Below are 72,089 nucleotides of genomic sequence, written 5' to 3'. Positions count from 1 at the left end.
GCACTCAACCCATGTTTGTTTTTACATCATTATTACATAAGTATGAAGAATGTATAGAAAGGAAACTTAGAAGAAGAGATGGTGAATTATAAACCTATGAAAAATTGTGGTTTTTATTTTCGGTTGTGCTTTCATTTATGTGAAAATGGTAAGTTTTAAAAAGTTATGCCGTCATTTTATAAAAACTAAAAATATTTGGTAACATACCTCTGCTGTTAAATTTTTTAAAAAGAGAAAAGAGAAAATATGTTTGGTAATTTTTTTTTTTTTAAAAAAATTGACTCTTTTATTTACAATTAGAGTATAATTAAAAAATAATAAAACAACACTTTAAATTTTACTATTTGAGTATAATAAATATATATATTTTTTAATATTTGAGTGTAATTGAAAATTAATAATTTATTTTCTATTAGTATAATTGAAAATAAATAAAATAAAATTTTAATTTTACTATTCAAGTATAATAAAATATTTTAAAATTTTATTTACTGTTTGAGTATAATTGAAAATTAATAAAATAAAATTTTATTTACTATTTGAGTATAATTAAAAATTAATAAAATAATATTTTTAATGTTACTATTCGAGTTTAATAAAATATTTTTAAATTTTTAATTACTATTTGAGTATAATTGAAAAATAATAAAATAATATTTTATTTGCATTTGAGCATAATTGAAATTAATAAAATAACATTTCTCTCATTGTGAAAAATAATAAAATAATATTTCTCTAATTCTCATTATGAAAAATAATAAATAACAGTATTTCAAAACCAAAACTGAAAATCAAAGCTCAAATTTGTGGAGTTGAGAATTGTGATGGAAATATGAAAAGAGTTTTTTAAATTTTGAAATATGAAAAGTCAAAATAGAGTTACCAAATGCATTTAGTTTTTTTAAAAAATTGAAAAATAAAATTGGAAAAGTTACCAAACCCTTAGTGTTTGATTCACAAATCAAATTCATATTTCCACATATATTCCTCCACGTTTTTATATCCAACAGTTGTCAAATGGTTGGGTAACTTAGAAAAATTAAAAGAGAAAATAGGTAAAGAGGAAAGAGAAATTTTGCCCTTTAACATTTTTAAAAATTTATTATATACTTGTAGCTTGGTCCACCGACCTCTCGAGAACAATGCCAAAAATTGGAGACCGGTTAATATGAGTATTATAAGAAAGGGATATACCGTTATGGTGTATGTAGACATATATACAGAGAAGAGTTCATGAATAGGCATCAAATTGTTAGATGGTTGAGATCATTGACCTAACAAAATCACAATTATTAAGTTAATACAACCATTTAGAACGGGCCGCAAAGCCAGATCTTGACCGCAACACCTTAGTTTCCGCGAATTCTGTATTAGAAATTGCTTCTGACCAGAGATCTATAAATATAAAAATGTGTGTGTGTGTTTGGGTGTGTTTTTTTATAACAACTTGCAGCAGAGAAACCAATGAAATTCAACTCTGTCCAATTGACGTATACCATTGCGTATAAGGGTGTTTAATTTTCTTTTAAAATAAAATAAAGGACATGATTATCATAAACAATAAAGAGAGCAAACTTTTGAGATTGATTGTAACATAATCTATGTTGTAGATAAATGATGGATTGTCGCCATTTTGATCACGTTTCATGCAAAATCTTTTACAAATTAATTGGACGGCTTGAAGTGTAGTATTCTAGGCAACTGATATGACTTTGTTAAACTTAATTGTGTCATTTGTTACGTAAGCAATCCAATACAATATGGACAAGTTATTTTGTGCAAGTTTTTTTTTTTGGACTAATCGTCATTAGATATTCGACGTATAAATTATTTTTAATTTTTTTACTTACGTATTCAATTTTGATTAGTGGAAAGAGCATCTAAAAATTTCTTGACCAAACAAAGTAAAGTCCAAAGTTATTAATTTATTAATTGATTCTGAATTAGTGAAGCAAAGTCCATGTCATAACCATTTTAGGACAGCTGACTCAGCTAAGGGAGGTATATATAAGGAAATAAAAAGAGGGGAAGGTTTGAGTGTACGATATATATATATATATATATATATATATATATATACCAAGTAGATAGTTATTTGGCATTTTCCACTCTTTTAGGAATGGAATTGAGTTTTAGGTAGGGGTGTTCAAATAATCCGCTAATCCGTTAAATCGATTCGAACAAATTTAATCCGTGTGGTTAGGTTCGGTTTTTTGATTTAATGATTTGGTGATAGTTTTAAAAATTAGCAATTCGCAATGAGCGGTTCAGTTAACGGATTGAATGTTAAAAAAACCGAACCAATCCGTTAACTGATTCGATCCGATCCGTGAATTATATATATATTATATATATATATATATATATATATATGCATAGTGTAATATATTATTTCTATTTATTTATTTTTATTCATTATTTGCTTGTAAATTTTAGCCCTACATAAGCCTATCGACTCTCTCTTCGTCCCTCATCTCCAGAATAAACTATATTATTAATTTATTATCATAACATCTGAAATTACTGTTTTTTTTTTTTAAATTAAATGTGTTATAACACACTGTTTTGACAGATTTATTATTTGGTTGGTTGAGTCATAACTGAAATAGTAAAATATAATCATATATTGGGTTGGGCATAATTACAATATAATTATATTAGATTATTTGAAAAAGCTCAATTCGTGGGAACCGAACTGAACCAATTCGTTATTTCACGGTTAGGCTTGGTTCAGATTAATAGTCTCCAGGTTTCAAATTTAGCCAATCCGTGAAGACCTGATTGATTTCAATTTTATCCAAAATCGAACCAATTCAATTCGTGATCAATCCTAGGTACTATTATATTTTGTTTGAGAAGGATGTAGAAGCAATAAATGTGGAAATATGAGGAACCACGTCATATATGGGCCCATTGTAGGTCACTCGTTTTGGCCTTTTCTCACTGCCTTAAAAAGATTTCCCAAATCAGTGGGCAATTTAGTGAATAAATAAGGAACTGAAATTAACGCTGCATTAATATGTTTAGGAGTTCAATCTTCTTTTGTTTTTTTAAATGAACTTACAAAAGCGTCCTTGTACTATAAGGTGCATGATTACTATATTTTTAGTGTTACAATTGTCCTTCTCTTAAACATTTACCACATAAATAGTTTCATAATATAGGATTTTTTTTTTCCAAAGAAGAGGCAATATAAAATATAGGGAGTTTACCTTTACTATTTTTACGTGATTAAGAAAAAAAAAGTATGGATTTGAGCTAAAAGCAAACTTTATCTAAATAAATTTTACCTAATGCATTACGGGAACACATTAAATTGAAACCAAACAAATCGCTACAGTAAATTTTAACTGATCTTTTTCTTCCTCTTTCTCTCTTTCCTCCAAAGGTATATTTAATTGAATTGAAAATAAAAGAAAGTGTAATTTTACTTAAATAGAAACTAACATGAAAGCAAACCAATATCTACCTAATCTTTAATTGATTTTTTTTTTTTTTCCTTTTTTTCAAAGTTATCTTTAATTGAATTGAAAATAAAAAATAAACCTAATTTACATAATACTTAAATAGAAACTAACACGAAAGCAAACCAATATCTACCTAATCTTTAATTGATTTTTTTTCCCCTTTTTTTCAAAGGTATCTTTAATTGAATTGAAAATAAAAAATAAACCTAATTTACATAAATTGAAATTAGGTCGTATTGTTCAAAAAAAAAAAAAAAAAAAAAAAAACTTGATTTATTTTAAAAGGGAATATTAAAATTATATTTTTATGTGATTAAACTTTTAAGTAGGATATAATATAATGTACATATACTTATCGTGTATGTATATACATTATTCCTCTTCATCCTTAGACTAAATAAAATTATCAATGTTATTCAGAAGAAATTCTAGCGTATAATGTTCATTGTGTATAATATTTCTGGTAAAAAAAAAAAAAATGGAGGAGGTGGGAGAAGAATGAGTTGAAATTCAATAATTAGATAACAACAATTATGATATTAAAAATATAAAAATTAAGTATTATATTATTTAAGAGTTCTTTAATAATTAAATTTTAAATAAAACAAAAAGTGAGGCGTTAATATCAGTTTCCAACATTAATTATTTTCTTGTCAATGAATTTGCGATGAAAGGGGAACAATGACCATTACACAAAGCACATGCCATCAATGAGCTCTGTATTGAAGCATGGGGGTCTTCTTAATTTCATATGATAAGACCATATTCTCATTATTACCAAAGCGAGTATGTGTGTGTCAGTGTGTGTTATCTCATGATTTATCAACATAAGTATTGTTTTTATGTACCATGCCTTAGGCCCAGCCTGCTTCATTGCTAATCATAATTTTGCTACTTTCACTAATTTTTGTGACCTGCACGCCCTTCCTTTAAGTTTATTGCACTCTAGATTGCAACGTGGGATGATTATTTTTAAGATAGCAGCAAATGTATGCCAATTGTTTTTGATAAATATATATTGTCAAGAGATATTTAATATTTTGATACTTTACATTACATAATTGGAAAGTGGTATTTGCATTCCATTTTTATACTATTGCACTCCACTTATTATTTTTTATGTCTTTAAAGGAAATGATAAGAAGGTCCTTAAATTCATTAATACATCTTCCCTCATTTTATAATATCATATCTACCCTTTTCACAATAAATTTTTCTTTTTTACCTTATTTACTAATCACATCTATCTTTTTCAAGACAAGCTTTTCTTTTTCTTTTCTTTTTTACCTTATTTACATTCTTTACATATATATATTTTTTTAAAGTTAAGATTAAACGTACATAATTATGCATTACTCTCCAAATATCTTGGCTCATTCGCCAATACGTTTAGGCCATAAAAACATTTAGCACGCCTGTGGATAGAGTTGGTTTATGGAAGTGAAACATGTGTGAGCAATGACAATTATTTCTTGCTGGTAGTGTCACAGCAGAGAATTCGTATTCCCAATTTATCAAGAAAAAGTGTGTCCACCAAGACAGACTGATCTTTTAGAAAGTGGAATGGGCTCTTTATTCAGTTCCATATATATATATATATATGTGTGTGTGTGTGTGTATTAATGAGAATGGAGCCACAATGGCATGAGTAGGATGAATGGTTTTTTGGTGCACGAGTAGGGTACTAAGAATGGTAGGTCCCTCACATCATATGGCAATGGGCATTGCGTGTGTGGGAGGGGAGGAGAGGGGGAGACCAAATGTGTTGTCAAATGTCGGATACTAAATATGTGTGTCAATGGAAATGCTTTATGTTGAGCCTTCTCCCCAACAATCATGTCGTTGGTTTGCTTTTACGGTGGGTGGTGGTTGTTTGGCCTTTTAAGAAGAAATCCCATTCATTCATTTGGGGCCTTTTTACTTGCTTTCTTGCTTCGCCACTACCCCTTGCCTCCGTTTCCCATTACATTTACATACATCCTCCTCCTCGCCACATAATACCATACCAGCTTAGCTTCCTTCTTTCAAAAGATATGCAGACTACTGTCGGTCAACACCACCCACAATACTACCCCACAGTCAAACGATTCATGCTAGGGCCCACCAGTTGTTGTTGGTCGATAATCCATTCTATCAACTATGAAATCATCATCATCATCTGGCTTCTCCATTTCACACACAACACACATATATTCATTTGTTTTTTTTTTTTTTTTTGGGTTCTGCGGAAAATGGCAAAGGTCCCAAAATCTAACCCTGCTCCAATTGTCAATAAAAAGAAGAGGGAAAAAAAAAAAAAAAAACTGATTTCTTTTCATGTTTTACAATCCATGCACCAGGAAAGACAAGAATTTTCGACCTTCTATTTTAAAAGAATAAAATAAAAAAGAAAATATCACTGGACTGCAAGATAAGTCACATAATCTTCTCAACGAGTGTCGCTCTTACATTCCGCGCGCGCTCCTGCTCTTACATTTCAATTTATGATTTAATTCTGTCACTCTCACGCTCACGCTCTTGAATTCGTTCTCGCTCTCACTCCCGCTCTACGAGACTTAGACTGAAAGTTCAAATTAGGTGTAAATTGAAAATGTGGCATTATTTTGCTTATCAACCTGTCAAAACGGGCCTTGAAGAGTGAGATGGGTACATCATTTCGGAGACGAACTAAAGAATCATCAACAAGTCCAAACTGTTGGGCCTCCTAACTTTTCAGGAAGGTGCATCAGTTGACCCAATGCCAGCACTGGGTCACAATGTTCATAGGTTGCTGCTGAAGATCCATTAACAACCCAAGTAGTTGTGAAAAATTCGAACATGAATACTGTGGTTTCGTTGCGACGTTGACACGAGAGAAGAGCTGAAATTTTTCTCTCACTATAATGAATTTCAATACCATACTATTTCCTCTAGCAAATTCCATATTTCTTGTTCTATGCATCACCTTATATACTAATATTTTGTTTCACATAATAAAATAACAAGCCCTTCAGAATTATTCTTCATCCTTATTTTCTCTTACTTCATCGAATTAATGTTCCTGAAAACATACATGTGTGTGTGAATACGCGCACACAGTGAAAGGAAAGATTAATGTGATAAAGAAAAATTCCTAACAGAAATTATGTAAATGCCAAATCACTCCCAAATTCCCAACACTAACAGGAAAATAGTTTATGCCTGTAAAGAGAATAATGTAAATAGAAAATTTTCATCTTCAACAAAGCGATTGAGCATTGAACCCATCGGTTTGCGACTCATAATAAGCAAATTACTACGTCTAGCTTAAAAATGGAAGCAACTACAAACCTATTTTCTTAAAATCATAAAAGTTGAAACGAAGTTGCATCATAAAAAGCACAATATGGAATCCAATAAAAATAGTTGTCCTTGGAAGTTGCCCTCAACCACACAACACCTAACATTGGAAAAACTAAAGACATACCTCCAATTAAACTAAACTACTATTATATGAGAAGCACTCATCAGGCATCATTTCGTTATCCATAACATCGCTTTCATAGGCCGGCAGCAACTACTCTTAACAAGGCCAAACCTACTGCATTGTTATGTGTTGAGGGCCCTTGAGAGTTTAGAGGCTAAAAACAAATCTTATATAACACACAAGGCTCCCTTGTTTTCGAAATATTATCTTTCTTGCACCAGATTAATAATTAGGAGGATTCTCTATAAGAAACACGAGATTCTACTTCTGGCGGCAACATGCTATTGGATGGTGGTCCAGTTTATGAATGTCAAGATATTGCCGGTCAACCAATTAGCGACTTGCGAGATAAAACTTTATTAGGACACAATCCAATTAGAGCTGTAGCTATGAGTGCTACTGTGCTCTAATTGGCCAAACATTTCTAAGATTGCTAACAAGTCACCTAGCAAATTTCCTGACAAAAAAACTAGACTCACGCATAGAATCCAACACGCAGCAGATAACAAGGCGCATACATGTCTTATATTATCACATTTTAAAAGCCTGGACAGTGGACAGACAAAACCAATTTCACATTCTATGGACGTATTATCAACTAAGAGACCAGAAGAACATCTATTACTCCGTATGTTTTAAGAAATCAGAGAGAGAGAGAGAGAGAGAGAGAGAGAGAGAGAGAGAGACAGCACATTTAAGTACTAATAAATCGGAAACTCTAAAACTGATCATGACACCGTCGAGGCAGTTGCGTCAGGCATGCACAATATCAGGGACTAAGCAATCTACAATTACACACAGATGAACTGTCAATGTGCTACACAATAGAAGGGACTAAACATTCTACAATTACACAATAAAAAATAATAATAACTGAATTACTCAATGGCCAATGATCCGCTTTCGCCATGAAGAGATCAACAACAACTACAATGGTATTCAGACCTGGTTGTTCATTCAAATCATCCTCCAATATACACATACAGACACATGTCTAAAGAATAGATATGACAGGATCTACAAATAAAAAGTAATTTGAAAATCTCTACTGGTGCATGCATGTTTGTCAGAAATGTTAGTTCTGCAAAGAAGCTTACAGCAAGATGAATCCTCAAGGAACTAACAAACATATATACACTGTACCATCATCATCCACATACATTAGTTGCATCCACAGATAGAAGTCAATGTACTACTTCACTAAGAGGAGGATAATTTCCAGTATGTAGTATCATGACACTACTGGGCAAATGCATAAACTTGCCCAACATTACCTCTTTCCAAATACACACCCAATAAGAATACTCTCTAGAAGTGGCAGCTAGCAAGCATCACTCCTCCCACAACAATCAAAAGCCATTCTCAACTCCAAGATCAGTTTCAAATTACTAATTTCACAAAGTCCTTGAATTATGGTCTTAACACAAAAAAACACCCAAAATATATACGATATAAGATTGTTCAAATGCAAAAAGGAAGAAGTTTAAAAGTCTTTTAAAAAGGCTCCTAGAGATCATGTTCCCTTAATTTACCGTCCAAAGGAAAATGAACCAGGAAAAACTTGAGGCGTCTGGTTACTTGACATTCTAACTTCTTTTTGTTAATTTCTCCACCTCTAATCAAATCCTAGACTAGAAACTGTCATTGCTAACACATTTTCATAGCATTTGGTCTAAAAACAATTTCCATACAAAAAACATCTAGGTTTAGAGTTAATGAGAAACTTAATTGAAGGCACATGGAAAAAAAAAAGGTGTAGATAACATGTGCCCACCCATGCACGCACACAAACAGATTTAAAAACATTCGAACAACATGCTAGTGTTAGGAAGTTCTTGTAACAAATTTCTTAGAACATTGTTTTCAACCAAGTAGAGATACTAATAGCAGAGCATTAGATCTAAAAACAACGTTTATACAGAAAACAACACCTAGGTTAAGAGTTAATTTTAATAATTAATTGAAAGTACAGGGGGAAAAAAGGTAGACAACATGTGGTCAGCCATGCGCGCGCGCGTAGACAAATTTTATTACATTTGAAAAACATGCTACTGTGTTGCAGTTCTATTCCAACTTTCTTGTTTTCAACCAAATAAAGATAATGGTTATTTTAAAGCTTTCATAGTCATTTTAGTTTCTCTTTAATGACTCCTTAATAATTGCAACCATCTCTGACCAGTATTACACATTAGAAGAAAGCATATAAACTACTTCTATAACTAATTGTTCTACCAGACCAATACACCGAATCAGACATGGCGTCCTAAAATTGAAAAAAAATGAAAAATCGATGCGTTATAGAAATATGCACTCAAATCAGTTCTGAATACCAATATCCATCAGTCTTAAGTATGCACTCCAAGGATCTACAGCTAACACTGTTAAGTATTTCAGTCAGTTCTCATCCAGCTTATAAGCACACACTAAATTGATTTATAACAATTTACTTGTACATATTAAATTGGAAAACTTTTAGGCACTCAAATTTGTTCAAATTCTATATGCTTGGGTATTATATACACGTATACATATATAAATTCCAATTGAACTGAGAAAAACTAAATATGCAATAACCAATTGAAAATTTTCCATTAAAACAGAGAGCCTGTCATCCTTATTGGAATATACAGAGTGCAGAAAAATAACAGGGAAAAAAAAAAAAATTTAAAATTAAAAATAGACGACATTCCCCATCAAAATCTATCATTTTGTTTTTTTTTTTTTTTTTTACAAAAACTAATAATCTGTCAAACAAAAAACAGAACCAACTCACCTCCAAAGATGGAAGAGATCTTAATCAACACTTCCGCCCTCAAAACCGATTCATTTCATTTCATTCTCCATCCAAAATCTTCTACAATGAAGTCGATTAGGCATCAGCCCATCGATTGCTTCCCTCGAATAACTTGAAATAAAATAGCAGCATTTTTCCGAATCTTTTCGTTGTCATCCTCCAACAGCCCCAAACAAATTTCAAAAATCCCTTCTTGCAGAGCTTCCAAACACATCGCTTCACTGTAACAACAAAGCGAATTCAGTGTCAACAGTGCATACTGAACACCCCGTGAGCTCCCATTCTTCAACACATGAACCAAAATTCGTATGCAATCATTTAACTTCACCATCTCTTGTCTACCATCCTTACACTTTGCCAATAAGCCCAGTACTTCAACGGCACGTTCTAGCCCCATATCAGCTATCTCAATCAAAATCGGCACTGCCCCACAATCCACAGCTCGTCTCCGATTATCCGGAAACGAACATATCGCATAGAGTGCCGTCGCCGCCTCTTTCTTTTCACGACCATTTCCGTCCCGAAGAAGTGAAACCAGAGCTCTAATGGCATATGGGTATGCCCCAATTGTGGCTTTGTTCACTTCCACAACTGCTAAACTAGTCAACATCGTTGCCGCCACCGCTCTGCAATCAGGGGACCCGCCGTGCAAGGCGGCAACGATACGGCCAATTGCCCCTTCCGCCACCAAGCCCACCTTGTTGTCGTCATCCAAACTCAGATTCAACAGGAAACTAAGCGCTTTCTCTTGTAGAATCGGGTCATCTGAATCAACACAGTTGAGAACAGCCGACACGGCACCTGATTCGGTCAACCGCCGGCGAAGAGCGGAGTCACGCTTGCAGAGACGAGTAAGCTGGTCAAGCGAGCAGATTTTGGAGTCGATTGGCGAAGAGGGGTATGTCAGAGTCGAGATTAGGGTTTGGGGTTCTGGTTGGGGTTGTGGTTTGGGAAGAGAAACGAGAGTATAGTTTGAAATCAGACTCCTGAGGGCGTGATTAGGGATGAGAGAAGGGTGTTCGGAGAGGGGAAGTTTAGTAATTGGACAGGTCCGGTGACCGGCGTCCAACCACCGTTGGATTGACGATCGATCAAAGGTGTGACCAGACGAGAGTATAACCGGGTCCGACATTATCTCTAACGAAATGGGACACTTGAAATCATCAGGGAACTGGGTCGCCATTTTCACTCTCTTCGCTCTCTAATTTCGCCACTCTCTCTCTCTAATTTATATATGTATATATATATATATATAGATAGATGTAAATATAACGTCTATATACACCAGAGTCTAGTGTAGAGGAGGGTTTATGAGGTTTATTAGGTCATGCTGGGGAAAGTTACAACTGTGAAAATAACAAGAGGTGGAGGTCCTCGGCTTGTGACACTAGTCTGAGAGCCTGAACTGAATTACTAAACTACCCTACAGGTTGACCAGAAATTTCTTATTAGGTTACAGAACGTTGAAGGGCGTTTCAGATATTTAACAATCCTTTGTAATCCCTCTCGACCTTGGTGCAGTTTGTCGGTTGCTTTAGGGAAGGAGTGGATGTTTCCTTTTAAAAGGGGTAATTTAGAAAGTCATCATTCTCTCAACTTTTTCATTAATGACAATACCACCCATGTTTCCCATAGATGTTTAACTGAGGATATTTTTGTATATTTACACTTTTTATTTATTTATTTTTTATTCTTTTGTAGATGGCCTAACCTAACTGTACTCCGAATTTTATTCTGGAGTGGAGTGTTTACTCTTCTCCTACAATTACACGGTTAGGGATGAATGACACGCTTTATATGAATAATTACCCGGTTAGGGATGAATGACACGCTTTGTATGAATAACATATGTATCAATTTATTAAAATACACTTATTAAATAATATGATGTTTGTGAGTCAACCTTTTTAATTTCAAAGTCCAAACCGGTGTGCTAATTTCAAGTGTTTAAATTTTTGGATATACTCATATCACGGCTTCTACGGGGGTTGGGGTCGCAATTCGGGTACAACAGGTAATAATTATATTGTGTTAATTCGTGTACAACAGGTAATAATTGTATTGTGTTAATTAAAAGTATTTTGTTAAATAATTTAACCCGAATATAATTTATTTAATAATTTTGTCAGAAACTTTCGGCATTAATCCGACTTATTTTTTTAAACGAGTTACATGTATAACCTATTTAATGATCTATTTAATAAAAAAAATATTAAATTATTTAAATTATTAATAATACTCAATCGAACAATAAATACTAAAAAAAATATAAATTTCAATCTAACCAAATTATTAAAAAAATCTCTAATTTATAATAAAATAAATTATTACATACAAGTTAGATAGTTATTTTGGAACTTAAGTAGAAATTTGTTTATAACATGTTTAGTTAATTGGGTATAAACGGATTGAACCCTTCAACTCAAATACGACACGATTAACTAAACGAGTTAATTGTGTCAACCAGTTTACGACTTAAACCCATTTAAGGTTAACGCAAATTTATTTAATTCGTGTCGTGTTGACAGGTTATGTCAAACTTTATCAAACACTATAAGGTCAAAGTTTGTTGTAAATTGATCAAAAAATATATATATTTATTATACGTTCAGAATTATTAAAATCACTTAAATTTTTATTTAAATATCAAATGATTATTGGTCTGGTCTAGACAAGCTATCCAACACTATGTAATAACTTTTTACATATATGGATGGATGATTGGTCCAATGCTTCTGGAGATAGTTAAACTGGAAATAGCAAGTATTAAGGAAGTAAGAAGAGAGCTTTGGTGGTGATAACAAGGAAGAGTTCTCCCACGTGATGGCGAACTGAAAATGACATTTGGTTTTTAACTCATCGGATGTGACATTGGCAGATGGAGGAACTACTCGCTGAATTTCAGTAATGCTACGTTTGCATATATGGAAATCCCAGGTTTCTAATTTTCTATAGAGACGAGTAAATTCTAATCATCCATAAATTATATCATGATTTCATTTTTTAATGTTAGTGGGATTTTATTTTTTTTTTTTTTTTTATTTTTTTTTTTTTTTTTTTTTTTTTTTTCATGAATGTTAGTTCTGGAAAAAAAACTCATACGGGTCCATTTTGCTTTTTAAGAATTTAAATGTTAAACCTTTCTATTTTAAAAGACAAAAAAATTTAGTAGCACCTAAAATGAACCTCTTTATTGTAATGGAGATTTCTTATCATAAATTGTGATTGTCACATTTAGTTAAACTATTCTTTAATTAATTATTCATCTTGTGCCTCTGTGGGGGCAAAAAGTCAGCCAATCAAAATTTGACATGTATAAATACTAATCACTCAATAGAAAGAAACCACATGTCAATATAATTAAACCACACGTCATGCAAATACAAGAGGGTAACCGAAGTTCAAATACAAAAAATAAGCAAGATAAAAATACCTGCAACAAATCAAGGATGAAGCCGAAAAAGAGAGAGGATGAAGGAGGAAAATAAGCACAAACCGTTATCTCATTACTATATGCACACACAGCCAAGTACTTAAGGGAATTAATGTATAAGGTATAATTAGGCTTCTAAAAGAGACAATTAAATTTAATTACACAAATCAAAGCATGATTATAAAAAGCAAAATGGATCAATTGTGTGGACATGGTTAGATTCGTAATTATTAGAAAATTAGTCTGCCATGACTTGGTCGGGCTACCACGAAAAAGATATGACTCAAGTGAATTGCTAATTATGCTCTGCTCGTTAAGGAAAAAAAATTAAATAGAAGAGAAAAAATAATAAAAAAAAAAGGATGACTGAGACATCCCTAGTACTTTCCTCTTTTTGTTCAGTTGTTTGATCTATATAATAATAAAATTTTAATTTATTTTTTTTTACCATTAAATTCATCATTTACTTTAATTATGAGATTTATTAAATATTTATAAAGGGTAATGTAGTAATTTAAAACTTTTATAATAAATTCACATGTCTTCTTTCTTATTTTTCGTTCATATTTAAATGGATAAAAATTTGTGAATGAGTACATTCTTCCTATTATACTTATATCATCACTACGGAATAAAAAAATTTTGTCTTTTCCTTTCAAATTTCTTCTGCCTCTTTTTTTTCCTTCCTATCAAAGACAATACCAAATGGAATGGAGCTTAATTTGGGCATTTGACAAAAATAAATAATTTTTGATTTAGATTTAAAATAACGCATTTGTTCTCTATGAAATTGAGAATATTTACAAAACGCAGAGTTGTATGTGGAAATTGTAGGGGGAATGGGAATGGGAATGGGAATGGGAAGGGAAGAGTAGTTAGTAGGAAAAAACGACAACTGTTGTTGAAAGAGATGGGTAAGATTAATTAGAATGGGCTGGGAAGACATTGATGGATGAGACCGACCCATGACACAATTCCAACCTCTCAATTTCTCAACCAAAAAAGTAATACGCCAACGCGTCTTTACAACCGTGGTTATTGTTATTGTTATTGTTATCGAGATAGAAAGAAAGAGAGTTGAAGTGGCAGAAAACGAGAAAGGGAAATGAGGTATGGGGTCCACATTCGATAAAGTAACAATGAACGTGATCCACGAGATTGATTCATCAGAGTAATGCTCCTTGGGGACCCTCTCCTCCGACACAAACACTATACATACATACATATATATATATATATATATATATGTATAGGAGTAGTATATATTACTAGTATATAATAAGCATAACTTTGGTGAGGAATTGGTGGTGTCTTTGACTAATGAGAGAGATTCTTGAATCTTTATGGTGAAAACAAAGAAAGACAGAAAGAAATAGATGGATTCTATGTTGTGGGTTTTTGGCTAATAAGAGGGATGCTTTCTCATGGAGTATGGCCCCAAAGTGTTAATGGGTTAATTACCCAAAACAAATAAAGGCATAAATGCCCTGGTTACCTTCAAATAAATAGGTTATTTCATGTACTTAAGGGTATCATGGTTCTACCATTCACGTAGATATATATATAAACACATGCATTTATATATTCATGTTCATTTACTGCTTTGATTTCCATTAATTGTGGATTAGCAATATAAATTCAACATTTCAAATTTTGAAATATGAGAATGAGTTAAGTGGAAAGGTCCAGCCCTCTTAGATTTTATCTCTCTCTCATATATATATATATATATATATATATATATATATATATATATATATATATATATTATAATATGAAAACGGTATTCACATTCTATTTTTCTACAATTACATTACATTTTTAAAGAAAATTGGCATTTTTATCATTAATTTTACAAATAAATAATTATTTATTTTCAAATACCACAATTACACTTTTTATTATGGAAAGAAATCCATATCTCCCTCTCTCTCCTCAATTAACGTTTTCGGTCACTTCTAATCTCTCTCAATTCTTTTATTAAGTATTTCCCGTGTCTCTCTCCTTCTTTAGGTTTTGTTTGGTTAGCTGGAAACATATCGAAAAGAAAGGAAAGAAAAAAATTTTAATTTTTTTTAGAGTTTAGATAGAAGAAAAAACTAATGAATCTCTCAAAAAAAATTTCGCAAAAAACACTTGAAAATAAGCATTTATTTATTTGCAGTTTCTATTTGACCCATTAACTTAATCGTGCAAATTTTTCAAAAACAACTTTTATTCTAAGATAAGTTATTTTATATATACAAAATATCACTGATAATTTGGGAAAAATTGCTTAAAATAGATCATGTTTCTAAATAGAATTTTTTTAATTTTTTTTAATCTTCTGTTCTATGTTACAATTTTAGCCACTCATAATCCAATATGGAGATATATATATATATATATATATATATATATATATATATATATATATATATATTATATGGTGAAATATTTGATTTTTCTTCCAAACAGTAGTATTGCCTCTTCATCTTTAATTTTTTATTTATTTTTAATTTGTTTATCTTAAACTAATAATTACTTTTACCTAAGGAAATATAATGAAGCCTTATTCTAAATATAAATAATAAAAATAAATATAAAAAATTATATATTTGAATTTAATAATCCATTATTTTACTTCACAAGATAGCATAATCACTTTTTTTTCACTATCCAAACTAACAAACTAATATTTTTCTACAATTTTCTTGGATAAATTTTCATTCTAATCAAATGCATGCTAGAATTTTTTTATTTTTTTTATTATTTTTCTTTCACTTCACTTTCTATTTCATTTCTTTTCTAGCTTATTTTCTTCTAACCAAACGGAGCCTTAGGGTTTATTATTTATTTTTCAAAATAACAATAGAACTTATGGAAGATATTAGTATAATATATATACTAAATTTATGTATTTTTATATCTATATATGAAAAAATTCTTATAATGCCCCCCTAAAATTTTTATTTTCTAAAATTCTTTTTTAAATTTTGTATTTCTTTTCTATGTTACTCTTTAAATTCGTTTAATTTCCTTAACAAAAAGTCAAATTTTCCTTTTTGAATCAAAGTCCAATTTTTTTCCTGAGTTCCCTCATTTTTCTTTCCTTTTTAAAATATTATTTTAAGTAATTTTTTTTAAAACCTCTTTATTTGAAGAATTAATTGATTTTTTTTTTTAATTATGCCCCCAGGATTTAATTTCTGGCTTCACCCTTGTTGGTGTGGTCCCTTCCTTTTAATGATTTATTTGGGTATTTTAAGTTCTTAAAATAACTTCAAATAATTAAGTATAATTTTCCTAAAAAAAAAAAAAAGGAAGGCAATATTAGCACTCCACTTTTTAACATTTGTACTACCATCTTAAATGAAATGACAATTATAACATTAACTTTACAAGTAAATAATAATAATTTTTTAAATGACACAAATGTCTTTTCATATTTTCTCTTCTTATCTCTAATCTTTAATATTTTAAGTATCTTTTGACAACACATATAAAATAAAATAAAATTTGAATAATATTTTTAAAAGGGACACAAAATAAAATAAAATTTTGTTATGTTGAATAAATTGTCTCTTTTGATCGGATCAAAAAAATTAAAAGCAACCATTTAAAAAATTATCTCTTTTGACATAAAAAAAAAAAAAAAAAAAAAAAATTCCAAAAAAATATTTTTATTGAATAAATTATCTCTTTGGTCAAGATTCTCAAAAAATATAATAATAAAAAGTACAAAAGGAAGATGATTAAAAAAAAAAATTATCTTTATTGAATAAATAATCTCTTTTGACAAGACCCAAAAAAAAATAAAATAAATAAAAGGTTATTTTTATCGAATAAAGTATTTATTTTGACAGGACCCATAAAAAATTACCAAAAAATAAAGTTACATCTTTTGACAGAATTGAAAAAAAGATAATTTTGTTGAATAAATATTTCTTTGGATTGTACAAATAAAAAAAATTTACTATGGAATAAATTACTTTCTTTGGACCTTCGGAAAAAAAAAAAAGAAAAAAGAAAGGAAAAAAAATAGTAAAGAAAGGTAAAAAAAAATTAAAGTTATATAAAGGGTAGTTATGATATTATAAATTAAAGAATTGTGCATTAATGAATTTAAGGACCTTCTTGTCATTTCCTTTAAAAGAAAATGATAAATTGAGTGCAATCTGAGAAAAGTAGAGTATTAATATGTCTCCCAAAAAAAAAAAAAAGGCATTAGAGTAAGTAAATAAGGAAAAAAAGAAGAAGAAAGTTTATAGTGCAAATGATAATTAGGGTATAATAAAATAAGAGATGATACATTAATTAGCTTAGGGATTTTTTTGTCATTTATTTTATAGACAAAAGAAAAGTGTAGTGTAATATAGAAAAGTGGGGTGCGAATATTTATAATATATATTTTTTTTATGAAAATATGAAAAGTGCACCCTTAATTTTCTCCTTCCCTCATAGAATTATATATATATATATATATATATCTTACTTTTTTTCCTAAATTGTTTTCTTAATTCTTGTGTATTCTATATATGTAAATTAATTTCATTCATAAAATTTCACTCTCTCTTTCTATATGTATATATTCATAAGTATTGACTTTTATATGCACATAAATTTTATTGCAAATATATGTTATAAAGTATAATACTACAATGTGCCTCCTGAATTTTTTTTTTTGAATTGTGTAGTTTGGAAAAAATAAAAAAATATTTATCTTACAAATAAAGTTGTCATAACTCTCACATTAAATGAAACAATAACTCATGAGTTAATGTGATCATACTCCAAAATTATCCATTGTGGGTGCAAAAAATAACAAGTAAAAAGTTCTAGTAATCAACATTATGTTTTATGTGTTTTTTCTTTTTTTGTGGGGTAAATAAATAAGTTTATTTTTTTTTTATTTTTCCTGCTAAAGAGAAAATATCATTAATTAGAAACGCAGCAAGTTTGTTTATAAACAAGCGAAGAAGTGTACATAGAGTATTGGGATACATACGATGGGCCTACAATAGAAAAGGGTAGAAGGCTAGAAGCCCAAGAGGGTAAAGGAAAGGTGGGAACTGAAACAAGATCCACAAAAAAGGGTAGCCAGAAGCCCAGCCCAAAGAACCAATTAACTAACTAAAGGAATAACAATGAGGCGGGAACATCAACCACCACCACAAAACAAGCAAGCCAAACGGGGTATATGACAGTATCCGCTGAAAGAGAAGAAGATTTTCTTCTCGAAAGAGTCAAAGCAAGGCATGGGAAGATTCCAGTCCTTTGCAATGGTATCAGCACAAGGAAATTTGTATTGGCTAATTGAGAAGAGGTGAAATCAATCAGAATCAATAATGGAAAAAATAAATAATAATGGTGGTATTTAAGATTTTTGAAGAAGAGATATGTTCTAGAATTTCCAAAACATGGTTCCGGCAAATGCCATTTCATCATACAACTCCAGTATCATCAACACACCAACTGTAGCAATCTAGCTACACCATGCCACACAGTTGTGAATTGGCATTTCTCCACACACACACATGTACAATCTGGCTTGCAGGTTAAAAGTACACAATATATATATAAGAACTCCTTACAATTCCTACCAAGTTTATCGGCTATCAAGCACAGTAATTGTAACTTCATTTATAGATGATGACCTTGTTCCCGTAGATGTTGATTCTGATATGTTCTCACTTCTTGGAGCAGTGAATGCTGGTTGCTTTGGTGAAGGAAGATTTGTTTCATTACTTAACATGAAAACAACAGATGACATAGTTGGTCTGTTTGTTGCTTTGTCTTGTACACACAATAGCCCAACCTGAATGCATCGGAGGATTTCACGCGTTGGACATGAATCACCCAGTGACGAATCTATTATCTCTAAGGCAGTGTCCTCACTCCAAAGCTTCCACACCTGAAACGGTTCTAACTCATTCTTGTAAGAAAAATCTATACCAATAAAAAGTAAATTTTAGCATATTGAAGATCAGTAGATCGAATATAAGTATTTTCCTTACATGACCTATCAAATTTGAAAAGGGATTATCATGAAAAAAATCCCAAGTTCTTCCTGCCGCTGATGGCCTCTAGTACCATGATTCCAAAGTTAAAGACTGAAAAGAGGCCATCTAGAGCGTACACAGGTGATATATAGCCACTGCATACCACAAAGTGAAAAGAGAATATAATTGCAAAGCTAATCTGTACATTAACTTATCCAAGGGCTATTGCAGTATAGTTGATATAAATTTCTTTCTATAGTTAGCAATGTGAAATAGAAAATGAAGTAATTAAGGATAAAAATTTTTATTTTTATTTTTTATTATTATTATTTTTATGTGGCTTGACACTTATTACAATGTTCCCATAACTCTCTTGGTCTTTGCTTCGATTTGATTTCCTCCAAAAATTCTTACAGTACTAAAATCTGAGATTTTGGGGTTCAGCTCGTCGTCTAGAAGAATATTGTTGGCTTTCAAATCTCTATGAATAATTCTTAACTTGGAGTCTTGATGTAAATAAAGGATCCCTCGAGCAATCCCAACAATGATTTCATATCATTTTTTCCAATCCAATAATGACTTCCTTGTTTCATTTGATTTAAACGCGCACACATATATATAAATATACTAGAATAAACATATGGTTTACTGGAATAAAAATAAATATAACAACTGCATGTGTGTGTGTGTGTGTGTGTGTATATATATATATATGTAATGAAGGGGGATCATACTGAATATAAAATAGCCCAAGCTTTTATTTGGCAAATATTCATAGATGAGCATTGTTTTCTCATTCTCAATGCAACAACCTAGAACCCTGACAAGATTTCTGTGCTGAAGTTTTGCAATCAACAACATCTCATTTTTGAATTCAATGACTCCTTGTCCTGAGTTCGTTGATAGCCTTTTGACTGCTATCTCTTGTCCATTTGATAACTGACCCTGTAGGTTGAAATTAACTCAAACAAATATTTATTCAATATAATGTGTGCGCGTATATATAGGTTTTAAAGAAGCATAGATATCATTGCAACAATGCTCTAAAAGCTATTGTTACTTGAGAACAATGATAACATTTTCTAATTTAAGCTAAGTGGAAAGCTCTGCTCCAAAACAAACATTTTTAAGTCTGGGAAGGAACCTAAATTTACAGGGGATATGAATAACATTTTGATACCGAATTCTAAAGAAATTAATGGACTTGAAGATGGACTTGCTGCTTGCATATAGAAGCTAGGTTCCATTCACCATGTCCAAATCATTCATTTGGTTGCTGAGAAAACTGATCGTTAATATACTGCAATGAGATATGGTTTGTACCAGTTCACCATCCCTAGCTTTAACTCATGTGCACTGATAGATCAGTCCTTGGTAAAGACCTATACTGCCTTTTTTTGTTGAAAATTATAAATCGAACTCAATTTACTCAGTTCATGGTTATTTGGACTTGGGGAATTATTGTTTGCCAAATTAGTCGTGGAGTCCAAAAGTAATATTTCTCAATATTTTTGCTTCTGCATGAGGTCTGAATACAATGATACAGTTACAAAAAACAGCAGAATAACAAAATGAGTACCAACATAACAGTTTTAGAACAAAATCTACTGGTTTCTTTGTTATTTAAGTTTCTTCATTGGGGGTTGCATCGCAGCTTTTATTTCACCCTTGTCATTTTGTTTCAACATGCAATACACACACACACACACACACACACACACACACACACACACAAACACTACTAAAGGTAATTAAATGTATTCGCTTAACAAAATAAAAGTGCAACCAAGTTTCCGTAATCAATTTACCTTTCCTCTTAGCATGATTTGTAGCACAAGAATCTCATTTTCATCGCAAGTCTTAGTATAAACTGTATAGATTCAAATGTACAAATCAAAATTTTTTCACAGATTGTACACACAATAAATCTAGCAAAGCTATGGCATATGCTGGGACTGTTTACTATCTTTAGAGAGAAAGGAACAATAGGACATTTAATTGGAAGCGCTTGACAGTGGAGGAGCTTTGCAAGCAGATTGAAGACTGTGTTCGGTGCAAGCTCTCTACTGCTCACCACATTGATTGTACAACTTCGAGGTCTGTGGCTTGTGAGTGGAGCCTTCCAAGCTCAATGATAAATGTCATACCTCCATAGTCCTATGCTCTAGATTTCTGGGCCTTCCTCTATTGGAAATTTTTATATATAAATAATAAAAATTATTTTATGGTCCTATGTACTAAGTTTTCTATAATAAGATTGCAATGTAATTATTAATACTACCTCTGTCCCAAAATAGAAGTTCATGTTTAGAAATTTGAGTTTTTAAGGGGACATGCAATTAATGCATTGTTCCCTTTTAAAATTACTAAATTGTCCTTTTTAATTTAAATATATATAGTTACAAAGTTTGAAATTTTTTAAAAAGATAAAGGACAATGATGGAAATATAATGAAAAGATATTTTGACTTTTTAAAAAGCATAACTAATTTGGGACATGTAAAAAGAGAAAAATGGACTACTAATTAGGGACAGAGGGAGTAATTGATGGATTGGGTTGGAAAATATTTTCCAATTTTGTGGTCTAATTGGGAATATGGTTTTATACCGTTGTATTGTGGTTTTCTAACCTATTTTGTATAATTTAATTCTAATTATTAATATTTAAATTTTCATGATAGGAAGGAAGACTAGGTAAGTTTGTTTGTAGAGAAGCCGTCACCCTCTATTATTGTTATATATAATGGTTTTAAAACATTTATTTAGTCCTAACGAAGGACAACTCTCAGAAGAGGGTAAAACACTTTAATATTTTACTAGATCACAAAGAAGTCTAAGGCTATCCTCCAAAATCTAAAAGTATATATGAGTTAATCATCAATCAGATACAAGACTAAATTATCTCTTTAATTAATTATAATATTCTTGATTCCTATATGTAAATTATTTTATTAAAACTAACGACCTCTTCCTGTCCTCTGCTCTGCTGCTGCTTCTTCTTTGAATAGCAGTGGCTAGCCTGGGGTGGGTGGTTTTTGTTTGGGCCTTGTTTTAGCTTTAGGCTCGTCTAATTTTCCTTTGGGTGCCCAATAAAACTTATTATTATGAAATCCAAACCTTATATAACTTAATAATTTTAATTGATTTGGGGACTCTTTTCGATTAAATCTTTAAATAATTAAAACTTAAAGTTATAACTTTTTTTATCATGAATGATATCATGAATGAGTGACATTTTTCTGGTGAATAAGAACTCCCTTTCTATTAAATCATCAAATAATTAAAAATAAAAGTTATAATTTTTTATCATGAATGAATGACTTTTTTATGATGAATAAGAACCCTAATTTACATAATTTATTTAAAACTTTTTATAATTGTATTTGGATTTGCTATTTTCTGATTGAGGTTAAATTTGAAAGAGATACCAACAGTAATATAGAAAGTGATGAAGGTAATAATAATAATAAAATATTACTAGAGAAAACAAATTAGAGATGGAGAGAGAAAAGCAGTGTATTTTTTTTTTTTTTTAATAGTTAAATAACCCAGTGTAATTGTTGTTCTTTCTTTTTCTTTCCATTGACAATTTATTTAGTTTGCTAAAATAGGAAATACAAATGCATAAAAGAATGAAGTATAATATCTATTAAGATAGAGTAGCTATGAAAATGATAGGCATCACGAAATATTTTTCATGATTTTATCACTAATGATACTATCATACGTGGCGTAATTAGATTTCATTTTAAAAGTAGGATAGAGTCACTCAAATTTTTTTTTGGGAGCGAATTTTCTTTTTCTTGGATCGTTACTTTGGAAATTGTGACAACCATAACTGCTTAGTTCTAAATTTTTGCTTAAACATAGTGTGTGTGAGCGCGCGCGCACATATATATATATATATATATTTGTTTATATATTGAAGCTTTAACCATGAAGAGAATCGAATGATGTGTAAATAATTTTTTGAAATTATATATAACTCCAAAATATAGGATTTTGTTTGTATCTCTTCCGCATAGTTATAACTTAGAATTATGGATGATTATTCCCAAAAAAAATTAAGGCACCTATAAACAAAATCAGTTATTGACAATTGTCAAATGGATTGTAGAAGAGGACTATTTTGATGAGCTTTAACGTGTTATAATAATTATATGTGGTAGAGAAGGCTATGGATCTTTATAATATTGGAAAGAAAATATTGGGAGAAAGAAACTAGCCTAAAAAAAACATAGAGTGACTTGGATAAAGATATACAACATCTTATTCTTAAAGTTTTTATGGGCAGTGCTCAATAAAATATATTAATATCTTTTTAATTATTATCACATCAAATTCAGAATCAAATCTCAAATTTGAATCGGAAATGTGTATCTGATCATATATCATATATGCAATATATTGGTTTTGTATTTATTGTTTATGACAAAATTACTAGAGGTCGGTAGACATTACTTTCATCTTAAAGATTACAAATTTCCCACTTGGCAAGTGGGAGTTGGCAAAAAAAATATTCTAACATTAAGTCAACTAGTTCTACAAGTAAACTCAGGTCAATGTATCAACAGATTAACAAAAAAAAAAAAAAAATGAAGAAGACACCCGTCTTAGGAAAAAATAAAAAGAACAAAAAAAACAAAAAAAAAACACCCGTTTTCACATCTAGTGTCACTTTCAATGCATATAATATTTTTGTACAGCTTCGAAATGTCTTGGTGCCAGTACTGAACTTACTTCGCCCCGCAGTGGACTGACTCACTGTTTTTCTTGACTTCCATGCGTTGGACTTCTGATTTTTTTATATTATAAATGCCATAAATCATTTTAGATTTTTTAAGGCAGTCGTAATTAACGAAAGTAAAAGACTAAATTGCATTAAGGCTTGATTTTAAAATAAATATTTTACGTTGAAATAGAGATTAATTTTTTCTCTAAAACTTTCACTCCTAACAAGATACTTACAAAACTATTGTGAATGTCGAAATGATAGTTAGGTAGAGTTTTAATTCAATTTAACTAAAAAAAAAGAAAAAAGAAAAAAAAAAAAAAAAAAAAGGTCCAAACCTACTTTTCACCAAATATTAATTGATTATCGAATAGCTAAACATTCATTTGCCCTATTTTATCCGCAAACAAAAAAAAAAGGAAATTAAAAAATCATTGGTCTAATGTATGAAGAGAATTAAAATGCACATACCAAGCTCAACAGCGTCTACGAGTAGGTAAAAATCTTGTCCGCCTTCGTTATGATTGTACTGTCTGATATCATTTAGCTCACCAAATCATGCATAGCAACCGCGTCCCCCAACATTGATATTGGCACTAGCATACCCCGTGCAGTTACATTTGTTCAAGCACTCCTTTTCACATTCTTGTAAGCTCACATTCCTATACAATTCTGATATTCTAGCCTCTGGAATCTTCGCATTTCCTAGTTTTATAAATCCTTCACCGCCACCCTTCCCACACCTACCCGCTTGCCTCTTCTCCTTCTCCTTCTCCTTCTCATTCTCATTCTCCACACACCTTATGAACCAATCGACAGGGGACCATGGTTCGAATCCAGGCAAACAGGTGCACTCCATGGCATTGTAAGAGTTGCACATGGTTGACACTCCGCACCGTGAGTATTGGTCACAACGATCTTGCGGTGCCACAAAAAACTTAGCCCATTCTTTGGTATCCAGTCGCCATATCGCCCGTTGGACTGTTCCCAACGGTAATAACACAAGTCTTTGAAAAGTCCAAGTATTTGGCACTGTGATACTATACGATACCTAATGCTAACTGTCCAACAATTTTGCATCCACTTCGTTTTAATCTAGATTGTGTGGATTATAATATATAGATATGTAACTACTTAACTGTACGTTTGTTAATATTTTTGCCATATTGGCCTAGCAATTTCAAATATTGTTTGTAAAACTCCAATTGAAGAGAGCAGCTTCATTGGTGTAGTCTTTTGAGGGTGAAATTCACACGGTCCGATACGACACCGTTTATCTGCAAGGGAAAAAGGAGAAGATCGATAAACCTTGACAGCACCGGTGTGGTGCCTGCCAAGAGCTCTCCGACGATCAAGTTAGTCACCGAAGGTCTAAAAAGAAGGCAGAGATTTAATAATAGTTTTTTCGTCGTACCTTATTCCCGAGTCGTCGTCCTATTTATTGTCGCTTCCCTTTTTTTCGATAAGGGAATTTCATCATCCTTATCCTATGGAAATCTGATCCTTGATAAGATTTGTCATCATCCCCATGGAAATCTTATCCTGCATAAGATTTGTCATCAATCTTATCCATGAAAATTTTTACCCCTAATAACAAAATATTATCGTTGATCACCGAAAAGATCTGGCGACTTGTCAACACTTGGTTGCCTTTATTGTTAGGTTAAGGTAGGTTTATTTTTCTCTATCAGTTGCCCCCATTCCCAAGCTTGCTCGTCTAGCTTTGGGAATGTAAGATTTTTTTTTTTTTTTTGGCCCCCAACACTGTTCCCTTGGGAACAGTACCCGAGGGTACTGTTCATTGAATAGTAGATTATATATATATATATATATATATATATATATATATATATATATATATCCCCTGGGAACAGTAGCCGCGGGGTACTGTTCATATGAATAGTAACGGATTTTTTTTTTTTTTTTGGCCCTGGGAACAGTACCCGGGGGTACTGTTCATATGAACAGTAACAATTTATTTATTTATTTTGGTACGCTTCCCTTGGGTACTGTTCCTCTGGTACTATTCTTAGTACCCTTGGGTACTCTGCCTTGGGTACTATTCTTAGTGCTTTTGGGTATTCTGTCCCTGGGTACTATTTTTCGTACCCTTGGGTACTCTGCCCCTGGGTACTATTTTTAGTACCCTTGGATAATCTTCCCCTAGGGTGCTCTGCCCCTGGGTACTAGTTTTGGTACCGTTGGGTACTCTGCCCCTGGGTACTATTTTTAGTACCCTTGGGTAATCTTCCCCTAGGTGCTCTGTCCCTGGGTATTATTTTTAGTACCCTTGGGTACTCTGCCCTGGGTACTAGTGTTGGTACCCTTGGGTAATCTTCCCTTGGGTACTATTTTTTGTACTCTTGGGTACTCTGCCCCTGGGTATTACTTCTAGTACCCTTGGGTAATCTTCGCCCGAAGTGCTCTGCCCCTGGGTACTATTTTTAGTACCCTTGGGTACTCTGCCCCTGGGTACTAGTTTTGGTATCCTTGGGTAATCTTCTCTAGGTAAGGGAATAAATTGTACAAGCTTTACTCAGGTCGTCACTCCTTTAATAAGGGAATTGAACTTTATAAGCTTTACTCAGCTCACCCCTTTAGTATGGGATTTTTATTTACTATCCCTTATTATAAGGGGATATTAATTACGGGATTCATTCAGCCCGGGTCCTTGTAGTACAGGACACTCATTTATTATCCCTTATATTACGGGGATATGAATTACGGGATTCTTTCAGCTCGGGTCCTGATAATACAGGATACTTATCCCCTATAGTTCGGGGATATGGATTACGAGATTCATTCAGTCCGGGTCCTTATAATACATGATACTCATTTACTATCCCCTATAGTCCAGGGATATGGATTACGGGAGTCATTCAGCCCGGGTCCTTGTAATACAGGAAACTCATTTACTATCCCTTATAGTACGGGGATACGGATTACGGGATTCACTTAGTCCGGGTCTTTATAATACAGGATACTCATTTACTATCTCTTATAGTACGGGGATACTGCATGTATAAAGATAATTGACCAAGAGTCAAGGCAACTGAAAAGAATTTTATTAAAGACCATCATTGCCTCAAGGCTTATTAAAAACAAGATAGCACGTGAGGGAGCTACCCTCCATTTAAAATGATTAACTAAAATGCCCCCAGTCTTTATTGTGAATGACTTGATAAGGCTAATTCCAGCCATGAGACAATTTCTAGTCCTCTTCTTCCTTCTATGCATTCATGGTGTCTTCACCGTTGATGTGTTTTTACGCTCTGATCAGCAACTCTATCATGCTGGTGGGAGGTTCTTTTGATAAGGAGAACAAGAATATGGAGGTTTAGAGTCCTCATATGAAAGTGGTCAAAGCTACCTTGTCGTCTACCGCTTCTACCTGCAACATCTCTGCGTTGAATTGGGTGATGTATTCCCGAATCGACTCTTCCTTTTATTGCTCCACGGTAAACAGGTAGGTAGTCGGCCTTCTATGCCTCTAACCTGCAATGAAGTGGCTCACAAACTGCTTACTCAGTTCTTCAAAGGTGTTGATGGTTCCTGGCTTCAGCTTGTTGAACCAAACTCTTGCTGATCCCTTAAGTGTAGTAAGAAAAGCTTAGCACATGATTTTGTCTGGCACAGCGTGTAAATGCATAAGAGCTTGAAAAGTTTCCAGGTGATCGAAGGGATCTTTGGTCCCATTAAAGCTTTCGAACGAGGGCATCCTGAACTTGCTAAGTAGTGGACATTTCATAACGGCGGGGCTGAACGGCAAGTTGGTCCTTTGTACCAGGTCATCTACGGCAGCAGGACTTTTCCCTTTCATAACCTGCATTACATCTTCCATTTTCCCCTTGAGATCCTTGATCTGCAGGTCGAGATAGGTAACTTTCTTTGTCTTTTCTTTAAAACAGAAGGCTGTGCTTTCAGGAGGTCGGGAACTCCGTGGGAGAGATGGGTGGACCACCTCTCTATGTTGGGTTCCCACCTGGCTTTGTTCCACTTTAGTCTCATTTTGGGGGGGGGGGGGGGGGGGGGGGGATGATTATCCTGCTCTTCAAGATTCCCATTACCTCCGTTTGGATTTGAGAGATCTTGTCCTGGTAAGTTTTGTTGAACCGGTGGAACAAGATGTTACAGGAGCACTGCATTTTGCTGAATCAACTGGTCTATACCCTAACTCAGAGTTTAGACCTGCAATTCTAACGCTGCAAGCCGTGTCTGGTCGTTTGGGACGTCCAGGTTTTCACCTGACTCTACCCTTTGACCAGATCCCTGCGATGGTGTCCCTTAGGTAACCATATCGAACTGCAAATGTATATATCCACAGAGTAATTAATTGATTCAAGAGAATCGTCGTTCCCACAGACAGTGCCAACTGTTGAGGGTGAAATTCACACGGTCCGATAAGACACCGTTTACCTGCAAGGGAAAGAGGAGAAGATTAATGAACCTTGACAGCACCGGTGTGGTGCCTGCCAAGAGCTATTCGACGATCAAGTTAGTCACCGGAGGTCTAAAAAGAAAGTAGGGATTTAATAATAGTTTTTTCGTCGTACCTTATTCCCGAGTCGTCGTCCTATTTATCGTCGCTTCCCTTCTTCTCGATAAGGGAATTTCATCATCCTTATCCCATGGAACTTATCCCATGGAAATCTTATTCTTGATAAGATTTGTCATCATTCTTATCCATGGAAATCGTTACCCCTAATAACAAAATATTATCGTTGATCACCGAAAAGATCTAGCGGTTGGTCAAAACTTGGTTGCCTCTATTGTTATGTCAAGATATGTTTATTTTTCCCTATCATAGTCAACATCGTAAGTCCTGAGTCTTGAAGTAATTGTGGGCCGGAATCCCACTCATTGTCACATCGTTCCATGGGCCGGCATGCCAGTACGGAGCTTAATTCTTGTACATGAAGAACTGAGGCGAGCCGTGTATATCAACCTCCATTGAGAACTTCCCCGGTGCCGGGTCATCCCCTGACTTCCAGGAAGTCAGGACCTTGTTCAGACCGCTCCTTCTATCCAACCCCAGTTTCATTCCCTGTAAAACCGAATCAGTCGGGTAATCAAAGCTTTGCCATACAACAACATTGTGGGTATGCTCCGACCCGTTTGTTGTGATCAGAACCAAATTGCCTGAAGGTAAGAGCACCGCGGTCGAGTTGATCATAACTGATGACACATTGGTAGACCACAGCGGTAGCCCTTTTTCGTTGTCGGTGTCGAATATGGCGATGTTGCCATCGTCGGCGATCTTGAAAACTCCGGTTTTGTTTTTGATTGGGGTGTCTCTATTAGTGACCCAGACAATAGTAGGTTCGGAAACTTTGTTAAACCAAATACCAAGGTATCGGTTCGCAGACTTTCCGGGACTGAAGAAGCCTAGTTTGAAATCGGCATTGGAGGACAAAAGAGCTTAATTGTTAGTGTCGGAGATGAACCGGTTGCGTGTTACAGTGTCGGTAGTAGTGTTACTGCCACAGAAGAGAAGTAATAGTGTGAGCAGAGTTACAACGAAACTTGTCTGGAATCCAAGGTTGTTAAAATCGGGATTCTACGCAAAATCGTTTTAGTCTCCGTAGAATCGGAATCGTAGAATCGGATCGTGAATCGTAAGATTCTACCAAATTGTGAAAAAACAATTGAAAATAACTTTTTAAACAATAAGATCTGTAAAATATAACAAAAATAAGGACAAAACATATAATTAAATATATCTAACCTCAACATAACCTATTAAGGAATAAAATTTGACATTTAAGAGATATTTTTTGCATTAAATTAACTCCTATATTATATTAGTAATTATATTTAGATTTATAATATTTTGAAAACTAAATTAATTATATATATATATATATATATATATATATATAATTTTTTATTGTATCTTGACGGCCCACGTATATATTGTATCTTGACGGCCCACGTATATATTTTTTATTTTAATTATATATTGTATATAATTTTTTTATTCTGAATAATCCTGACGGTCCACGTAAGCCAGTAGCCTTATCTCTGGCCGTCAGTATCTATCTTTGCTTTCAAAGAATATGAGCGACCTGCGAGCAACGACCGATGAAGCAGCGACCGGCGAGCAGCGACTGACGATCAGCGATGAAGACCAGCGACCAGTTCTACCAACTAGCAAGGACGAAGGTACCATGTTTTGCCTATTTATGTGATTTTAATCTGATTTCTGTGACTGTCCAGTGAATTCCCTTCTTCTCTTCACCTGTAGTATAGTCGGAGTGATGAAACCTTTAGGATTCATGATTGAATAACAATCTTTGATAGTGTATTATGAAATTTGTAGAATCGATCGAATCGTGTAGAATCGTACGATTCTACCATCGATTCTACCGATTCTATCCCCGATTCTACCAATTAAACGATTTTGTTACGATTTGAATCGATTTTGGATTTTAAATCGTAGAATTGTGCGATTCTACGACTCAGAATCGCGATTTTGATAACCATGCTGGAATCTCATGATCACATGAATACAGTGATCACGATTTATAATTAGTTACTTAAATGGATAGCTCATTTTCTCACAACCTAGCTATATATATATATATATATATAATGACTTGTAGATTATTTTTCTCTTTTTATTTTTCTTTTTCCTTATTTCCCCAGCCAAAAAGTATAGATATCATTCAAACGCCACTTGTAAGAGCGGTAGGATTGTATTCATTAACGCATTTAATAGCTCTGTATATAAAGAGCTTTTCTCGTACAACGGTTTAGTCTTTGGATCTACATTACAGATTAGAAGAGTGCTAAACACAGTCGCACATCTAATTGATTAAAAAATAAGTTATAATTAATGTGTCTTTCCTAATTTTTTTAGAATTTTAAAACTTCAATTTTAAAACCAAATTACCCTTTTAAATTATTTCTTCTTTCTTTATACTTAATAACCTTCTTTCTTTGTTACATATATTTAACTTTAATTTTTTTCTTTATTTTTAACAGTTTGTCTTCTTTTTTTACTTTCTTTCCTGATGGGATATATATGACTATACTTCATTATTTACTTTCTTTTTTTTTTTTTTTTGTTCACAGGAGGTGGAATATATATATATTCCACTTATATATATTCCACTTTGATGGATTTTTTTTTTGGATTTTATGTAATTTAATTGAAATAACGGTATGATATTGAGTTTTAATTGAAGTAATGTTATAAAATTTGAGTTTGAGTTAATATATGAAATAAGAGAAGTATGGTTTCCAATCTATTCACAATATGGTTAACTACTATATATATATAGAAAATGAAAGAATTGAAAAGAAAAAAAAAAAAAAGTAATCAATTCACATAAATTTTTTTTTTTCTCTCTTTTTTTAAAAAAGAGGGGAAAATAGTGAGTAACCATTCACACGGTAAACATATATATATATATATATATAGAGAGAGAGAGAGTTAAAAACAATTGAAAAAAGAGAAAGAAAGAAAAGAATAAGGTAGGTAAGTAAAGAAGAATGAAGGTTATATATACGTGTATACGTACAAGTAGGATAAAAAAGAAAGAAGATATATAAAAGGATAATTTGGTCTTAAAAGTTGAAGTTTTATAATTTCAAAAAAATAAATTTTTTTTTATTAATTACAACTTTTATAATTGAGTTTTTCAACCAATCATATGTGCTACTGTGAATACACAGTCGCTTGTTTAGCACTCCTTGATTACAGATTATTTTCTTCTGGATAAAGATTTGGAGAGAGCCGACACTCCCTAGCGATTGGATTTTTCATCTTCCAAATAAGTATGGCAACTCGTTTCTTTTATGGATAAGCCCCGCCCCCCCCCCCCCCCCCCCCCCCGCCCTTTCTGTTTATTCTCCATTCCTTCTCATGGGAGTGGGGAAGTGTCTACCTTTACCACTCACTGCTTAATAAACTTAACATGTTGTAATAAGTTTGTTCGGTGGGTGATTTCACGCCGTATTAAGTTGTTTTGCTAGATCCATGGGAGTGGGGAAGTGCCTATCTTTGCCACCCACCACTTAATAAATTCGGCGTGTTGTAATAAGTTTGTTCGGTGGGTGGTTTCACGCTGTATTAAATAGTTTTGCTAGATCGATCTGCTCTTATTTTGCTGATTTTCTGGCTGGACGGGGTGGATATGTCGGGTTTTATTGTTCTTGCCTTTTTGTGCGAGGTTGGGTAGTTTTTCCCCAGTCGTGGCACCTTGTGGATGCAACCTTAGAGTTGTTGCCTTAATGATGGCTTGACCTTTGGATCACTTCTGTTGCTACTCTTCTCCCCTTGGTAGTTTTCGTTGTTTGGTGTTGGCTTGTTTCTCAACAAATCTGGAGCCTATTCTTCAGTTTTTTCCATTTGTTGCTTCATGATTTGTTTGCCTATGTTTGGCCAAGGTTAAAAAATTAAAATAAATAAATTAGTGGTGGTAATTTAAGCTCAAACATATTAAACTGTCTAAACTCGCTCACTAAAATTAAATTAATATGGTACCCAAATTTAAGTGAGTAGATAAGAATGGATAAAAAGTGGGTATACCTATACAATTTAATGGTCAATGATTGATTAAGAGTGGATACCCATCTTAACCAACTTAAACAAAACCATTGTTTCTTTCTCCTTCATTTCTCTGTCTTTCATCTCCTCCATTTTCTGCCTCTCTCCTTGTCTTTTGTCTTTTTCATTTTTTTTTGCACTTTTTTTTTCTCCCTCCCTTCATTTATATTTTTATTTTTTATTTTTCCCCTGCCTTCTTTTTTTTTTTTTTTTTTTTGCACTTTTGTCTTTTTTTTTTTTTTTTTTTTTTTTTTTTTTTTTTTTTTTTGCATTCTCTCTCTTCATAATTAATTAAAACTCGAACTCAAAACTCCCTTTTTTTTTTTTTTTAAATATATGTAATTAATATTGTTGAGTAAGTTGTACAGTGACTTTTCTCAAAATAAAATTTAAAAAAAATTGTAACTTTTGAAATAAAAAAATTAATTAATATTATTGATTAAGTTGTATAGTGACTTTTTTCCAATATAAAAAGGGGAAAAAAAATTGTAATGCTTGAAATCAAAAAATTAATGTAAGAACAAATTATTAATTTTTTTTTTAGCCATGAATGGTAGGAAAGTAAAAAAAAAAAAAAAAAAAATTGCAAAAGTAAAAAAGAAAAAAGAAAAAACGGGTTGGAATCTAAGTCACATAAAGCTGGAGCGGGCGCGAGAGTTTAAGAAAGATTGTATAACTTAGGTTGGAATGGGTTAATTAGGGGCTAGGGCTCGTTCACCTGATTGATTGGCTGATAACCACCATTAACGGTTAAACATTATGTTAATAATGGTTATTAGTTATTGCTTTTAGATTGGGTTGGAAACTCAGGTTGGGCCTGGTCCCATTGTTTGCAAAAACTGGGCCAGTTTCCCTATAAAGGGCTGTTTGGCCAATTGGGCCAGTTTTTCCTAATATGGGCTGTTTGGCCAATTGACCCACTCTGTAATTGTTACTTATATTAATGTCAGTTCCTTAAAATTCTATAATAATAATAATAATAACACTCAAATTATTACAATATATGGTACAAAAATAGCTTAATTCAACAATAGTTTGTGTAGCACGCATAGATGTGCCAATCCCTATCTCTTTCTATTACAATTCCCAAATAGTATTCTCAAATGATATACTAATTCTCAACAAATGGCTTGAAAAAGATATTTTGGGCCACAAGTATTATCGTAGGGATATTATATGCCAATAAAAGATAAGTTTTAACTCATTCCGCACATATTAGTTTGGAAAATAAGAAACTATCAATCCTGGTGTATATGTAGAAAGCCCAAACGAAGAGAAGAGGTAGTACCAGATTAAGTATCAATATACATCTCTTTATATTTGAGGCCAAAACATTGTTCTGGCACATGCCAATTCATTATACAACTCTTGCATCAAGTTACTAATTGTAGTAATCAAGCTACATCATTATGCCTCAAAGTTGTGCATTCGTGTTTTTCCCAATAAGTAATACGTCTGGCTAGCTTGTAGGTTACAAGTATACAAAATATACGAACTCCAATCCATACAATTGCTAGTAAGTTTATCTGTCATCAAGCACAGTAACCGTAACTTCATTTATAGAAGATGACCCTGTTCCAGTGGACATTGATTCTGGTCTGTTCTGACTTCTTGGAACAGTAAATACTGGTTGCTTTGGTGGAGGAAGATCTGTTTCATTACTTAACATAAAAACAACAGATGCCATAGTAGGTCTGTCTATGGCGTTGTCTTGCACACACAAGAGTCCAACTTGAATGCATTGAAGGATCTCACGTGTGGGACATGAATCACCCAATGAAGAGTCTATTATGTCTAAGGCACTGTCCTCGGTCCAAAGTTTCCACACCTGAAAAAAGTTCTAACTCATTCTCGTAAGAGAAATCTAATACGATAAAAGATAAATTTAACACATGGTAGATCAACAAAACATAAATATTTGACTTACATAAGTTATGACATTTGAGTAGGGATCATTATGAAAAAAACCCACAGTTCTTCTTGCCACTGATTACTTCAAATACTATGACTCCAAATCTAAAAATGTCAAATTTCATTGAAAAGATCGAGGCCGTGCAAAGCATACTCGGGACTGCATACCACAGCACGAAAAAGTACAGTGGCAAAGCTAATTTGTACTCCAACTTTTGCAAGGACCATTATAACATAGTTGATAAACTTTTTTCTACAGCAACGTGTGTGTGCGCGCGCGATTTTTCCCAATGAAAAAGGATATCCAGTAACAAAGGATATGCTTGCAGAAACCTTTTATATGGCTCGACACTTACTATGTTCCCATCACCCCTGTTGGTATTTGCTTCACTTTGATTTCTTCCAAAAATTCTAGTAGTGCCAAAATCTGAAATTTTTGGATTCAATTCGTTGTCGAGAAGAATATTGCTGGCTTTTAATTCTCTATGAATAATTCGTAACCTGGAGTCTTGATGAAGATAAAGGATCCTTCGAGCAATCCCAACAATAATTTCATATCGTTTTTTCCAATCCAACAATGGCTTCCTAGTTTCTTCTGATTTAAATTTGCATTTTATCATACATATATATATATACTAGAATAAACATATTGTCAACGGGAATACATGTAAATATAACAAATGCATATATATATGTAACGAAGGATATAATTAGGGTCTTCTTCATTTTTGCATCAATGAAGGTAAGACTGTAAAATATACAATTAAAAAAAAAAAGTATAATAAAAAATAGAGTTTTATTTTCATCTTTGCATCGATGAAAGTAAGAACAGTAAACACAAAAGATATAATTAAAATTAAGTTTTTATTTTCATCTACATACGTACACTAATGGTGTCCATAACTCAAAAAATTTCAAAGCATTGATCCAGAATTTGTCTACGAAAGTAGATGATAATTTGTTACAAAGCTATCATAATCCCAATAAATTCTAAAAAGGATATCAAACAAAAAAAAATAAGAAAAATGAAACAAAGTCATATAAATCTTTACTGAAAATTTCAATTTTTTTTTTAGCAATGGTGAGAGATGATTCAAGTAAGATGTTTGGACTTTGGAGTAACTCATTTAAAAAATATTTTCCTCCAAACAAAGGTGTCGTTGCCAACAAAGCGTGACACATGACTGGACAATAGCATTTGCTGTTAATGTTATTGCTAGAAGAAGATGATGTTCTAGAATTTAATTTCCGAGAAAAAAGAAGAAGGTATATTATAGAATTTCTCACATTAATAATTGGCAATACTTGTTCTCTTGACTCAACCTCTTCTTCTTCATCCTAATGGTGAAGTTTGTATTACTTCTATCTTGCAATCCTTTTTAATAATATAATATGGGTTTCGTGATAATTTGTGATGTTCTCTCCAGTACATTCTAGCAACTCTCTAATTATTATATAGAACAAAAATAGCTCAATTTTTTCCCCTAGCTAGCCCCTCTTTTTATTGGCAATTCAACAATAGCTTGTGTAGCAATACACTATTTCTATTATTATCCCCAAACAGTATCCTCAAATGGTAATCTAATTCTCAACAATCACTAGAAAAGAAAAAATAAATAAGTAAATTGGACCGCAAGTATTATTACAGGGACATTAAATGCTAATAAAAGATAAATTTTAACTCATCACACACTGGAAACATCTGAAACAGTTTAGGTCTGGAATGAAAAAATAAACTCACACCCCACCCACTCACATATCCCAACCGGAACTTGAATTCTCGAGCTTTAATTTTAAAATGCGAAAATATACTACTAGACTACAGCCGTAGGACATGGAGCATATTTCAGTTGATATGCTGGCATTTGCTGAAGATTTTGATCAGCTTCCTACTAAACTCTGGTTGCTTTCGGTAAGCATACGAGGCTTGTATCCTTCTGAATTTGATTAATAAATATTTTTGGCACATGTTAGTTTGGGAAATAAGAAACTATCAATCCTGTTGTAAATGTAGAAATCCCAAATGAATTGAAGAGGTACTAGATTAAGTATCAATATACATCCCTTTATATTTGAGGCCAGAACATTGTTCTGGCATGTCGCTAATTGTAACAATCTAGCTACATGCAGCATGCCACAAAGTTGTGCATTCGCGTTTCTCCCAATACAACTATAAGTAGTCTGGCTGCTTGTGGGTTACAAGTATACAATAAATACGAACTCCTTACAATTACTACTAAGTTTATCGGCCATCAAGCGCAGTAATTGTAACTGAATTTATAGAAGATGACTTTGTTCCGGTAGACCTGTTCTGACTTCTTGGAACAGTAAATGCTGGTTGCTTTGGTGATGTAAGATCTGTTTCGTTACTTAACATGAAAAGAACACTCGACATAGTTGGTCTGTCCACGGCGCTGTCTTGGACACACAAGAGCCCAACTTGAATGCATCGGAGAATCTCACGCGTGGGACATGAATCACCCAATGAAGAGTCTATTATCTCTAAGGCCCTATCCTCGCTCCAAAGCTTCCACACCTGAAACAGTTCTAACTCATTATTGTAAGAGAAATCTAGTACAATAGAAGGTAAATTTTAACACAAGGAAGATGAACAGAATATAAATATTTTACTTACATAACTTATCAAATTTGAGTAGGGATCATCATGAAAAAAACCACAGTTCTTCTTGCCAATGATAACCTCTAATACTATGACTCCAAAGCTAAAGACGTCAGATTTCACTGAAAAAAGGCCATCTAGAGCGTACTCAGGTGACATATAGCCGCTGCATACCACAACATGAAAAGAGTATAGTTGCAAAACTAATTTGTGCTCCAACTTATGCAAGGACTATTGAAACATAGTTGATAAACTTCTTTCTACAACAATGTGTCTTTTTTTTTTTTTTTTTTAATGTGTGTGCCTTGACACTTACTATGTTCCCATCACTCTGTTGGTATTTGCTTCGCTTTGATTTGCTCCAAATATTCTTGCTGTACCAAAGTCGGAGATTTTTGGATTCAACTCATCGTCTAAAAGAATATTGCTGGCTTTCAAATCTCTATGAATTATTCTTAACCTGGAGTCTTGATGAAGATAAAGGATCCCTCGAGCAATCCCAACAATGATTTCATGTCGTTTTTTCCAATCCAACAATGACTTCCTAGTTTCATCTGATTTAAATTTGCATTTCATTAGACATAGATTTATTAAAATAAACACATTGTCAACTGAAATAAAAGTAACAAATGGATTTATGTATAACGAAGGGGTCATACCAAAAATAAAATAGTCCAAGCTTTTATTTGGCATATATTCATAGATGAGCATTGTTTCCTCATTCTCAATGCAACAACCTAGAACCCTCACAAGATTTCTGTGCTGAAGTTTTGCAATCAACACCACCTCATTTTTGAATTCAATGACTCCTTGTCCTGAGTTCTTTGATAACCTTTTGACTGCTATCTCTTGTCCATTCGATAGCTCACCCTGTAGGTTGAAATTAACTCAAACAAATACTGATACAACAGGTATATGATATGAATTAAGAAACATCTGTCTCATTGCAACAATTCTCTAAAAGCTATTGTTACTTGAGAAGTACAAAGATAATCTTACGTAATTTAAGCTATGTGGAAACCTCTGTTCCAAAACAAACATTTCTAAATTCCAAGTAATGGAAGGTATTTAAATTTACTGGGGATATGAATAATATTTTGAAACCAAATTCCCAAGAAATTCTTAGACTTGAAGACGGACTTGCATGTTATTTTACCTGATATTTGCGGATCAAACAACCACATAAATCTTAAATACTTGGTGAAAGAATGACTACCTTATAAACTGGCCCAAAACCTCCTTCTCCAAGCTTTCTATTGACACAGAAATTGTCCGTTGCTGCTGCTATAGTATCTAGATCATAGAATGTCAATTCTAGGATCCCGCTCGGTTCATGGTTATTTGATTTTGGAGTATTCTGGTTGTTTGAATTAGTTGTGTCGTCCAAAAGTAACATTCCCCGATATTTTTGCTTCTGCTTGAGACCTGAATACAATTATAAATTTACACAAATAATTGAATGAGTACTAATATAACATTCGTAGAACAAAATGTACTGATTTCTATGTTATTTAAGTTAATTCATTGAGGGTTGCATCAATGATGGGTTGGTAAAATTGACACGAAGGAATTAGTCTAGTTCATTTTATATCAGCTTATCACTCTTTTCCACTAATTTTCTACTTGCACTTCTGTTTTCTTCTTTTTAAAACAAAAACAGAAGTGCAACCAAGCTACTTTCCGTAGTATATAATCCATTTACCTTTCTTCTTGGCATGCTTTCTCCACAAGTAATAAGAGCAAGAAATGAAGAGAAGCAGTCCCAAGGCAACCGGCAGAAATATGAGCACAAGTGTCCTCTTCATTCCATGAAAACCTTCTGAGTTCTTCCTCATATTTGCCGCTGTTTAACAAGCAGAAAAATCTCATTTTCATAGTAAGTTATAGATTCAGCAGTAGAAATTAAAAAGTCAGAATCAGCATAACAAAGATCGCAATACGCTAGCATTAGCAAGTAAAGGCACCTCTATTCCTATTTCTTTTCTTCTAATACCACAATTACCCTTTCAATTATAAAAATATATATTTGTCTCTCTCTCTCCCCCCAATTTATCGTTTTGGGTCACTTACCTCTCAATTATTTCTCTGCTTTGTATTAACTATGTGCTATCTTTTAGTTTTAGTCAGGGTTTAATATTGATCTTTGTATGTAACAATGAAAGATTTGCACATTAAGCATGTAAGAACTATCAAAACTTCATGAGTCATTTAACACCATCGATGCTAATGGTGATTGTAATTTTTTCTTTTATTTTTCTTTTCATATTGTGTTTTGAGTTTAAATTTTTTTTTTTTTTTTTTTTTTTTTTTTTTTTTTTTTTTCCTTCATGTGATTTTCAAGAATTAATTTGGAATGTATTTAAATCTTGACATTTTTCTTGTTGATGAGAAAAACACTAACTGTTTTGACAATAAAATTTCAAAATAGTCAAAACCTACGTCTATAGAATTCACCTTCTAAATATATGTTTAATATTAATTGAAGACAAAATAAATAAATAAATAAATAATAATAATAATAATAATAATCATTCACTATAACATTGTTATTCAAGAAAAATATTTTATAGAAGGAAGAATTTTCAGCAAAAACGATACTGCATGTATACAGGAATAACTAATATAGAAAGAAGACGATGGAAGGGTAATTTTATCTAAAATTAATTAGTTCATTTTAATATGCCGAGTAAGTCTAACGAGAATAATTAGTGCATTTAATATGCCAGGTAAGTCTAACAAGAACAAATGGTTTATTGTCAGGGTAGGTGCAAAAAACACCCATTTATTTTTAAAAATGTACAAATAACACCCTTATTGTTCAAATTTCACCCCTCTAGTTTCAAAAAGTTACAAATAAGGACTTTTTGTCGGAAGGGTAGGTAAAAATACTAAAATATTCCCCAATATTCTTTATTCAATAATAATAATAAAAATTGGAGAAGTTAAAATTACCCAAATAGACATTGACCTAAACTATATCGTTTTGGGTAATGAAACAAAGCACAATTGCAAACTACGTCGTTTAGTCATTCTCATTATACCATCATCCATCAACCATGCTTCATCAACACTACTGCTCACCCTCTTTCTCACTGCCGACGTCGTTGTCTCATCGGCTGAGCTCATCGATCCAGCCAACATCAAACATATAACCCGTGAATGAGGGTGTGTACATGTATACACACAACCATATAACAAAGCAAAAAAGACCAAGTTGGAAAATCACAGAAAAACCAACTGGGTCGAAAGATGAAATGAGAATTAGATGTACCAGCACGAAATTGTTCTCGTAACCACGCTACTTTGGATTCAAATCGTCGTCGTGAATGGTGATTGTAGCAGAATAGTTGAAGATGAGTACAATCACTGCACAATGTCCATTGAAGTCAACAAAGCTTTGTTTGTGCATCTCCATTGAATCCGGGAAGCATTTGTCAACGCCGAGTTTCGTTGCGCAACCGATGGTGGTATTGTTGGGTTTCAATTAAGTTTTGTAGACAATTCAAATTGGCGACGGTGGTAGTGTTGGGTTCGATTAAGGCTCTGCAAGTTGTCTGCGATGATGGTGATGGTTTGGTTTGGGGTTCCTCTTGGGTTCGTCGTGGATCCGATTAGGTGGTGATGATGGTGGTAGAAATAGTGATATATATATATATATATATATATATATATATATATTGGGAAAGAAATCCTTGCCCATACTAATACTCGCACTGATTCCCTGTCTCGCATCACGCTTTTTTTGCCCTGTGAATCAATCTGGTTCTGGGGCTTGATCTAAGTGATATTGCCTACAATTCAAGTCTTAGTGCAATCTTGGAAACAAACTAGACAAAAAATGAGATTTTGATATTTGTATATATATATATATATAGAGAGAGAGAGAGAGATCAAACTGCTCCGGCGATGGCTTCCTTCATCAAAACGGTGAAAGCCCATAATCTCCTAAATCGGACAAACCGCCGAAGATTCAGCAACCAAACCGGCAAGGATTTTCAGTAACTCAACCGGCGATACGTCAATGACTCCTTCTATGTCCATTAAGCACATGAGCTTCACTTGTGTTCCTGCATATCAGACCTCACTTGTGTTCCTACATATCAGTGTGTGTATATATACATATATATATATATATATATATAGCCTGTTCATCCTCATATTGATTATGAATTTTATACTTTAGATAATTCAATTGATTCAAACTCAAATGCATTTTCTATTGTTCCTCAATAGAATTCATTTTAGAGAGAGAAAACAATTGATTTTAGAGAGAAGGCATTGGAGGAGAATGCCTGAAAAAGGAGAAAAATGGTAGTGCAAAAGTGTGTAAAAAACCCCCCTGTATTTTCAAAGGGGTATTTTGGGTAGTGCAAAAGGATATTTTTGGTATTAAAGGCCAACTTTTGCTCACATGCACGGCACATGACAATAGCAACAGGAGTGTTATTTGCACATTTTTAAAAATAAAGGGGTATTTTTTGCACTTACCCCTTGTCTTTATTGTCCTTAACTATATCATTTTCAGAACAATTGAAAATTAGGAGCTGATATTAGCACTCCAAATATACTCCAGCGCTCCAAACATATACTGAATTGACAAAAGAGTCATTCACATGACAAAAAAACTATTCTACTTCATCTTCTTTCTCATATTCTGTCTTCGTCAACGCCTTTTTCTCTCTTTTTCACCGGACACTACCTTTTCTTAAATTAATGATTGTTGGTCAATAATACCATATCTTACATATGTGCATTCAACACCTTTCTCCCACCAATAACAAAGAAACCTGTCACTGCTTGAACTATTCCACCTCTTTCTCTGCCATGGCTGCGAGAAATTAGGCTTGCACGTAAAACACGTCACTACCATGCATCCATTGACGCTACCACCACTCTCCGTTGCCACTGCAACCAAATCATGCCCTGCTACCACGTCTCCGTAATTTTAAATTCATATTAGAGAGGTCGCTAGGGTTTCGCCGGCGTGTTTGGAGGTTTTAGGGGGGCAGGCATGGCCGCAGCGGCGAAGAGGGTGGTTGGAGGAGGGTAGGTGGCAACTTCCATGGTGGTTGTTTGGAAATCTAGGGTTTCACTGTTTCACTGACTCGTTTTGTAGGGTTTCAACATCTTTCACGCTTTTTGTCTACTATCCGAGGTTTTTTATGGGGTTGTATGAGTAGTTATATCAGAAACTTTGTAGGCAGAGGAAATCAACGGGATTGATGACTTTTGATGAGAGACCCCTATTGTAACGACCCACTCCACCACATGGTATGATATTATCCGCTTTGGGCCTGAGCCCGCACGGTTTTGCTCTTGGGCTTCACCCCAAAAGGCCAATTGAAGATGACACACTTACATATAAGCACTTCATATTTCCTCTACCCAAGCAATGTGGGACTTGTGCACTCGTAACTCGCCAGTGTGGTAACCTGACAGTGTCTCTCGCACCCGCCCACGGCACACTTGCTCACAAGGTCATCACAATCCACCCCCCTTGGAGGCCCGACGTCCCCGTCGGCACACTTCCGGCTGGGTCAGGCTCTGATACCATTTGTAACGACTCAATCCACCACATGGTATGATATTATTCGCTTTGGGCCTGAGTCCGCACAGTTTTGCTCTTGGGTTTTACCCCAAAAGGCCTCATACCAATTGGAGATGACACACTTACATATAAGTATTTCACCTTTCCTTTACCCAGGCGATGTAGGACTGTGCATCCTTAACTCGCCAGTGTGGTAGCCTGACAATGTCTCTCGCACCCGCCCACAGGGTCATCACAATCCACCCCCTTAGGAGGCCCGACGTCCCCTTTGGCACATTTCCGACTGGGTCAAGCTCTGATACCATTTGTAACGACCCACTCTACCACGTGGTATGATATTGTCCGCTTTGGGCCTGAGCCAGCACGGTTTTGCTCTTGAGCTTCACCCCAAAAAGCCTCATACTAATTGGAAATGATACACTTATATATAAGCACTTCACCTTCCATTTACCCAGGCGATGTGGGACTTGTGCACCCGTAACTCGTCAGTGTCAAGGTCATCACAATCCACCCCCCTTCGAGGCCCGACGTCCCTGTCGGCATTGTCCGCTTTGGGCCTAAGCCCACACAGTTTTGCTCTTAAGCTTCACCCAAAAGGCCTCATACCAATTGGAAATGACACACTTACATATAAGCACTTCACCTTCCCTTTACCCAGGCGATGTGGGACTTATGCACCCGTAGCTCGCCAGTGTGGTAGCCTGACAGTGTCTTTCGCACCCGCTCACGGCACATCCGCCCACAAGGTCATCACAATCCACCCCCCTTGGAGGCCCGACGTCCCCGTCGGCACACTTCCGGCTGGTTCAGGCTCTGATACCATTTGTAAGAACCACTTCACCACATGGTATGATATTGTTCGCGTTGGGCCTGAGCCCGCACGGTTTTGCTCTTGGGTTTTACCCCAAAAGGTCTCATACCAATTGGAGATGACACACTTACATATAAGCATTTCACCTTTCCTCTACTCAGGCGATGTGAGACTGTGCACCCGTAACTTGCCAGTATGGTAGCCTGACAGTGTCTCTCGCACCCGCCCACGGCACACCCGCCCACAGAGTCATCACACCTATAATATCTATATAGTGGGTATAACCTTTAATGTTTGTTAGCCATCTCTCTACATAAAAATAGGTGCGAATTAGAACATTTTGTCTGTTGACCGGTACCGGAGCTGAGAATATGCTTAAATACCCCTCTCTCTATAATTTTAAAACATAATTAAAATAACATGAAATGTGAAAATACAAAAAAGGCCAAGTTATGTTCGTCTCTTTCTGGATTTCAATGGAGTGCCTTCAGTTGGGTATATTCTGAAGCATGCCAAAAATGCAATATGAAGCTCACCGGATATGTTATCTTTGTGAAGCTTGCCAGAATTGGATCCACCTAAATTGGAGCTTACTGGAAATGAAGTGGGTATATTAATGAAGCTCGCCGAACTGGCCAAGGTTTGCTCATCGGAGTGGAGTTGGGTCTATCACTGATGAGCATGCAGAACTGGTGAAGCTCACTGGTTTGTTCACAGTCGAAGTTTGCTCCGTTCTGTTGGTTTGGTTAGCCTGATACTCACCGAACCATGTCTGAAGCATTGTGCACTCACTTGCTTTCATGGACATTGAAACTCTCTATTCGCTGGTTAGTTGGTAGTTGAAGCGTCTACAGTTGGGCCCGAGCAGGATAGATCCATAACACTCACTGTTTAGGTCTCTTGAAGTTTGTCGTACCGGAACTGAGACACATAGGACTAAAGCGCCGCCGGACTGTTACGAGGTGGATTCGCTGGAGTGATGCGCTGTTGTCTATGCTAATTGGAGATCGAACTAAAGTACTGGGTAAGTCCACACGCCGACCAATTATAACCAATTTGGATGATCAAATTAACTTAAAAGAAGCCATTTACGGAACAAGCTTGGCCAGAAAAACCCAGTCGCTTACACCACAAATGGCGAACAGAGGTACGATGGTGACCCTCTGTTTCTTCCCACATACTTCAATTCGAAAGCTGGAGATGACGGTTTTGTCATTGTTTTTGTGCACGACGAGAAGACTATGCAATTAGAAGCTTTGATTCAACTTCGTCTAGAGTTCCATATGGTTTTCATGGCACATTCATAACTGAGAAAGATTTAGCAAAGCAGGCCTAATTCAATCGTCTTATTCGGCGATTGTTTTCCGATTATTGCAAAAGATTTTCTTGAGGGATTGTTTCAGTACGTCCCTAGAAGTCTCCTATATGTTTACAGTAAAAACCCATTTGTTGGGTATGTGATTTCTTTTCTCTTTTTTTTTTTCTTTGAGAGGTTTTGAAGGACCAAGCTTGTAGCTTTTGGGTGTATGTTAGAATTGGAGCTCAACTGGTTCTTGTTGGGTCTTTGATGCCCCAATGACAATATGTTAATGAAACTTGCTGGATTGGACAGTGAAGCTTGTCGGAGTTAATGAAGCTTCCGGTTGCTGTTATTGGGTCAATGAAGTATGAAATGGTTTGTTAGGAGACTAGGGCCATGTATATATAATAGAGAGAGAATATGGTGAGGGGGTAGTTCCGGAATACAAAAAGGGCAATTTTGGATTTTAAAATTTTAAGATAGTCATGTGAATGGCACATAATTTAACTGAAGTGTTTAGTTGCAACATTATAATATTTGAAATTATATACACAAAATAAAGTGTAAATTACATAAAATTAAAATTTTAGTAGTGTTTTATAGACTTTACCCTTTCATTATATTTAAAATGAAAATGGTATGCCAGAGTATTTTATTGGAGGGCCAATAACGTATCCATAAAGTGAATTGGGCTGCATGTTGCCAACCTAAAGAATTTAGAGGTCTTGGGTTCAGGGATCTTGAATTTGCCAACAGAGCAGCTAATCTTAAACACATTTGGACTCTCATTTCTAACAGAAGAGACAACCATCTTGAAATTGCCAACAAAGCAACTAATCTTAAACACATTTGGACTCTCATTTCTAACAGAAGAGATAACCTTTGGGCCAATTGGGTGAGAACTCAGCTCATTAGAGACAGGTGTTTCTGGTCAATTAACCCTCCTCAAGCGTGCTCAAGCAATTGGAAAAAAATCCTAAAGCTTAGAGGTGTGGCTAGAACTATGATCTTGACAAAGGAGGGGAATGGATCTAAAACCTTCTTTGGGGAGGATAACTAGTTGCAAGGGGGCCCTCTCTCTATCAGAATTACAAGAGATAGTATAATCAACTCACCAATCCTACCTGATCAGAGACTTGATTCTCTTTTCGATGATGGCCGATGGCATTTCCCTCAGTTTGTGGTTGATCTCATTCTAGAGATTATCAGAACTCCTCCTCTGTCTGTAGCTGATGATACATTCGTTTGGCTGCCATCACCTTCAGGATCATTCTCGCTTAGTCACACAATTAAATGGTTGTCAACACACACTTTCCCAAAGCCTTGGCACCATCTGATCTGGAATTCTTTTTCGATCCTAAGGTGTAAGTTCTCTTTGTGGCTCGCTGTACAAGGCAGACTTCCCACCCTTGATCGAAGTGGAGATCATTCACTGGGTCCAGAGTCTGTAAGCTCTGTAATATGACAGATGAAACACACAATCACCTGTTCTTTGCTTGCTCTTACACTAGGCCCATCTGGATTTCCTTGCAACACAAGTGCAGGCTTCATATTGCTCCATCGTCGTGGATAGATCTTGTTTATCGGATATCGAATCGTTGGCCAAGAGGGAATCTTAGATCCTCTGTGAACAGACTTGTCCTTTCCACGGCCGTCAACAGAATTTGGCAAGAACGCAACAACAGAATCTTCACAAGCCAAAGATGCTCACAGATCGCAATCTTTAGGCAAATCACAAACATAGTGCGCCAAAAGCTGTTATCTATAAAGGTTAAAGACTCCCCCGATGCTAAAAGGCTGATGCTAGACTGGGATTTGCCGACTTTCATTTGACCACCACCTGAGCCGCCGGATCTCGAGTCTTAGGGTTCTTGCCCTAAATGTTTACACTGGAACGTGATCGCTTCTAGTGTTGTGTTTTGCCCTAGACATGAATAGTCTAGTTCATCTGTATTAGACTAAAAATGTCTTCGTCTTTTGGGTTTGGCCCTGTGTATACTAATTTGTTTTTTGTGATTTGGCAAGCCCATCATTCGTGGACTTGCCCCAAAGTGGAGGCTTGCCTCCATTTGTATTTCCTTTTAGGGATAATTTCACTGACACCCCCAGTAATTTGATCAAATATCAGTCTAAAACATCTTTCGAAAATAACTATCACTCAGATTACAAACGTTTGCTCCGTTTTTCACTCACACCCCAAAAGTTAGTTGACTGGTGTGTCCGACCACTTTTTACATGTAAAAAGACATTCTTACCCTTTGACTTTGGTTTGACCCATTTAATTATTTCTTTAATGATTGAAATGACATATTTACCCTCATTCAGATGATATATTTACCCATTTATATCCTCACATATTATTTCAATTCGCCCACGTGTTTACGTCCTATTGGTTGTTGACCTTATTTTTTTTATTTCACCTTATTATTTGGGGCCAAACAGTGACACGTCTCACCCAGGGAAGGCCAGAACTCCAACGACGACTAGAGAGAACGACGATGATCAGCAGCCCTACTTCCGGCGAACAATCTGGAAATTTGAATTTTAGATAAAAGCAAAAGTAAAGCAAAGCAAAGCTTCCCTCAAATGGAGCTATGTTCCTTCTGATTGAATTCCGATTTATGCTAGGTTTCGGGAAGCTCAAGCAAGTCGAGAAGTCACAGCTTTCAAGAACTTCAAATACCCCTAATCACCATCCAAAAAGTCACAAATCTCTTCTCTTCCATTCACACACACACTCACACACATCTAAACACACATACAAACGCGCGCGCACATACATATCCAATCGTTTTTGTATGTAGCCGGTTCTTTCAGTGATTCTTTGGTTGATCAATCTTGATGTCATCGACCATGACGATGTGCTCAATGAGGACTCGTAGCTCATTAGAGATTATGCTGGACGTAATCCAGCAGAGAGATGAGCATGGGGTCGAAGGATATGCCTCCTGTATTGCCGGCTTGTTTGGCGTCGAGGGCCCGGTTACCTCCGGCAAGAAGGTCGTTGCCGATTAATCTCCAAAAGGGTGGTTTATCCTTTGATTTCAAAGAAAGCGAAGGTAAAAATAAGGAAGATGTGAAATCAGGGTTTGAATTGGGTGTATTTGAGAGCATAGGAACTGATAGAAAAGCCCTTGTCGAGTCACCTTCAAACCAATGTCATCAGAAACTGAAGCATCCACTGAGGAATAACGACTACGACTGATGAAGATTCCGGCGACGATGAAGGAGAGACCGACCCAAGCAACCAAATTCGGCAACCCAACCTACCTGTGATTGCAACTCACAACCATAGTCGGCACAAGATGGTGAACACAACCCACCGTCCCACACTGACAATCCACACATGACGGCCACACAAACCGTCGGCGAGAAGACTGTTACCTGTGACGTATGACAGCGACCCACAGTCGACGGCACAGCAACCTCTGGTTCGGCGTCTTCCTTCCCCCGAAACCACCACCGTCCGGCGACCCTCCCGCATTCTCTGGTTCAGCCATCGCTGTAGTGCCCAACCGATCTCCCTTCGCCGTCATCGTCTCCGTGCCTAACCGAACGTCTCGGCCGCCGTCTTTTATGCGATTGTTACACACACACACACACACACACACATATATATATATAGGGATATAATGGTCATTTAAGTAGATGTGTATTTGGTATTAAATGTGATTAAAAAATTAGGGGCAAACATGTCTTTTCTCACGTTTTTAATGGAGACCGTAACGAAAAAGCGAAATTGGACCTAAGTGATAGTTATTTTCGAAATATGTTTTAGACTGATATTTGATCAAATTACTGTAGGTGTTAATGAAATTATCCCTTCTTTTTAATATATAAAATTACCCTTTTATATATATATATATATATATATATATATATATATATATATATATATATCAAATTTTTGTGTGGTAGTCAGGTTAGGTTAGGTGAAGTGGTGGACATAATTGGGTGGTTGGCAAAAAATCTGAACGGGGTGGTTTCAAAATGTCATAAATGCAGTATTAAGACCGGCAATGGATACACTGTTTTTCTACTTTTTGACCAACCGACTTTTTGACTAAATTAATTGATGAATAGTGTAACAAGTTAACAACAATGATTGCTCTGCTCTATTACTGATTAAAAGAAAGAAAAATTATTAATTAGTAGTAATATATTTAAATTTTTAAAAATAGATCGGAGTTGTGTGATCAGTGAAGATCATCTCATACCAAAATAGAATAATTTTTCAAAAAAAATCTTTCCGTTAATATGCACATTTATAAAACAACTAAAAAAAACATACCAAGGTCCAGAGCGTCGACGCGAAGGTAAAAATCTTGTCCATCTTCGGTGCGATTGTACTGTTTAATATCATTTAACTCACCAAGCCATGCATAGCAACCACGACCCCCAACATTGACATCGGCACTAGCGTACCCCGTGCAGTTACACTTGTTCAAGCACTCCCTTTCGCATTCTTCTAAGCTCACATTCTTATACAATTGGCCTACCCTAGCGTCCGGAATCTTCAAACCTGCTAGTTTTATAAATCCTTCACCAACACCCTTTCCACATGTGTACGATTGCTTCTTCTCCGCACATTTTATGAACCAATCTCGAGGGGGCTGTGGTTCGAACCCAGGCAAACAGGTGCATTGCATCGTGTTGTAATTGTTGCATATGGCTGAAGCCCCACACCGGGAGTATTCGTCGCAACGATCTTGCGAACCCACAAAAAAATCCCATTCTTTGGTATCGGTTCGCCATATTGCCCGATAGACTGATCCCACCGGTAATAGCACAAGTCTTTGAAATGTTGAAGTATTTGGTCCTGAGATTGAATAGTATACCTAACAATTCCATCATAATGGTAATGGTCTTTGGTGAGTTATTTTTGTAATATTTTTGCCCACATAAGTGGAATTAGCCTAAAGGACTAAAAAAAGAAAAACCAAAAATAGATTGGAAATTGCTACATACCTCGTCTTGACTGTCTATGAAACTCCAATTGAAGAGACCAGCTACTTTGGAGTATTCTTCGTTAGTACTGAGTCCTGCAACTATGGGAATCCCACTCATTGTCATACCGTTCCATGGGCCGGCCCGCCAGATCGGAGCCGAGTTCTTGTACAGGAAGAACTGAGGCGACCCGCGTATATCAACCGCCAGTGTGAACTCCCCTGGTGCCGGGTCATCCTCTGACTTCCAGGAAGTCAGGACCCGGTTCAGACCGCTCCTCCGGTCCAACCCCACTTTCATTCCCGGTAAAATCGAATCAGTCGGGTAATCAAAGCTTTGCCATACAACAACATTGTGGGTATGGTCTGACCCGTTTGTTGTGATCAGAACCAAATTACCTGAAGGTAAGAGCACCGCGGTCGAGTTGATCATAACTGATGACACATTGGTAGACCACAGCGGTAGCCCTCTTTCGTTGTCGGTGTCGAATATGGCGATGTTGCCATCATCCGCGATCTTGAAAACTCCGGTTTTGTTTTTGATTGGGGTGTCTCGATTGGCGACCCAGACAACAGTAGGTTCGGAAACTTTGTTAAACCAAATACCAAGGTACCGGTTCGCTGACTTTCCGGGACTAAAGAAGCCCAGTTTGAAGTCGGCGTTGGAGGACAAAAGAGCTTGGTTGTTAGCGTCGGAGATGAACCGGTTGCGTGTTACGGTGTCGGAAGTAGTGTTGCTGCCACGGAAGAGAAGTAATAGTGTGAGCAGAGCTCCAACGAAACTTGTCTGGAATCTCATGACCGCATGAATACAGTGATCACGATTTATAATTAGTTTGTTAAATGGATAGCTCATTTTCAGACAGCCTATATCTATATATAATGACTTGTAGATCATTTTTCTCTTTTTATTTTTCTTTATCTTTATTTCCCGGGCCAAAAGTATAGATATCATTCAAACACCAATTGTAAGAGCAGTAGGATTGTATTCATTAACGCATTCAATAGCCTCTGTATATAATTAAGGGATTTTTACACATAAGTCACTTTATGGCCCCATATTCACTGTATGATGAAGTCAAAGTCCGAAAGTTTTAGAAAAATAAAATTGACCCAATTACTAATTTAAACAAAATTTGAAAATTGTATCATTTTGAGCTAATGAAAAATTTAACAAGATTTAAAAATTGCATCATTTTGAAATAATGAAAATTCCTTTATACGTTAACCCTTTCTCTCATCTTGCTTATTCCCACAATTGGGACCAAAAATGAATGTGCAAATTAAAAGCTTCTGTAATGAATTTTGCAGTTTAAATTTAAAAAAGGAAAGAAATTTTGCAATTTAGATTTCAGGAAAAAAAGTGAAAAAATAGAGAAATTTTGCAATTTAAATTTTAGAGTGAACCAGAGTTGAAAAAGAGTGAAAAAATAGAGAAATTTTACAATTTAAATTTAAAAAAAAAAAGTGAAATTTTGTAATTTAGATTTCAGAAAAAGAGAGCGAAGTAGAGTTTCTAAACGCCAAAATCGTGGGAAAGAACACGATTTTTTTCAGAAAAGAGGAGGGCGCTCACGTGGACATAGAATTTTACTATTTATTTTGAATCAAATTACCTTATTGCCCCATCTTTTTATTCACTTATACAAGTTTGGTTCAAGTAAAATTGGTTTGGGCTACACAATTCCAGTAGCCAAACAGCCCTTGTCTCCCTCACAACCACACAGATACCTTTTCGGAGCTACAGTCTTGATCTCTGTTCCGACCGAACGTCCCAAGATCCGAAGAATCAAGTCGTTTCGCGATGACGTCGTGACAGAAATTGTAATACCCCTAATTTTAAAAGGATAGTCTCGGTATTTATTTATTTGTTTTAATTGTATTTTTAATTATTTAATTGATTATTTAACTAACTGCTTATGTGTTTAATTGAATTAGGTATTACTTGATTATTTAATTATGTGTCTATGTATTATTTGTATTTGTCTATGTGTTAATTGTTTAATTAGATTATGTGCTTAAATGGTGTTTTGATTAATTGTAAATTAAATGTTTTCTTTTCTTTTATTATTTTATTTTATTTTTTCTTTTATGGTTATGGTTAGTAGTAATGGGTCAACCAATTGGGTCCCATGGACTACTTGGATAGGAGGTTGGATGTGTTTGGATTATTACCCATGGATAGTTGTATATGTATATATATATATATATATATATATATATATATATAAAGGAAAGTAATTTATTAATTACTTTTATGGTAACTTGGGTAGTAATATTTAATCTGATGTATATGTTTTATATTTAAATAATAAAAATATACATAGATTTGATACGTGTTATATTTTAAGTTACTTTATAATATTATGGTAACTTAAGTATTATTGGATAATCCATTAATAAATAATGGAATGTGTATAATTTATTTATTTAATAAACATATACATAAATTATATACATAACATATTTTACTTACCTTTTAAATATATATAAAAGGGAAAGTAATTTATTAATTACTTTTATGTTAACTTGGGTAGTAATATTTAATCTGATGTATATGTTTTACATTTAAATAATAAAAATATACGTAGATTTGATACGTGTTATGTTTTAAATTAATTTATAATATTAGGGTAACTTAAGTATTTTTGGATAATCCATTAATAAATAATGGGATGGGTATAATTTATTTATTTAATAAAGATATACATAAATTATATACGTAACATATTTTACTTACCTTTTTAATATTTTAATATATTTTTTTTAAGTTGACTTTGATTGGGAAAATGGTTAGGATTATTTTATTTAACCTATAAATATATAGCTATAGGTTGTAAAAGGGGGTTAGAAATATTCACGTGATATATTCTAGAGGGAGAGAGTTAGAGAGGGAAAGAGGAAAAAAAAACCCTGTAGAGAGAAGATTAAGGAAGAAGAAGTTTAACTTTCGATCCGAAAGTTTAAGGCAAATTCTTCTTCTATCTCTTTCCCTTTGGTTCGTGTTTCTATACATGCCTAGGAAATTTCAAGATTTATTAAACACATAAAATTAAATAATTATGCATATTTAATAGGATTAGAACATAGGTTTTATGAATTTGGTTCATATCTGTTCTTGTTATGAATTGATAAATGCATGAATTTTATTTGATTTTCGGTGTGAATTTTTATATGTTTAAATTATGTATTTTTCATATCTGTGGAATGATGGAACGTAGAAACATGCCTAGGATTCCTGAACATTAAATAGGAACTAGGTTTGGGTTTAAATAAATTTAAATAGACTCAATCATAATGATGCTTGCTATTTGAATGTTTTAAACAAACGAATGGATTTAATCTTTTAATATGTTTTAGCAATTGAGATTAAATGTGTAGGATGAAATGAATATGGAGAATGCTTATTTGACGGTATAACAAAATATCATCATATGTATAACATTCAGTTTATGTAGGATATATGATATAGGAAGCTTAAATAAATAATAAGTCATTCCTATTTTGTGATAACTTGATATCATATTACCATAGTTATTTTTGGATTGTTTGATGTATTTCCTTAATCGTTACATCAATTGTTGGATTGTGTGGTTTAATGCACCGGTATGGGACGGTGACATTCTAGGGACGGATTAACTTATCAGTTAAGTCCTACCTATTTTATATAAGGGAATGGATTAACTAAAATGTTAAGTCCTACATATATTCAAGTCAGGTCAGCTGAACAAGTTGAATGACTTATGGAGGATTAATTTATTATATAAGGGAATGGATTAACTAAAATGTTAAGTCATACTTATATTCAAGTCAGGTCAGCTGAACAAGTTGAATGACTTATAGAGGATTAATTTATTATATAAGGGAATGGATTAACTAAAATGTTAAGTCCTACTTATATTCAAGTCAGGTCAGCTAAACAAGTTGAATGACTTATGGAGGATTAATTTATACTGGATAGGATGGTTACTAGATTTTATATATATAAGTATGGTGCCATGATATGAGCTTGAGTCTCAGGATCAGTGGTTATGGTGCGTATATCGCCAGGGATGTGTAACTAGATATAATGTAGTTGTGTACCCTGGTAGGTCTAGGTACTCATGCCCACTATATGTGCGTTTTGCATATTACCTTCTATTCAGGTTGAGACAACCCTATAGTCTAGTGAAGTTCCTTTAGTATGTGTGTGTATATATATACGGACTACTAGTTACTGTTGGATTGACTAGGATGTATACGTGTATCGGATCTCTGCTTGGACTGTAGTAGAGTAGAACTTGTTTGTGAGCCTGACCCACCATTATTTTTCAGGTGTTCGTCAGGAGTAAAGGTTGTTCGTGCTGAGCAGGGATCAGTCTACTTCATTCTTCCGATGCTACATAGGAGTTCCTTTATGATTCAGTTTCCTGATTTAGACAGTTATTGTTGCCATTTGTTTAGTTTGGATTTTCTAGGGGTCCACACAGTATGGATTCCCGAGTTGTATTTTGGAGGATCAGTTGTATCAGAAGAGTTTATTAATTAATGGAAATATATTATGAGGTTTATTATTAGATTATCATTTTAGTTTCTTGTTAGCATTTTATTTATTTTTTTTTATTTTTTTGTACTCTGTGTTCGTTTATTATCAATTTGTTTTGATATCCTCGAGTATTTGGGCGTGGGCCTGGCCAACCCGCATTCGGGAATCCGGGGGTATCACAGAAATTGAACCGAAAACCGTCAGATTCCGAGAAGAGACGTACGTCGGAGGGGGCCAAAATCGTCACCGCCTCATCTCCATCGCTATTGCGACCACACCAAACCCTCTCCTCCTCAAGACCTCCACAGCATGATCAACAAATGATCGGTCCACCTCAGATTTGACCTCAACCGTCAGATTCGGAAACTCGCACTTAGACATAGAGGCGGGGTCCATCACGTTGTGGACGCTGTGGACGGTGAGATGATCGTCCACGTACAACTTCGGCAGATTTTCACGGCGGCGATCGGCTTCTCAGCCTCGACGAAGGTTAGCTTTGCATTGCCGTTCTTGGAGACAAAGACGCAATAGTTTTGATAAAACGTGACCAATTCGCTAGGGTTGGGGATCCCGGTAAGGTTGTGGTAATTCAAGGGTTGTTTGAGGGTGTGGTAGAGGAGGAGAGAGGTGGTTGGACGCGGCGGCACCCATTGGTGGAGGTGAATTTGGTTATGGCGAAGGAGAAAGTGAAGTCAGATGGGGTAAGAATGGTGAAGGGTATGTTTGGGGTGAAATTGTTAGGGGATAGTAAGGTGATTTGGTTCAAAAGTAAAGGTTATTTTAGACAACAAATTAGATTGAATAGTGAAAATTCATCTATACATAATGAATTTTCATTAAATTATTAAGAGATATTGTTAAAAAAATTTGCACAAAATTTATATAATATATATATATGAGTCTTGATCTCTTGCTCTCCACGAAGTAAGAAAATTAATCCACACTTTTTATATAGACTGTTAGATTAAATTTAACGGTCATTTTTCAAACCCAATTTTTCAAACCCACCAATAGTTTTTTCCTTTAACACAAAACAACTCTCACCCTATTTTAGTTTCTATATTTAATTTTATCATTATCACGCACTATAACAATAAAAGGTACTTACCAAAATAAAAATGGGAAAACAAATTTACTATTTCAAAACAAAATAAATAAAGAGGAGGAAACAGAAAAAATGCCACACAGAACTTAAAGATTTAAAGGAAAAACAAATTTACTTTTTCAAAACAAAATAAATAAAGAAGAGGAAACACTTCTTCATTTGACAGAAACGTGAAAAATAGAGGTGAAGTCTAAATAAAAACAAATTTTTAATAAAATATACTGGTATTGTTTTTTTTTTTTCAAAGCTTTCTATTTTTATTTTGGTAATTACATTTTATTGTTATAGTGATAATGGTAAAATTAAATATAGAAACTAAAAGTGTGGTAAAATTAAATATAGAAACTAAAAGTAGGGTGAGAGTGATTTTGTATTAAAAGGAAAGGTATAGATGGGTTTGAAAAATGATTGTTAGATTTAATCTAACGGTCCATATAGAAAGTATGAATTAATTTTCTTGCTCTATAGGGAGCAAGAGATCAGGACTCATATATATACCAATACAAAGTTGAAAGTCAACTTAGAAATATATATATATATATACATACATATATTTTCTCTTTGGAGTGCGAAGGATTGATAAGTTTTTAATAATTCCAAATTTTAATGTCAAGTGTGACTTTTTCTCTCTTTCAATTCATTCCACATCATCAACTTATTAACCTTATCTAGAAAATGAAAAAAAAAAAAGAAAAATACATTAATTAGAAGAGGAATGCTAAGGACAGTCGCTCAAAACGACTGCCCTTTCATAGTCGCTCTTCTTACCCTTTCAAAGTCGCTCTTTTTATTAGCTACTTTAACTCTCATTAATTACTGTTTTTCTATTCTCAAGGAATGTGAAAAATATAATCTATTTTAAAACAAAACTCACATTTTAAAGACAAAACTATCATTTAAATCATTTTTCATTATCTTTCTTGTATCTCCTCCCTCAATCCATATACATGTAGTATATATATATTTTTTACTACTTTTATTTCTTTCCTTTTTATTTCAATTGTCGTCACTAATTATTTTTATCCTTCCTTTTTTTCTTTATTCCCCCCCCCCCCCCCTCTCTAAATTGTTGCCATTAGCCCTTTTTTCCGTCCTTCCTTTCATTTTTTTTTTTTCTTATTTTTTTCCTAAATTGCTCTGGTTTAATAACAAATTTGAGGAAAGAAATAAAGGCAGTAAAATATATATATATATGGATTTGAGGGAGGGGATATAAAAAGGTAATGAGAAGGATTTAAAGGGTAGTTTTGTCTTTAAAAGGTTAGTTTTGTTTTAAAGTAGGTTATATTTTTCACATTTCTTGAGAATAGAGAGAGAGTAATTAATGAGAGTTAAATTAACTAATGAGAAGAGTTGAGCGACTCTCCTTAGCATTCTTTTAAGAAAAGGCAAATAAATGTTAACTGCTTTCACACAGTGTTTAATTGGAGTCATAATCGCTTTGCAATGATTTGACTTTTCAATTATGCTGACCAAAGAAGAAAAGACTCAAAAGTCTCCAAAACTAAGGGCAACCGGTGTAATGCTAGCAATACCGGCTAGCAAGGCTTTGTTAGATTGCTAGCCACATCAGCAATTGTGCTGATGTGGCTAGTAATAGTATATTGCTATCTTTTAGTCACGGTATGTTGGAACCAATATATTAAAATGATGAATATCGAGGCTTAGAGGGGCGTAATCGCTTCTTGAAGATAGTTGAAACCTCTCCCACGTGCAACGGAAGACAAATGGCAGCACTATGGGATTCAACTAAGCCCAGATATCAAATCTGTATGTTCATGAATATTGCACTTCTTCTTCAAGAACCTGTGTATTTATCTTCGTCCGATCAACAGAAAATATGAAACTCACACACTTAAACTCAATAGTTTAAAAATACTTTTTCAAATCTCTTTTGATTTACTCTAATTAGTTTAGAGAGAGTGTGTATCCATAGGCTTCATATGCCATACTATTTATACTAATATATTTAGAAGACATTAATTAAGTATTTAATGTAACTCATAAATAACATATTAATATAGTAGATTAAATGCATCAGTTGAAGAACTTAAAGTTTAAAGTTTGTAAAATACTTAAAGTCTTCATATATATAGATTAATAAAATCAATTTGAAACATAACTCCAACAATCCCCTACTTGTTTCAAATTTCTTTTTGATGATCGGTACAGTCATGTGCATCAATCATGGTGTCTTTTGGACTTGAACCATTACGTAGTATAAGTACCCTTGATTTCATCTAGGAACTTGGTGAACGATGTCTTGAACCAAGAACTACGTTGATGAATAAGAAATACTACACACACATTTTTGTTCGGAGATAGAGTACTAAAGCTTGACACGTTTCGACCATGCGTCCGGAATCCATACTTCTGAGTGTTGTTAAGGATCAAGCCTGTCTAGATCCTATAGAAGTGGCCCTACTTCCACACTCAGATCGGTATGTCCATGTGTCCATCAAGAGTGACCTTACACACTCCAACCGAATACCGGTTATGGACTCATTAAGAGAATTTAATTTCATCCTCCTCATTGCAAGATAAATCGGTGAATCTATCAAGAGTGATTGTGTACACCCCAATCGGAAATCCAATCTATAGAATTCATTAAGAGACTCATGTCTCAGCCTCCTCATTTGATTATACGGTGAATCTATCAAGAGTGATCATTTACACTCCAATCGAAAATCGATCTATAGATTCATGAAGAGATCTAAAATCTCAACCTCCTCAGTTACGGGATTGAGCACCCATATCACATCATAGGAAAAAGGAACATTGATGTGCTCACACAAGTTGTTATGTTACTTGTTTTTCCCATTGAACCGAGGAGAAATATCACTGGGTTGGGTTCCCATAACAATACAACTTATTCAATTACAGGCTTTAGTTCCATCCCTTTCGATATCTTGGACACAAGGTCCCTTCACATGTCTTTCGACAGTGGATATGCCAAATGAGATATGGCCTTGGACATTAGGTCCTTTCACATGTCTTTTGACAGTGGATATACTAAATTAGATTTTGCCTTTATGCAGCAAATTGTGATAATCCATTAGCCAGGATCTCTTCCAGATGATTGTGCTTCAATTGCACATGTATGGAATTTTTATTGCAACACTCGTTGTGAGCTTGAAGTATCGCAACCTTATTGTCAAGAATATATTTCAAAGGCAGTATAAGCTTACTTCGTATTAGAATACCTTCCAGTAAGATCCTTACCCAATCAACTTCTTTTCCAGCAGAGAAAGTGCAATAAAACTCAGATTCCTTCGAGGAATAAGTCATATAAGTCCACCCTTTTAATTTCCAAGAATTCACAACACCACCCAGGGTGAAGATCCAAGTTGCTACGAACATTGAGCATCCATAGCAAAGAACAGCTGGATATTTGCAATAATGCGACCCATGATCCATAGTACTTTGCAAGTACCTCTATATTTTTACAAGAGAAATTCAATGATCTTTTCCCAGATTATTAATGTACTTGATAACAAGTTGTGTTTGTCTTGGTGCAGTTCATTGCATCATAAAGACCACCAATAATTTGAGAATTTAAGTTGATTCTCTGCACTGCCTTGATTGCAAACTGACTTCGATCTGGGATCAATAAGAACAAAAATTGCAACATCTGATAAGATTTTGAACCTTTCAAGATTAATTAATAAAATACCGGATTCGCTAAGATCCATCATGTCAAAAGTTTAAATTAAAAACTTAATAGGCAAATAATAATTGCCAGAATTTCCTTGGAATCTCTTTTTATCAATCTGAAATTCAGCTGCAATCATTGATTTCTCAAACATTCATTCCTCTATTTAGGAGCTTTCAAAAATGAGCTTTCAAGGATAAAAATAGGCAAATAATAATTGCCAGAATTTCCTTGGAATCTCTTTTTATCAATCTGAAATTCAGCTGCAATCATTGCTTTCTCAAACATTCATTCCTCTATTTAGGAGCTTTAAAAAATGAGCTTTCAAGAATAAAAATTAGTATCATCAATAAAATGATAACATATCACTTTATTTCATTAATATAATTAGCTCATTTCAAACATGTCAATATGGATCAAATTTCTAGTATTAGTGTCTTTTCAACACATCAACAAAAGTTTACATACTACACGTAATGCTTTGATCCACATGAACCTTACCAATGGTTATCCTTTGATTAATGAATTTAAACTCATGTAATCAAGTATATGACATGCCATAAATTAAGAAATTTATAATAACCAAAAATCAGTTTTATAACTGGAAAGCATATTGTTAATAGAGTGACTCATTTCGACAATCATACCAATTTTAGATGAAAAATTGATGAATTTAGAACTCACCTCAAGGCCATTATTTGCAAATCTGAAGACCTCTTTCAGATGCATCACTTACCAGAAATTATGCTTATGCATGTCACTTTAGAAGTTGAAGAGTTCTCCTCTTATATTGTCATCTGATACCTCCATTAGTCATAAATCTTACATGATTTTGACTAATTGTAATGTGGAGAGATAATCTAGTTTCAATCAACTGATGGCACGCATCCCGAAAGATAATAAATTTCCTTTGTGATCTTCTCGTTCATCACAGAATATGATCTAATCAGGTGGAAACTGACCTACTAGAGCTTTCAGCTTTCAAGTAATAAACATAAGTATATTCAAAATGAGCATCAATAATGTGATCGATGGAGATCAGTTCTAAGGTACCATATTTCTTTCAACATATATGAAAGACCACTAAATTTTCACATGCTACCTATAATGCATCGACCTATATAGGTTTTACCATAACCTTTCGATCAATCCCTGACAAATCATTTGATAAAAGGATTCAGTTCATTGACTAAGTTTATAACATGTTATTAATCAATGATTTTAGCAATATAAATATAAATAATTATTGCCCAAATTTAGATATACTTTTAATGAAAAGATTATTTCAAGGAAAATACCAGATTCAAAGATAATCTTGAAGCCACACTTGAAAGGAAATGAATTGTAAACCATATTCATATTAATATAAGGAATATGTTGTTCATCCTTTAGAATGACCAGCTTACCAGAAGTGCAATTTCATCCAATTGCCTTGTGCCTACCAATATAGGATATTCGGTTACATGATTCCCCCACTAGGCATGGAAGAATTCTGGTCACCTTTAGTAGGATGAGATGCCAATTCAATCCACCTTGTGATTTTCTCATTAATCAAATTAAAATTTGATCAAATGGTGTTTTGTCATCCAAAGCAGTTGGACATGACTTAGTCATGGCATAAGCGATTTTTCAATTGTTGAAGGAAAAATAAAATTTTTTCTTTTCACCGTTGGCATTTTTTTTACCATCAAACGCCTCAATATTCGGTTGAGAAACCGAATAATAAGTGTTGGACAACAATGAAAATAAATCCATTGGAGAGAAAACTATCTTCAAATTGTTGGAACCAATATATTAAAATGGTGAATATCGAGGCTTAGAGGCGCGTAATCGCTTCTTGAAGATAGTTGAAGCCTCTCCCACGTGTAACGGAAGACAAATGGCAGTACTATCTCTGGGATTCAACTAAGCCCAGATATCAAATCTGTATGTTCATAAATGTTGCACTTCTTCTTCATGAACCTGTGTATTTATCTCCGTCCGATCAACAGAAAATATGAAACTCACACACTCAAACTCAATAGTTTGAAAATACTTTTTCAAATCTCTTTTGATTCACTCTAATTAGTTTAGAGAGTGTGTGTATTCATAGGCTTCATATGCCATACTATTTATACTAATATATTTAGAAGACATTAATTAAGTATTTAATGTAACTCATAAATAATATATTAATATAGTAGATTAAATGCATCAGTTGAAAAACTGAAAGTTTAAAGTTTGTAAAATACTTAAAGTCTTCATAAATATAGATTAATAAAATTAATTTGAAACATAACTCCAACATGGTATGGGTTAATTGATATCTATTATTTTTTTATTTTTTTTGTATTTTTTAAATACATATAATATTTTGAGTAAAAAAAATTTAAAACATATTTATTTTTTTGTTTGCTTGTATTTTTTAAAACGGCTACTTTTTCAACCACTTGAAATTTTTTTTATTATATATTTGAATAGAGTACTTCTTTTAATACATTTAAATTAATATATTTTCTCATAATTAAATAAATCAAAAATACATTACATATTTTTTCACAATTACATAAATAAAATAAATAAAAAGACATTACACATTTTCTCACAGTTACATAAATAAAATAAAAAAAGACATTACATATTTTCTCACAATTAAAAAAATAAAATAAAAAGATATTGCATATTTTCTCACAAATATAAATAAATTACATATGACCACCACCTTCATTTAGTTTATTTAAGATTTGATTTTGTTGTCGAATGATCCATGCCTTTGATGCTTCTGTTGGAGCCTTCGATGGATCTTGACGCATTATATCTCTTTCAAACTCCATTTCAGCCATCCTTTTTCTTGTTTTTATTTTTAACTGTTTAGTCCATTCTTTCTCCAAATTTGATTATATCGCCAGCTGCTTAGTCCGTTGTTTCTCCCTGGAAAGTTGAAGTCTCATTCGCTCTCCTTCCACACCTGCTTCACCAAACATGATGCCTTGTGCTGTTACAGCTTCCAATTATTTAAGAATACTTGCTTCAAGAGATGGCGTTTTCTTTTTATGAAACTTCCTTGCTTTTTGTCCCTCGGAACGTGACATATTTGAACCTTCGGTATCGACTGGTGTATCGTCATCACCAAGATTTACCGACCCTAGAGTTGATACTGTAAGAGTTGATGAACCTGGTGTTGTTAGAGTCGATTCAAACCAATTTCATGGCTTATTAATATCAAGATCAACACCTCTTTTCATTGGTCATGTAGTTGCATTTTCGTTAACGTTGCAATGCATCTGCCATTTTTCCGAATCCCGAAGAACATTCCAACAATGCTCGTATTTAAAAAAAAATTTCTGTTGAAGTTTATATAGTTCTCTAACAGTATTCATCTATAAAAAATAAATGATCATTGAAACTAATAAGTTGGATTAAAATTAAGAATAAAAAAATAGTGTACAAAGTAAAATCTTACCATATCATACTCGTTGTAACCACTGATTGGATTGTCGTGGACATTTTTGTAGTATCCTGAAAATTTGTTTACTTCACGTTGAAAGTTTGAAAAACGGTTCATCAGAGTACCGTGTGATCTTTCTTCCATTATCTTTTCTCCCAATTGCCTAACCTAATGAGCATGAATTCGTTGCCACAATGTACCCATACTTTGATCTGTACCCATCACTGGATCTTCACCAATCATGATCCATGCTTTGCACAATGCTATATCTTCTTCTTCGGACCAATTCCCACCCTTTTTCTTTGAGGGTGGCTGTGATTGAGAAGGTTTAGAGGAATTTTGGAATTGAGGTATGTATGGGGGTTATTGAGATGGATTTTGGAATTGAGATATGTAAGGGTGACAAAATGGATTTTGAAATTGAGGTGTGTATTCTGAATATATTTGGTTTTGGAATTGGGGCTGAGATATATATTCAGAATGGATTGGATCTTGAGAGTGCCACCCAGAATTGAATTAAGATGGTATTTCGATGTTTCCATATTGGTTAAAATAAGGGTTGTCGAATGGAGGTTGTTGATCCATTGAATGTCGAAAGATGATGATTTAGTGAAATGAGTGTTGAAGGATGAGAGAAATGAGTGTTGAAGGATGAGTATTGAGTGAATTGAGTGTCGTATTTATAGAGATTGTTGTATACCCAACGGCTATATTACCAAGGGCTATATTCTCAACGGTTATATTCCCAACAGCTATATTCCCAACGGCTATATTCCAATGACTATATTTCCAACGGCTATATAAACCACTAATTTATTTTTTTGTAATTGCTCAAGTCCATTTTCTCTTCTTTCATTCCTCAAGTCCATTTTTCTCTTATTTGATTCCTTAACCACTTTTTCTCTTCTCTGAATTCTCAACTTTTATATAAGAAAAAAAATGGCATCATCATCACAATCTTTTCAAATCTCCGAATCTGATTCTTCAGAAAATTCGTCAGATTCTGATCGGGAGACGGTTTATCAATTCCATTAAAAAAGGATCAAAATAATTCTGGGTATTTTTACGCCTGAGAATCTAAAAGCATTATTTAAACCAAATAAGAGACGATATATTAAACGTGATCGGGAGGATGCAGCACAACAACTTTGGAAAGATTACTTCACCGAAAATCCTGTGTTTCCACCTGAATACTTTCATAGACGGTTCCGAATGCGACGATAGTTATTTCTTCGCATTTTGAACGATATTACAACTCATGACAACTTCTTTAAACAGAAGCCGATGCTACTGGTCGTATGGGGTGCATCCCTATACAGAAGATGACCGCAGTAATACGTATACTTGCCTATGAAATTTTAGCGGATCTTTGTGATGAGTACATAAAGGTTGGAGAGCGCACTACGATCGAAAGCTTGAAGAGATTTTGTGATGCTGTAATTGCATTGTATGCGGAGCAGTACCTACGCTCGCCAAATGAAAGCGACATTGCACGTTTACTTCAAGAAGGGGAAGAAAGATGATTCCCAGGTATGCTTGGTTCTATGGAATATATGCATTGGGAATGGAAGAATTGCCCTTAAGGGTGGCATGGCACACACAAAGGGAGTGGTCGTAAGCCTACCCTCATATTGGAGGCAGTTGCATAAAAAAATCTATGGATTTGGCATGTTTTCTTTGGTATGGCTGGTTCACACAATGACGTGAATGTCTTAGATCATTCCCTAGTATTCAATCATATCATTAATGATACAATGCCTCCAGTTAATTACAAGGTGAATGGACATCACCGTACGTTAGGGTATTACCTATCTAATGGTATATACCCTAAGTGGGCAACTTTGATTCAAACCATCCCGCACCCAACTACTGAAAAAGAGAAATTGTTTGCTCAAAGACAAGAAGCCGTTAGGAAGGATGTTGAACGGGTATTTGATGTGTTGCAAATAAGGTAGGCTATAATGCATGGACCAGTATATTATTGGAAGAAAGAAAACCTGAGCAAAATAATGAGAACGTGCATCATATTGCACAACATGATCATAAAAGACGAGGGCGACATTAACATTTTGGAATGGACACCTCCAACGGATGAGTCGGTCTACATTCCACAGTACAATCGAGACCGATCATTTTTGGCAGCACATATCTCCACTCGCCTAAGCAGAATTCGCAACGCAGAAAGCAATGGGGATCTCAGGAGAGATCTCATGGAGCATTTGTAGAATAAATTTGGCAATGAAGAGGTTTAATGATAATATTGAGTAAAATGTATTTCTTCATATTGTATGTTTGTGATAAATAAAATATTACTTTAAATTTTTTTTTTTCTTATATATTTGTTGACAAATTTTAAAGAAAAAAAATATCAAAATCATAAAAAATAAAAAATAAAAAAATTTACAATAAAATTAAATTACATATAAAAGGAAATAGTAAATAAAAAAAATAATTTCTAACAATATTAATTTTTTTTAAAAAAAAAATTCATATATATTTATTGACAAATTTTAAAAAAAAAAATTTCAAAAAATAAAGAAATAGAAATCATACATATTTATTTCAAAATAAAATAATCAAAATTATAAATATTTTTTTTACAATAAAAATAAATTACATATAGAAGGAAATAGTAAAGAAAAATATCAAAACAAAAAAAAAAAACAAAAAAAAAAAAGGGAAAAAGAGCCGTTGTAGCCAATGTGGGTCCAGTCATGCTCGCATTTGCATTACTATCTGTTGCGATGTACGTTGCTATTCTTTCTCTGAGTCCCACAAATTAATAGCCTTATACCAAACCAAATGTTAGCAACATTGACTTCCTAGCCAGCAACAAAAGCCTTATACCGGTTGCTCTAATAACACAACGACCTGATGGAACGTCCAACGTCTATTTCATAAATTATTTTATATATATTTTCTCTGGATCAATTATTATATGAGCCAACCGGTCCAACCCTGGAATTCATTGTCCCGAATTGTTTTGTGAAATTCCTCCCAATGTATTTTATTTTTTAACACACCTCCCAATGTATTGCTTGTAGGCACTTTATGCAAGTTCACTAAGAACCGGCCCAAACTCACTCTAGTAGTTGGATCATCATGGCAGCCAACGGCTCCCATTAATAATGACTATAATTAATAATTTTTCTAACCCCAGGCAGTAGTCAAACATCCGAAAGAATTGGATGATTACAATTGCATCATCCAAATTTTCTTATCCCGCATGACTTAACCGTGGAACCGTAAAAAAATTAAAAGGTAAAGTATACCAACACTTTTTAAGATTTGACACAAAGACAAATAGATATAAGTTACTTTATTTTTAGACAATCACATTCTTTAGTCAAAAAATTTGATCCAAACAGCCCTTAAATTTTGTAAAAAGCCAAAAATACTTTTTAATATTTTATTAATTTAAATTATAAAATATCAAAACTTTGAAAAGACTCTTTTACCTTTATACACTCGTTACACTTATATATATATATATATATATATATCAACACCGTCGCTTCCTATTTCTATCAGTGCTCCGTCCGGTGACCCTCACTATCACTGCTTTCTGTGAATCCAATGCAAACGGTGACCCTTTTGTATCTCTAACCTCTCATTAGCGGTGGACTAGTTTCTGTCTTTGCCGACATCATGCGTGGTCCATTATACCGGAGAAGATGGTGAAGGTGGCTCGCCGGAGGAAACAGAGAAGATGGAGATGCACCTCAATCCGAACCTATCAATCTAAGCTTTACAACATTAAAATTACTAAATCCATTCATCAATCAGACCACCCAAACAACCCCCACCACCTCCCGCCGCCCATTGCACCACCACCGTCACCTCGCCAAAACCCACCATCGTGATACCTTGATGAGACCAACCCACCCAACCCCCACCACTACTGTCTCTATCTTTCTACCAACAAATCTACAACGCAAAATACAACACGAATCTATGTAATCAAAATCAATCTCTTCTCTAATTGGATTAAATCTCCATCTTCGTCTCCAATATAGTGGAACGCAGTGAAATTGTTGACCCTAATCGATACAATCTACATCAAAACCCTAATTTTCTCGTCGAAATTCTCTCTCGCCTTCGTCATTGCCGCCTCAATCTTCTCATCGGCCTTAACCTCATCACCGGTGGCATTGAATGGGTCGGAAGACCGACGAGGGTTTAAAGAGAGGGTTTTGGAGGGGGTTTGCGAAGACAGTGGGATTACCTTTCTTATGCTCCTCCAGCAGCAGTAAGAATTTCTCACAATCGACCCCTCCAACGCCAGTCCATTTCCGACAATTCTGTCTACCTTGTTCATCACCGTGATGAATTGATGATGACGATGATAATGCGACAGTTGAGGGATGAAGATGATATGGCGGCGGTATATGCAATGGGGCTAATTTGTGGTGGTGATATATATATATATATATATATATATATATATATATATATATATACAGACAATAAATGTATATATATATAACACACACCACACAGAGAGAGATAGAGGATAAACTTAGGGTCTGAGAAGGGAAATGGAAGAAGAAGGCAAGGATATAGAAAATTTGGGTTTATCCAATGGGTTATACCCGATAACCCATTTGAACTTATTTGATTTAAGGGTATTTAAGTCAATTGCATTTGTCAATTTTATATCAAAGGGTAATAAAGTCAATTCACTATTACCGGGGTGTCTGTCCATTTTATCAACCTTGAGGGGTGTGATTATCCAAAAATAGGACAACTTGTATCTACCTGTCCTTATGTCAAACCGCAGGGGGTGTTAGTGTACTTTACCCAAAATTGAACCAAAAACCACCTCTTCAAGCTTGTTAATTAACAAAAAAGGAAAAATGCCTGTGTGAGCAACTATAGTGATTTGATCACCGGATGGTAAAGTTTGTCTGTTTATACATATATATTTGTCTGTTTATACATATATATTTTTCGGTAGTATTCATATATTTTTGTCTACGTTTCAGATCGAATTTATCTTTTTTCTTTAAAAATGATAAAATTATACCATTAGATTAGAGGTCCTTTGTCTACCCATATTATTCACGTCCTTAGTGCACATGATATAGCAGGCTCGGTACAAGGAACAAAGTAATCTTGCACCCGATTATTCCTTTTCATTGTAGAAAGAAACGATGGAACTGGAGAACTGAACCAAACCAAACCGGCAGTTCGCTTTCGATTCCACACTAATTCGGTACCGATTCCGGTTTCAAAATTTTAGAACCGTTGAGTTTCGGTTCAATTCGATTTTGGTTTCAAACCCTTTGAGACCGAATCGATTATATATTGTGTATATAATATATATCATTTTTAAATTATACATATAATGATAATATATATTATAATTTCTTTGATCAAATATAGAATGGTTTGATGCATTTTGAATATTCAACTCTTTCTAATATATTATTATTTCAATGTTTACGGTAAAAAAAAAAAAAAAAAAATACTAGTGATCATTACATCATTAACCCATAATGTTTGGTTTTGAAGACACCAAAAGTGGACTGGGTCGAGCACGATCCAGATTGCTAAAAATGGGTTGAGCAAGAGCAACCGCTCCGAACCAAGTCTTCACTAGTCAAGCCCAGGATCGGGAAATCATGTTGGAAACCCGATTTCAGATAAAAGAAATTGGGCCCCTAACCAAGAGAAGCCAAGAAGGTCAACCGAACACAAAGAATTAGTTAGGAAGTTTCTAAAAGATTTGTAACAGTCTATAAATAGACTGAAAATAGAGGGAAATGGGATCGAAATATTTTTGAAGTGTAGAATTATTCTTTCCAAATTGAGAGAGCATTTTTCTTGCATCTTCAATGGCGCCGTCTGTGGGAACAATGAAGATTGATTCGCGTTCGATCAAAACTGATTCGTGAAGGAGAAGCTTGATCTCTGGAAGTTGAATTCAGATCGGCGAGGTCATAGTCTGTCTTGCAAAGTGTTGGTTCTAGTTGATCTTTGGAGATTAGAGTCAGCTCTGCGCAATCGCGATCTGTTTAGCGAAGCTAGATTTGACAAGTTTGTGGCAAGAAGATTCAGATCCGGTCAAAGAAGACCGGAATTCAGCTAGTTCAAGGCCAGATTTAGTGCGTTCACATTAGCATAGTTCAGATTCGATCAGGAATTCATGGTTGATGACTATGCTCTAATCAGGAACGATGATAGGAGGTAAGAGTTCTAATTAGCCAAAAAATGACCAACAAACAAAGCTCAACAAATTGATGAGCATGATTGAAGTTCTGAGAAGAGAGAATGTGGAATTGAGAGCTGGAATGGAGCGTCGAGAAGTTCCGGTAATACCACAACCGCCTCTAGTTGGTAAGAGAGTTATACAAACGAATGTTACACACCAGATTGAACAAAAAGAGAATATACATTTGGATCTCCGTCGCGCAGAGGTCAGGCCTGACGATATTTTGCCAAATGTTCATTATATGGAAGATCGGGAAGGATTCGCCCACTTGGATCCACATCACGAACGGATTAGAAGAGAAGAGTTCATGGAGAATGATCCACAACGTGAAAAGTTTAGACGAGAAGAAGCCGTGGAATTTGGTTGCAACAAGGCCACACCGTCATGGCAGAGGGAGTTAACGGATGAACGGTCTTACTATCCTCTTTATCGACCATTAATGGCCACATACGACTATAGAAGTTTAGACAGGGGGTCTGCTGACCAAAAGATACTTTCAAAGTATCCAAGGGAGAATGAAGCTAGCCCTCCGTTCGTCAGCATGAACGGTTGATTCACCGTTTACTGACGAGATCCTGAACGCTCCAAATCCGATGAAGTTTTCTATGCCTGTTTTCGTTTTGTTTGATGGAACGAGTGATTTGATCTATACGTTTACCACATTCAGTTGAAAATGGCTCTGGACACAGAGAATGATCCTTTGATGTGCAAGTGCTTTCCAACAAGTTTGACTGGACCGGCGCTCAATTGGTTCAAGAATTTGGCAAAAGGTTCAATCACTAGCTTCCAGGACCTATGTGACAAATTCATAAGCCAGTATTATGGGAACAAGCGCTCGACCAAAGATATCTCAAGTCCGTTCACAATGAAGTTGCATAAAGAGGAGCGTCTCCAAGCTTTCCTCACCAGGTTCAACCTCGTTAAGAGCATGATAATAGAATGTCATCCATGCACAGCGGTTCAAGCATTCAAACTAGCAATGAACCGAGGGACACCATTCCACACAAGTCTGGTGGTAAATACGCCAAAGACTATGGATAAGCTGAACGAAAGAGCTGATGGTATCGTGTGTTTGGAAGAAGAAGAAGCAGCTAATGTAAGGACGACGTCAATAATCTCTACGGAGGAGAAGTCCAAAACCAAGATTCGGTAAAAACAAGTTCCATTACAACGTCAGACCTCCTAAAAAGCAAAGAAGAGGCCTAGAGAGGAGGAGTCGGCCATTCCACTTAAAATCATTCTGGCAAGGTTATATCAGGAGAACAAAGATAAGTTTTTCTCTCCCCTACCAATTAGATAACCTCTCGAATAGAGAGATCAGTCTAAACATTGTGCTTTCCATAATGACTTTGGTCATCAAACTAATGAATGCAGGATCTTAAGGAGGCAAGTGGAAATGCTGATAGCAAGAGGAGAGTTTGCATAATATTTTGAAGGACCGCCAGTGGAGCAGAACCGACCGACAGAGCAAGTGAAGAGAAATCAAAAGCCGAACTACCATAATGCTCAGCCTGTTCGGGTAATAAATGCAATTTACGGTCGACCTGAGCTGACCGAGAAGTTAGAAGAACTACTTCGAACGCGTCTCCGACAAGCGCAGATGAAGAGAAGGATAGGTAGCGTAAACGTTCTGCACCAACAGAGCATATCAGTTCAAATAAAGTTTGCCAGAACGAATCTGCTGTGTGTACAGATCCCTCATGAAGATCCTCTGGTCGTCAGTTTGACAATGGCAGAGTGCTTGGTGCTAAGAATTCTGATTGATCCAGGGAGCAGTGCGAATGTCATGCCAAGAATAATGTTTGACCGGCTCGAGATCAAGCCAGGAAAGCTCGAACCCACCGGAAATCCACTGCTGGGGTTCGATGGGAAACGGGTAGAGCCCATTGGTATAGTAGAATTGCCAATATAAGCTGCTGAAGAGTTCTGACAGAGAACTTTGTGGTTATTGAGATCCATTAGTCTTATAATCTATTGATAGGAAGATGATAGATTCACAGGGTCCAGGGTGTCCCATCAACTCTGCACCAGGTGATGAGATGTTTGAGCCCGGATGGGAGCAAGGTGATTGACATCTGTGATACCCCCAGATTTCTGAATGCGGGTTGGCCAGGCCCATACTCGAATACCCGAGGATATCAAAACAAATCAGCAATAAATGAATACAGAATACAAAAGGATAAATAAGAATAAACAAAAATGCTGAAAAGAAACTAAAGGGATAATCCAAGCTCCTTAGAATAAATTCTTATTAAAGATAAAAATATTCTAATACAATTAATCCTTTAATAATATAACCCGGGAATCCAAACTATGTGGACCCCTAGAAAAACCCAACTGAACAAATGATAACAATAACTGTCTACATCAGGAAACTGAAATATAAAGGAACTCCTATGTAGCTAAACCGGAAGAGTGAAGTAGATGCTCCCTGCTCAGCACGAACAATCCCCACTCCTAATGAACACATGAAAAAAAAAATGGTGGGTCAGGCCCACAAACAAGTTCTACTTTATTACAGTCCAAGCAAAGATCCGATACACATATACATCCTAGTCAATCCAACAATAACTAGTAGTCCGTATATATATATAAATACACACTAAGGAACCTCACTAGACTATAGGGTTGTCTTAACCTGAATAGTAGGCATCATGTAAAACACACATCTAGTGGGTATGAGTACCTAGACCCAACAGGGCACACAACTACACCATATCTAGCTACACATCCCTGGTGATATACGCCCCCTAACCCCCCCGATCCTGAGACTCAAGGTCATATCGTGGCACCATAATTATATATATATGTAATCCAGTAACCATCCTATCCAGTATAAATTAATCCTCTACAAGTAATCCTCTATAAGTCATTCAACTTATTCAGTTGACCTAACTTGAATATAAGTAGGACTTAACATTTTAGTTAATCCATTCCCTTATACAAAATAGGTAGGACTTAACTGATAAGTTAATCTGTCCTTAGAATGCCACCGTCCCATACCGGTGCATTAACCCACATAATCCAACAATTGATGTAACAATTAAGGAAATACATCAAGCAATCCAAAAATAACCATAATAATATGATATCAAGTTATCACAAAATAGGAATGACTTATTATTTATTTAAGCTTCCTATATCATATGTCCTATACAGACTGAATCTTATACATGATGATATTTTTATTATACCATCAAATAAACATTCTCCATATCCAATTCATCCTACACATTTAATCCCAATTGATAGAATAATTTAAAAGATTAAATCCATTCATTTGTTTAAAATTATTCAAATAGTAAGCATCAATTTGATCGAGTCTATTTAAATTTATTTAAACTCATACCTAGTCCCTATTTAATGTTCAGGATCCTTCCAAAATCAATAAGAAGTAATACTACGCTGTTTACGAAACTTCTCCAGGTAAGGCTTGAGCTTTTGTACTAAATGCTCGAGCACCCTATCCAAGGCTTAAGCATCCTACTTCTCAGGCTCGAGCTTTTTATCCCAGTTGCTTGAGCTTTTCCTTATAGGCTTGAGCTTCACAACCAATTGGTCGAGCCTTTCATCAAAGGCTTGAGTTGTGCCCCTAAGGCTCGAGCACTGTAACAGCGGTCCGAGCACT

The 72,089-nt window shown here is 34.5% G+C and overlaps 3 protein-coding genes across 5 annotated transcripts; all 3 read right to left on the bottom strand.

Annotated features, from left to right (window-relative positions):
* Positions 1-9,618: 9,618 nt before the first annotated feature.
* Positions 9,619-11,026, bottom strand: LOC132266744 (U-box domain-containing protein 8). The gene has a single exon (XM_059767733.1). The coding sequence runs from the start codon at positions 10,887-10,889 to the stop codon at positions 9,789-9,791; it is 1,101 nt and encodes a 366-aa protein (XP_059623716.1). The 5' UTR covers positions 10,890-11,026; the 3' UTR covers positions 9,619-9,788.
* A 17,725-nt stretch (positions 11,027-28,751) lies between these two features.
* Positions 28,752-30,020, bottom strand: LOC132281805 (S-locus-specific glycoprotein S13-like). The gene is made up of 2 exons (XM_059783476.1): positions 29,917-30,020; positions 28,752-29,145 (listed from the first exon to the last, which is right to left on the bottom strand). The coding sequence occupies exons 1-2, from the start codon at positions 30,018-30,020 to the stop codon at positions 28,752-28,754; spliced, it is 498 nt and encodes a 165-aa protein (XP_059639459.1).
* A 6,276-nt stretch (positions 30,021-36,296) lies between these two features.
* Positions 36,297-50,450, bottom strand: LOC132266693 (G-type lectin S-receptor-like serine/threonine-protein kinase RKS1). 3 transcript variants are annotated; one of them, XM_059767664.1, is made up of 8 exons: positions 49,561-50,444; positions 48,884-49,430; positions 38,636-38,776; positions 38,150-38,358; positions 37,593-37,803; positions 37,250-37,487; positions 36,949-37,099; positions 36,297-36,849 (listed from the first exon to the last, which is right to left on the bottom strand). In XM_059767664.1, exons 1-8 carry the CDS (start codon positions 50,434-50,436, stop codon positions 36,556-36,558), a joined length of 2,667 nt encoding a protein of 888 aa, XP_059623647.1. In that variant the 5' UTR covers positions 50,437-50,444; the 3' UTR covers positions 36,297-36,555. The 3 variants fall into 3 exon arrangements, with proteins under 3 accessions (XP_059623647.1, XP_059623655.1, XP_059623658.1); XM_059767672.1 differs by having other exon boundaries at positions 36,677-36,860; positions 49,561-50,449; XM_059767675.1 differs by lacking the exon at positions 36,297-36,849 and having other exon boundaries at positions 36,953-37,099; positions 37,250-37,307; positions 37,394-37,487; positions 49,561-50,450.
* Positions 50,451-72,089: the final 21,639 nt, after the last annotated feature.

The sequence above is a fragment of the Cornus florida genome, unplaced genomic scaffold, assembly GCF_030987335.1.
Source record: "Cornus florida cultivar Cherokee Brave unplaced genomic scaffold, ASM3098733v1 CherokeeBrave_3.0.0_Hap2_Chr01, whole genome shotgun sequence".
NCBI classification, from domain to species: Eukaryota; Viridiplantae; Streptophyta; class Magnoliopsida; order Cornales; family Cornaceae; genus Cornus; species Cornus florida.
Note: the sequence above shows the minus strand (reverse complement) of the source record. Positions and strands in the feature narration are given on the sequence as shown.

Coding starts and splice junctions, on each gene's coding strand:
- LOC132266744 (XM_059767733.1), bottom strand. CDS start 10,889: ATGGCGACCCAGTTCCCTGATGATTTCAAGTGTCCCATTTCGTTAGAG.
- LOC132281805 (XM_059783476.1), bottom strand. CDS start 30,020: ATGGTACCTTCGTCCTTGCTAGTTGGTAGAACTGGTCGCTGGTCTTCA. Junction 29,146..29,916: donor TCATCGGTCGTTGCTCGCAG/GTCGCTCATATT, acceptor GGTCACTAATAG/AGACACCCCAATCAAAAACA.
- LOC132266693 (XM_059767664.1), bottom strand. CDS start 50,436: ATGATCTACAAGTCATTATATATAGATATAGGCTGTCTGAAAATGAGC. Junction 49,431..49,560: donor TCATAGACAGTCAAGACGAG/GTATGTAGCAAT, acceptor TGGAATTGTTAG/GTATACTATTCAATCTCAGG. Junction 37,100..37,249: donor AACAGAGTGATGGGAACATA/GTAAGTGTCAAG, acceptor TGTGGTATGCAG/CGGCTATATGTCACCTGAGT.